Raw genomic sequence first — 72,089 nt, 5'->3', positions numbered from 1 at the left:
GTTAAGACAGCAATTCTGATGGCTAAAGATCCAAACGGGACACAAAAAAACAAACAAAAAAAAAACAAAAAAAAAAAAAACAAGGTAAATGGGGCAGGTGTACCAGTCGGGTGGCGACCCCGCCTATTGTCTGAAGTATCGGCTCCTTTGTAATTCCTTGAGAAGACAAAAGCCCTGAAGGGTCTCGTTTAAATTGGTTGGAGACATACCTTTCTTTTTGGAAACACCCGGTCCTATATGAAACGTTCCTGAGAGCGTAAGACCCTTGCCATTTCGCGTCAAGATTCGCTGCGGAGCACACCATTTTCTTTGCGATCATCAACACTAACATTGTTCTTTATAACATGGACATCGTAAACGGTAAGTAAAAACAAAACCTATTATTGTATTTTTAAAAGTGTTATGTTAACATATTATAGGATATTCAAACTATCTTTTTTCCTAAAACAAAAGCTAATTTTTAGGAGTTCGAGAGAACAGCCAAGGACCCTTTTCTTTAGAAACGGGCGCTTTTACAGCTGGAACTAGTTCTCTAACAGGCACAAGGTGTGTACAGCATTACTGGATTTTTAAACGTATGTATGTTTTAAACTTGCAATTGTTTTAAAGTATGTAATAACGTTTTTCTTTGATTTGTTCCAGGGTTAACAAACTAAGTAGGAAAACATTCAGACACCGCGACCACAGAGCCCAACCCTACATCAGGTGTGTATACAATGGGATGTATAGTTGTGTATTTTCTTTTTTTAAAAAGGGGTTTAAACAATTACAAATGTTCTAAACTGACCGTTTTAAACATACAGAGCCACGCCAGAGAACCGTGTGTGGAGAAACAGGACCATCCCGAATAACGCACACTATAAGGTAAGCATAGGCATATATAAATTAGATAAAAGGAGATAGAGAGGGAGACACGCTTATTCAGTTTGAAATGGGTACATGTATAAAATGTTTTAACACATGTCTATCTATCTTCACAGACTGCAGAACAGCACCCCTCCTCATAATGATCAGGACACCGTACGATTCCAGACGTTTTTGGAATGTTTAAGCAGTATCGACCTCCCAGAACAACAAAAACCTGGAGCTTTGTGCAACAGTGGAGAGTCAGAACCGATCTTCATCAGCGAACCTGCAACACCCCCGAGTGAGTGGCTACCTAGTTGTCAATGGAAAATTGTATTTAGTAGTCAGTATAATCTTTTAGTGATATAAGTTTGCATATGGTAGAATACTGCATGTAGTTATTTGTATTAGGAAATATTTAACCATGTATGCTTAGAGGCTTGTGGGGATAGGTTAATTGGAAAATCCAAATTGCCATTAGGTGTGAATGTGCGAGTGAATGTGAGTGCGAATGGTTGTCTGTCCCTGTGTGTTGGCCCTGCGACAGACTGGCGACCTGTCCAGGGTGTACCCTGCCTCTCGCCCTATGACAGCTGGGATAGGCTCCAGCGCCCCCCGCGACCCTGAAAAGGATAAGCGGAAGCGAATGGATGGATGGATGGATGGATGCTTAGAGGCATATAATTAATTGTGTAGTGACAGGATGTGTGATCTCTAACAGGCTGCAGGCTTGGTGTGCACTCCAGGAATGCACCCCCACGTCCTGGGAGCATAAGAGTTCGTACCTTGTTTTATTGTTTTATGGTAGGATTAACATAGCTACGTCTGTTCTAGTCTAAGTGCTTTAACTGCTGGACTTCCTCACCGTGTTATCTAGGGTGAACCATCTAGGGTGGGGGAGACTACCCTCTTTGTGACCAAGGATGTACCTTTTGTGCTTTCATGTTATATGACCCTTTGATCAGCAGGACACACACACACACACACACACACACACACACACACACACACACACACACACACACACTGAAGTATAAAATAAAGACCGGGGCAGTTTTTCAGCGCGAGTCTCAGTCTGGAGGCTGCCCTTGCTAGCAAGAAGTTCTGTGTGTTTCTCTTCTCTGAGTCTTTACTGAAGAAGTGTTTTAGAACATTTTCCTTAACATTATTTGGTCCTTCGTAGCCGGTGCAGAAAATATCAGAACTGTTATCTGTGACTCTGTTCCAGGATCCAGCACTGATTCCTGACACCGTGGGGAGCCAGCACCGAAGCCTGTGCACAGCCCTCTTGGACGAGGAGAGAGCCCCAGGACGTTAAATTCGGGTCTGGGCCGGTGTTATAATCTGGTCCACATTATTTAATTATCTCGTGACAAATTAAAAAAGGTTGGGTTCGCCAAAAAGAGCTGAATTAGACTTAAGTTTTAGAGGTAGCTGAAATTATCTTGTGACAAATTAGCGCGCAAATGTCTATGTGTGTGTATGTGTCTGGAAGTAAGTTGATTTTACAGCACAATACGCTGCTGAACTACTTCCATTTTTGTTTTCTTTGCTGAGGCTCACGTACTGGTGACAAAGGAGAACGGTTGAGTTTCATCTCATAAAACTGATACCGCTTCACCGTTAGGGTGAAGTCGAAGGCCGTATCAGTAAATCACTCTGAAGTCAAGCGTGCCAGCGACGGCCCAGCAAAATCTTTGAAAATGGGGGATAAACAAGAAAAATTAACAGCTGATGAGGAATGGTTAGAAAACAACAAACCGGAGCAGGTAAAATAAGTGCAAATAGGTGGAGAAATCCACAAAAAGCAAAAAAAAAACAAAAAACAAAACAAAAAACGCAGATTCTTTAGATTGCCCTGATCAACAACAGCCAGTGCTCCAGACCATTAATTTAACCAGTTGTTAATAGAAATCTGCATTAAGCTTAGGGTTGCTCAAATTCAGTATAATGACATATGAGATGAAGTAAAATAGGCAAATATTTAAACTAATGATGTGCATAGAGGCATTTGACCTGTTTGAAAGACTGTCGTCTTATTATGAGCCATGGTCGAGATATAGAGCACACCTGTGAAAACAACTAATATGTTGAACCCTGTATGAAACATCTAAAGGTACATGATGGAGAAGCTGAATTGAATATGAAAGTGCAAGACATTGCCACGCACGCGACCACTGTGAAGTTGCGTTGCGGTCTCTTCTGAGCTGATGAGCAAGCTACACATCATCAGATCGAGAGCTGTCTGAGAACTCCTCAAAGAGAGGGAAACAGAACTGTGATAACTAGAGTGTGCAGCGTTTCCGTGAGCAGTTTTTCTGCATCTTGACTCATGTGTAGAGTGTTCATAGCATCAGCATTATGTTTTTGTTTATTTGTTTTGTTGGGTGGAAAAATAGTTAAAATAAACTGGTGATCATATTTATGGATCACCATGGCACATATCATCAGCCATGTGATTTAAATATGCAGATGAAAAAGTGTGTGTGAATGTGTCTGACGTCACAGTGTTTTTGTGCGCTGTGTAAAAGTAATTGCATCTAATTGTGAGAGCGGTGATTCTGCAGGTCACCAGCTATTTAAAAAAAAAAAAAAAAAAAAAGGAGTGAAAAAGAGAGAATTTACTTTGTAGATGAAATAATCTGTCCTGTCCATCCTGCAGAGGATGGACAGTAGAAGAGTCATAAGTATTCCTACCGCAGGATGAAGGCCTGAAGTGAGGTGATGGGGGTTGATAGAGGCCAATTCAATTGCTTCTGACCATTTCAACTGCCTGCAAAATAGCGGAGAGACCCTCCTGGATACATCAGAGCCACTGCAAAAAGGTTGAGGTCCCAGGAAACCCCAGCACCCCCAAGACAGCACAATAGAGAAATCTCACACTTGGTTGTTTCAGTGGTGAGGGGGGAGTGCTGATTGAGCCCCCATAGGGTAAGCTCGCACTTCAACCTCCAGCCTCTGATCAACTCTAGGGCAACCAAGTGCGAGGCGTGACGGACCCGTGTGCAACCATGGGAAGGTGGACCCTCTTGGTTACCTTGACTACGACGCTCACCCATACAGGACCCCAGCTGACGCAAACAACAGCTGAACCAGGAAAAAGGCAGAAAAGATGGACACACGACAACTCTCACTTAAGAGACATAGAATAGAATAGAATAGAATAGAATTCAACTTTATTGTCATTGCACATGCACAGGTACAGGGCAACGAAATGCAGTTTGCATCCATCCAGAAGGGCTTAGTGATATAGATATATTACAATATATATTAGCAATAATATAGATATGTAAGTATATTACAGAAATGGGTCTATTATGTTATAATGTACACGGTATGAAGTATGTTGTGAATATTCTATAACTATAAGTATGTACAGGCTGTAGTGAGTACAAGCTATGTACAGGCTATGGACAGGATATAAATATGAAAAACTATACAGAATATGAAATAAATAACTTTACAGGAATCTGAGATATACAGCTATACAGAAATGGGAACTATGCAAGTTGTAAACAGTTGTAGGGTTAAAAATTATCGTATGTACAGAATGATTGTTTACACAGGGCTATACAGTAGTGCAGTTAAGGTAAGTGAGGGTGTGGATAATTTCTACAGAGGCTATATAAAGTGCTAGTGGTTGTGAGTGGTGGTTCACTCCATGTTATTATTGTGTGTTTGAGGGTACAGTTGTCCATTGTGTGTGTGTGTGTATGTTCAGTCCATGTTTTAACGTGGGTCAGATGTCAGGAGGCAGAGTTCAGGAGTCTGACAGCTGTGGGGAAGAAGCTGTTCCGGTACCTGGTGGTCTTAGTCCGGAGGCTCCTGTAGCGCCTCCCAGAGGGCCGGAGGGTGAAGAGTCCATGTGATGGGTGACTGGGGTCTCTGATGATTTTCCCAGCCCTTTTCAGACACCGCTTCCTGTAGATGTCTTTTATGGCAGGAAGTGGTGCTCCGGCGATGCGCTGGGCAGTTTTCACGACCCTCTGCAACGCCTTCCGGTCCGAGGCAGAGCAGTTCCCGTACCAGACTGTTATACAGTTGGTCAGGATGCTCTCGATGGTGCAGCGATAGAAGTTCACCAGGATGTCTGAGGACAGGTGGTTCTTCCTCAGAGTCCTCAAGAAGAAGAGGCGCTGGTGAGCCTTCTTGACCAGCTTGGAGCAGTTGGTCGTCCAGGTGAGATCCTCGGAGATGTGGACTCCCAGGAACTTGAAGCTGCTCACACGCTCCACAGCCGTCCCCTTAATGTGGATGGGTGGATGTGGGTCAGCATTCCTCCTGTAGTCCACGATGAGCTCCTTGGTCTTCTCGGTGTTAAGCAGCAGGTTGTTTGTGTCGCAAGACCACATCCATCCGTGGATGAACAATGCCTGGTACCGTTATATTCATGACAGAACAAAAGCAGAATCGCAAATACAGACTATTATGTCTGTTCCCATCTACCCAGCACGGCAACATACCCCACACTATATATGTTCCTGGACCAACTCTCAGGGAAGAACTACTCTATGATACTAGCAGAGAAAGGGGACTTTGTGTCCTCTTCAACAACACATGCTGCACTTACATACTGGACGATGTACACTCATTAAACGTGACTGACGCCCTGAGTGTTTTGAGACAGATCCAGCAGGCCCAAAATCAGGACTATGTAAGTGATACAAGTGACTGGTTTTCTTGGCTATACACTGGCTCCTGGTTACAGGTGCTAAAAGGATTACTCATCGGAGTTGGGATATTTTTACTTTTATTTTGTGTCTTTGTAACGTGTATATTGCCATGTCTAAAACTCATGATTAACTACATAATATTTTCTACTGTTGCTGCATACATAGCCATGACAAGTGATGATGATAATGACCCCGACCTGTTGGAACATGAAGACTTTGTGTGATTGATGACGATGTGACAGAAAATGTACAACAAGATGTTACAAACTGGTATCTCACTTTAAGTTTTACTGACAACAGGAGGGAATGTTAATGGAAAATTGTATTTAGTAGTCAATATAATCTTTTAATGATATAAGTTTGCATATGGTAGAATACTGCATGTAGTTATTTGTATTAGGAAATATTTAACCATGTATGCTTAGAGGCATATAATTAATTGTGTAGTGACAGGATGTGTGATCTCTAACAGGCTGCAGGCTTGGTGTGCACTCCAGGAATGCACCCCCACGTCCTGGGAGCATAAGAGTTCGTACCTTGTTTTATTGTTTTATGGTAGGATTAACGTAGCTACGTTCTAGTCTAAGTGCTTTAACTGCTGGACTTCCTCACCGTGTTATCTAGGGTGAACCATCTAGGGTGGGGGAGACTACCCTCTTTGTGACCAAGGATGTACCTTTTGTGCTTTCATGTTATATGACCCTTTGATCAGCAGGACACACACACACACACACACACACACACTGAAGTATAAAATAAAGACCGGGGCAGTTTTTCAGCGCGAGTCTCAGTCTGGAGGCTGCCCTTGCTAGCAAGAAGTTCTGTGTGTTTCTCTTCTCTGAGTCTTTACTGAAGAAGTGTTTTAGAACATTTTCCTTAACACTAGTGATTTCTCTGATGTTTTTGAGTACAGTATATCAGATTTTGATCTAGTTCATATACCCACCACCCCAGAATGTGCCAGAAATAGCATTGATTCACACATAGATTTTGAAGAAGACGGCATAACAGACTCTCAAATATCAGCGGCGTATGATGCTTACATGAAGCTTCCAGACTCTCAGCCTGCTGAACAGAGTCATATAGCTTCAATAGCTGATAAATTATGTTTGATTGAAGCTAGACTCAATCAATACCACCAAGAAGCACAGGTACAAAGGCAACAGTTTACCAAATTCATAAACAAAGTGTGTAGTACTTTAGTACTGTAGTCCACCCCTCACAACTCATCAGGAAACTGACAGACCTGGGCATCAGTTCCCCCATCTGCAATTGGTTACTGGACTTCCTGACCAACCGCCCCCAACATGTCCGGCTGGATAACCACTGCTCATCTACCATCACAATGAACACCGGTGTACCACAAGGCTGTGTGATGAGCCCTTTCCTCTACTCCCTCTTCACCCACAACTGCAGACCTGCTGATGGTTCCAACACCATCATTAAGTTTGCAGATGACACCACGGTGATTGGCCTCATCAGTGACAATGATGAGGCCGCCTACAGGGAGGAGGTGGATCGTCTGGCTGAGTGGTGCGACAGAAACAACCTGCTGCTTAACACCGAGAAGACCAAGGAGCTCATCGTGGACTACAGGAGGAATGCTGACCCACATCCACCCATCCACATTAAGGGGACGGCTGTGGAGCGTGTGAGCAGCTTCAAGTTCCTGGGAGTCCACATCTCCGAGGATCTCACCTGGACGACCAACTGCTCCAAGCTGGTCAAGAAGGCTCACTAGCGCCTCTTCTTCTTGAGGACTCTGAGGAAGAACCACCTGTCCTCAGACATCCTGGTGAACTTCTATCGCTGCACCATCGAGAGCATCCTGACCAACTGTATAACAGTCTGGTACGGGAACTGCTCTGCCTCGGACCGGAAGGCGTTGCAGAGGGTTGTGAAAACTGCCCAGCGCATTGCCGGAGCACCACTTCCTGCCATAAAAGACATCTACAGGAAGCGGTGTCTGAAAAGGGCTGGGAAAATCATCAGAGACCCCAGTCACCCATCACATGGACTCTTCACCCTCCGGCCCTCTGGGAGGCGCTACAGGAGCCTCCGGACTAAGACCACCAGGTACCGGAACAGCTTCTTCCCCACAGCTGTCAGACTCCTGAACTCTGCCTCCTGACATCTGGCCCACGTTAAAACATGGACTGAACATACACACACCCACAATGGACAACTGTACCCTCAAACACACAATAATAACATGGACTGAACCACCACTCACAACCACCAGCACTTTATATAGCCTCTGTAGGAATTATCCACGTATCTCACTTATCTTATCTTAACTGCACTACTGTATAGCTCTGTAATAATCATTCTGTACATACGATAATTTTTAACCCTACAACTGTTTACAACTTGCACAGTTCCCATTTCTGTATAGCTGTATATCTCAGATTCTGTAAAGTTATTTATTTCATATTCTGTATAGTTTTTCATATTTATATCCTGTTCATAGCCTGTACATAGCTTGTACTCACTACAGCCTGTACATACCTATAGTTATAGAATATTCACAACATACTTCATACCATGTACATTATAACATTCCATAATAGACCCATTTCTGTAATATATTTACATATCTATATTTATTGTAATATATCTATATCACTAAAGCACTTCTGGATGGATGCAAACTGCATTTCGTTGCCCTGTACCTGTGCATGTGCAATGACAATAAAGTTGAATTCTATTCTATTCTATTCTATTCTAGTACATTAGACAACATCTGCAGAAAAATTTCAAGTCCCTGACTTTTAAAATCCAGACCATGGACCCTCCAAGTAAATTATTTAAACATAATAACGGAACCTCCACTCCTGTTAGATGTTTTGACTTAGAGACTTTTATGCAGTGGGCTGAAGAAACAAATAACAAATTAGACGATATTATAGCTAGACTTAATAGTGTGCCTGCATCAGCCTCATTTGATACACATCCTCGTCAGACTGTTTCTACGCCTGCTATTGCTGATGGGGCTATTGTTGTTAATAATAGCGATAATACAGCAGGTGTTGCTCGGTCCACTGTTGTTACTGATGCTAACCGTATTGCTGCTGCTGCTGCTGCTATTGAGCCTGTTACCGCTTCTACTATTACTTCAGCCACACATGTGTGTCCGGGCTCCGCTGGTGATGCTGCAACACCACACACCCAAAGAAAGGCAGACATTTATACACACCAAACAACACACACAACAATTTGTGCTTCTCCCTATGCATAGCACATTCATTAAACTCATCATCCTCTGAGCATGAAAAACTTGCTACAGCTAAACAGATGCATGCTGAAGTAGGTCTATGCGACACACAGCAAGTATCATTCTCTGATGTCGGTAAATTTGAGAAGCACTTCAACATTAAGATTGTAATCTATTACCACACAGAAGGGCATAAACGCCTGGAATGTTTTTACACACACGAAGAGCCAAACACAAACACGTTGATGATGTATCTCCATAATCAACATTACCACCTGATTTTAAACCCGACCACTTTTTTGGGGGGATCCTATGTGTGTAATTTCTGTTACAGTATATATAATACACCATTACAGCACAGCTGTAAACGTAGATGTAACACATGTTACACACTCTGTCAACATCACAGGGGTCCCACACTGAAATGCAGCGACTGTAACTGCATCTGCAAATCACAACACTGTTACCAGCAACACATATTACTAGAATTAAAACACAACATGATCCCCTGTGATAATATGAAACATTGCATGCACTGTGGCACCACATATAGAGAATCCAAGAAATTGCCACACAAATGTGCGCAGCCTAGATGCGAATACTGCCGCGATTATTAGCAGGAGACTCCGACCATCAGTGTTTCATACAGCCTGTTGAAAAACAGAAGCCTAGCGATAAATACATTTTATATGATTTTGAGACGCGGTACCACAACGGTAAACACGAGGCTAACTTTGTGTGTGCGTCTGATCTGAAGGGCAATAAGTTCACATTTAATACATTAAAGTGTGTGGAGGCGTTTGTGCAGCATTACAGACGCCCAAGGTTTCGTGGGTACACTTTCATAGCACATAATGCATCTGCCTTTGATAACTACATACTCCTCGAGTACTTTGTCCGACAGAGCATAACACCTAGTGTCATAATGAGCGGCAGCCGTGTGATTTTAATGCATGACAGGGACTATGACCAGCGGTGGATTGATTCGTTCAGCTTTTTGCCCATGGGTCTTGCCAAAATACCCTCTGCTTTAGGTTTTCAAGACCTGCAGAAGGGCCATTTCCCACACAGGTTTAATACGAGGGATAATGAGCGTTATGTGGGCCCGTACCCAGACCCCTCCTTCTACGGCTATGAGCACATGTCTGAAAGCGAGGTGCGATTCATGGAATGGTACCAGGTTGCCTCACAGGATCCCTTTGATGTTCAGGCTGAACTCAGGCGTTACTGGTTTAACGATGTTGATGTCCTGTGTAAAGCATGCAGCATTTATCGTGACACGCTAGTGGGTTGTACACAAGTTGATCCATTCACGTATACCACCTTGGCTGCATTTAGTATGGGTGTGTATAAAACGCTGTTTCTGCCTACAGACGCGCTCGCTCTCACGTATGACGGGGCATACGTTGAGCAGAACAAGACGTTTTCTAACTTCTCTATTGAATGGCTTCAATACGTGTCCCACACCACCAACAAAGTGGTAAAACATGCTCTCAGAGGAGGCGAACAGAAGGTTGGACCGTATTTTGTGGACGGTTTTGACCCCACAAGTAATACAGCTTATGAATTTGCAGGATGTTTTCACCACGGCTGTGTTAAATGTTACCCCGAGAGTGAAGTTAATCCTGTCAGCAAAGCATCCTATGGGCTGCTGCATCGCATGTTTTGTGACAAAGTTGATGCACTGAGATCACAACACAGTGTGAGCGTAATAGTGATGTGGGAGTGTGAATGGGCTGCCTTGAAGCAGACAGACGCTGCAGTTGTGGCTTTCATGCACACATACAGAAAGCCAGAACGCCTGAATCCCCGAGACGCCCTTTTTGGCGGTCGCACAAATGCTCTAAAGCTGTACCACAAGACTGCTTGTGATGAAAAAATATTTTACTACGACTTCACCGGTCTCTATCCCACAGTGCAGACTGAAAAAGACTATCCTGTAGGACACCCTCAAGTCATTTACACCAACTTTGACAAGCTAGAAAATTATTTCGGCTTTGTTAAATGCACAGTGCTCCCACCTAAGGGTCTTTTTCACCCCGTCCTACCCTACAGATGCCATGGAAAACTGATGTTTCCACTCTGCAGCATGTGTGCTGAAGACCAGAACCAGCATACTGCATGCGGGCACAGTGACAGTGAGCGGGTGTTGAAAGGCACATGGGTCTCATTTGAGCTTGAAAAAGCTGTTGAGAATCGGATACAGGGTTCTTGCTATTGATGAGGTGTGGCATTTCCCCAATAAGACCGACACATTGTTTAAAGACTATGTGAAAGCTTTCCTAAAACTCAAACAGGAGGCCTCGGGGTATCCTGAACACGTGAAGACACCTGACGAACAGAAGAAGTACATAGACGAGTATTATGAGAAGGAGGGAATAATGCTAGACCCATCCAAGATTTTTGTAAATAAAGCTGTTCGTAACTGTAACAAGCTGTTGCTAAACTCGTTATGGGGTCGTTTCAGCATGAGGTCAAACATGGCATCATCTGAGCTCATTACAGACCCTTCCAGATTTAGCCAGCTAATGTTTAGCGACCAGTACGACATGTGTCAGTTTTGTTTCATCTCTGACGACGTCGCAATGGTGCAGTGGCGCCACGCTGATGGTAGAGCTTCCCGTGTGAAGGACGTTAATGTCTTTGTCGGGGCCATGACCACTGCACACGCCAGACTCATGCTGTATGATTTGCTAGACAACTTGCAGCAGCGCGTGCTGGATTGTGACACGGACAGTGTCATTTTCACGGCACGCCCTGGCAAGTGGATGCCTCCTCTAGGTCCGTTTCTTGGGGATATCACAAGTGAATTAGATTGTGGAGAGGGTGGTGTGGAGGATTACATAGCGAAATTTGTTTCGGGCCAAAATGCTACGCGTATCATACATCGCTGGGCAACACCCAGGTCAAATGTAAAGGCGTGACACTGAATGCATTAAACTCGAAAGTTGTCACCCACGACTCCTTGAAAGGTTTAGTCCACAAGTTTGTAGCCAATCAGACATCAGACGCACACCTAGTTGCCGTGTCTGATAGCATCAGACGCGATAAAAAGAAGCTTCATTTGAAGAATGAAACCGTTGAGAAAAAAGTTAAAGTTGTTTACAATAAGCGCCGTGTGCTCCCAGACTTTACAACCCTACCTTATGGATTTTAAATTAGAACAGCGGTTTGACGCCCGGTTGCAGCATCCGTTCAGCATGGTGGTCAGCGGTCCCAGTAACTGTGGCAAGACTTTTTTTGTTAAAAGCATAATTGAAAACTCTTCCAGGATTATATCATGCAGCATTGATAATATTGTGTATATATACTCATGCTGGCAGCCACTATATGACCAGCTTCTTAAGATAAGAAACATAAACTTTGTTAATGGTATACCCGAATCTCTTGCTGATGACACCCTTCTGCCTACAGAAAAGAACAATTTGTTAATTATAGACGATGTAATGAACGATGCCGCTAACAATTTAGAAGTACAAAATGTGTTCACAAAGTATGTGCATCATAGGAATTTGTGTTGTAGCTATCTTTAAAACCCCTGGAGGGTCTTGGGTCGATTTGTGGCTATTTTCAAATTTTGATTACCTGCCATTTGCACAGTGTTGAATGGAATATAGCGAAAGTCTGCAAAAAAAAGTTCGGTCACATTTACTGTTAAAATTTCAGTATGACTTCCGGAAATTAGCTTCAGTGGCTAAGCTATCGATAAACTTACGCTATCGGACCTAGTGGTCGATTTGTGCCCCATTGAAACCCATTATAAACGCTATTTTTCTCGGCAAAAAAATTACGGTCAAATCGATCGTGATCGGTAATGCTTCCGCTTCCGCTTGCAGTACTGGCCTTAGAGTTGTAATTTTTTTATTTGTCCACCGGGTGGCGCCCTTGCTCCACATTTGACCCGGGGCTGGAAAACAGCGGGCTGCTTAAAGAGACCTGCGGGGAATGAAGCGTCATTTCCGGCGTGCTGCAGCGGCTTCGCCCGCTGATCGGGCGGGACAATTTTCGGCCCCAGGACCGTTTGAGGTTGGATTTTTTTTTTTTTTAATCAACAGGAAATGACGTATTTGTTGTGACGTGGTACCGGATGTGTGTGTTGGAAAAAGGGGTCCGACGCAACATGCCCCGGTCATCGTCGCGAGTCAACCCGGGAGCATGCACCGATTCCGGCCTAGAGGAGGAGCATTTGCCGCCTGGAGACCATTTTCTGGTCCGGAAAAAAAAAAAAAAAGGCGATCGAAATGAAGGTTGGTGCCAATCTTTAGTCCATCTAAAGGCCTAATTATAATAACAATCAAATATTACTTCAAATGTTTTTTTTTTTTAAATATTTCGTTTTGTTTCGGGGGGCTAAAAAAAACGGTGCGCACATGTAATTAAACTGCGATTAAAAGGGTTAAAACCCCCGAAATATAATTAAAACTTTACATGGATAGTTCAGGGAGAAGTAGTTTTAAAAGATTGGCTAATTTAAAGTGGAATAAAATATTAATATATAAATTTTTTATAGCACTTTTTGGGCGTGGTCGATTTGTGGCTCTAGGTCCGATAGCGTATGCATTTTTCTAAGATCCTTTAAAGACCTTCTCCATACCTGCAGGGGCTAGAATATCAACAAATGACAATTTATTTATGGGTAGGATACCTAAATTTGTCATCATTGCATTCATAGACAATGAAGCATACACTGGCTCCTACCAGCGTAATCCATTTCATTTTGAAAACTGCGATATAGAATTTATGTCTTTATATGCTGATAGTCAGGCTTATCCTGCTAAACCATTCCAGCCAAATTTCCAGAGAAAACACTATATCAGAGAATTTTACCAGCTGATACAAACCACAGGAAGACATTTAAAGGACAGATCCTTGGCCATAACACGTGCCAACTTTGGTAACGGCTACACTTTATTCTGTTTCAATCTGGAAGCTGACGAAGGATATTCAGGCAATGTGTCGTTAATTAAAACTGGGAACGTGAGATTGGAAACCCGTTTTAGAAATCCACTACCCCGTGCAGTGAACCTCTTGTGTTATTCTGTATTTGATTCAGTCATTGAAATATCTAACATGAGACAGGCGCTCTTGGACTACTATTGAGACAAAAACGGTCATGAACACTATAGAACTATCAGCATTCGGCAGCATTATCAATAAAAACACACATTTCCTAGGCGTGTTAGCCTATGATCAGCTAACCACTGAACGGCTTCAAAGACTCCCTGCTATGGGTATTGTAAACACCTACCCTTCTACGATGCCCGGGGAACATTGGCTTGCTGTTTATATTTCGAGAGACAGACGCGGTTATTTTTTTGATAGTTTTGGTCAGTTAGACAGTTTTCCCCCAGCAATAAAGATGTTTCTTCTAAAAAACTGTTCCACTGTTTTATATTCAGGAAAACAAGTGCAGAACGACTTCTCCATCACATGCGGTCAACATTGTGTATTTTTTTTTATATCATATGCAAAATGGTGTATCTTATGCCCGTCTGCTTAACATGTATGGGTCTGATTTAATTTGTAATGATGCTATGGTGTGTCGATTTGTCAACAACATACAACCTGTTGCTGTATGCAGTGATTATGTGTGTGTGCAATGTGGATACTGATATGTACTAATGAGAATAATAAAAACAACATGATAGCATGATTTAATCGAGTCAATGGTATTTATTATCAAATCTCGTGTGTATGTATGTATATATATATATATATAAACACCCAGCACGCCCCTGCGGGCGGTTTATCCTTCAAGCTCGGGTCCTCTACCAGAGGCCTGGGAGCTTGAGGGTCCTGCGCAGTATCTTAGCTGTTCCCAGGACTGCGCTCTTCTGGACAGAGATCTCCGATGTTATTCCCGGGATCTGCTGGAGCCACTCGCCTAGCTTGGGAGTCACCGCACCTAGTGCTCCGATTACCACGGGGACCACCGTTACCTTCACCCTCCACATCCTCTCGAGCTCTTCTCTGAGCCCTTGGTATTTCTCCAGCTTCTCGTGTTCCTTCTTCCTGATATTGCTGTCATTCGGAACCGCTACATCGATCACTACGGCCGTCTTCTTCTGTTTGTCTACCACCACTATGTCCGGTTGGTTAGCCACCACCATTTTGTCCGTCTGTATCTGGAAGTCCCACAGGATCTTAGCTCGGTCATTCTCCACCACCCTTGGGGGCATCTCCCATTTTGACCTCGGGACTTCTAGGTTATACTCGGCACAGATGTTCCTGTACACTATGCCGGCCACTTGGTTATGGCGTTCCATGTATGCCTTGCCTGCTAGCATCTTGCACCCTGCTGTTATGTGCTGGATTGTCTCTGGGGCATCTTTACACAGCCTGCACCTGGGGTCTTGCCTGGTGTGATAGACCCCAGCCTCTATGGATCTTGTACTCAGAGCTTGTTCTTGTGCTGCCATGATTAGTGCCTCTGTGCTGTCTTTCAGTCCAGCTTTGTCCAGCCACTGGTAGGATTTCTGGATATCAGCCACCTCCTCTATCTGCCGGTGGTACATACCGTGCAGGGGCCTGTCCTTCCATGATGGTTCCTCGTCTCCCTCCTCTTTCTTGGGTTTCTGCTGCCTGAGGTATTCACTGAGCACTCGGTCAGTTGGGGCCATCTTCCCAATGTATTCTTGGATGTTCGTTGTCTCATCCTGGACTGTGGTGCTGACACTCACCAGTCCCCGGCCCCCTTCCTTCCGCTTAGCGTACAGCCTCAGGGTGCTGGACTTGGGGTGAAACCCTCCATGCATGGTCAGGAGCTTTCTTGTCTTTATGTCAGTGGCTTCTATCTCCTCCTTTGGCCAGCCTATTACCCCAGCAGGGTACCTGATCACGGGCAGGGCGTATGTGTTGATGGCCCGGATCTTGTTCTTACCATTCAGCTGACTCCTCAGGACTTGCCTGACCCTCTGCAGGTACTTGGTGGTTGCAGCCTTTCTAGCGGCCTCTTCATGGTTCCCATTATATATATATATATATATATATATATATACAGATTCACAACATACTTTGTTTAAACATAAATAAAAGAAATCAAACATTAACCAGTAATAAAGGACATAAAATATTTAACAGTGATGAAAAGAAAAACATATATTTAACAGTAATAAAGGAAAATAAAACAAAACAATTTAGCAGCAATAAGTGAAAAAAAACATAACAGTAGAAAAACACCAAACAGCAAATATTTTTAGCAGAAAAACAATTTCTGCAATAAGAAAAAACCTGAATTCAAAAATCCAACCACTCTACAGGACCCCCCTTTAATTTGTTTTTTTATTCTTTATTTTTTTTAGTGTACTATGTCGCAGCGGTCCGCCAGGGGTGTTCTTTTTTGGTGTGTGTTTTAAAAAACCAGGGTCTTCAGACAGTGTGTGATCGGTTTTATACATGGCGACGGTCTTACGTATGCCTGTGTTAGATATGGCTGATAACGGTACGTTTAAATCTGAGACAGCTTTTAAAAACTCTGTCCAGCCCATAGGTCTCAAACCCTCAGAAGGTGTGTGTGTGGTTGTGACAGCTTTAATTAGATCATAAATGTGTGAACCAGGGATGGTGTGTTTATCAACAACAATTTCGCCTTTGTCGTTGTAAGAGATCAAGTGTGGCGAACGGCTCACCGCTGATAGAATAAGTTCTGCATTCCTCCTACTCCTTTTAGGTATGTGTGTTAAAACATTCTCCGCAACAAGATCCCTCACCCCTGCATCACCATGAACAGGCGATGTGTCCGCCGACTGGGGTTGCACATCCCTGTTAAATTGTTCAGGTAATGATAAAGACAATACATTCTTTTCACGGGCACCTTGTCTCACAAGGGTAAGGTATCTTTGGAGAATATCACTGTATTTTTTAGCCTTCTCATACACATCTATGTCAGAATCTTGTAACACTTGTAACATCTCCTTGTCCAACTCGTTCTGAGACTGTTGTCTGATGCTGCCTGTTTGCTGCTGCTGCTGCTGCTGCTGCTGCTGCTGCTGTTGCTTTATTAAGTCCAACTGGTGTTGGGGTACCAAAAACATCTTTTGCACATGTTCCATTTTCACCTGTTTGCTATCAGACTGGTTATGAAAGGGATTGCAGCCCCTAATAACGGCAGTAAAAACCCTCCAGATTGGTTGATTGTCTTTTTCTTTTTCAAAGTTTTTATTTTTTTGTCTGCAATCAGTCTGATTATTGTTTTTTTCTTTTTTAGCTGTTTGTACTGCTGATTGGTCAGTGGAATGTTACCATGCAATACATTAAAGGCTATCTCACACAATGCATTGATAAAATCTAAGTTTGAATTACTAATAATAACTCTGCATAGAGTAGGAGGAGCCCTGTATATCATCTCCAACAGAGACAGATTCCTCCGCATACGTGATGACATCCTTTCACCTCTTTGCTGATTTTTGTTTTGGAATGTAAACAACCGGACGGTCTGATAGTAAATTTGTTCTGAGTCTTAAATAGTCCAGGGTCTTAGCTTTATAGTCTATTAAAAGATACCCGTATGTTGTGGATGTGGCATCATTAAACGCTTCTATAAAATATTTAGTATTACCCGGAAACATTAGCTTACCTAAAAACATAACCTGATATTTATCTCTCGGATTTTTAAACAATATTAGGTAGTTAGTGTTCAAGGAAATGGTTCTATTGGATTTTCCTTGAATAAACAAATTCTGAACTAGATATATAGGACTCTGTCTACCGTGTATTTTGCGTTTGCATGGTGCAATGACTTGCTGTGTGCAAGTCTGACGCTCGGTAATAAACTAACTTTCTTGACAAAGAGACTGGCTGAGACGATTTTAACTCTGTATGCATTGGCATCCGCTGTCATGAGAGCAAATTCGTCTTTAGAGCGCACAAATTTCAGCGACAGGTCGATTCCATTAAGTAACAGTTTTTCTTGAAAAAACAGGTCTGCATGTACTGGTGCAATCAATTCAACAATACAGCAACAATATTTGCTGTGTAGCCACCTCTGGTCACCAGACCCTGGTTCTCTCCTTCTATAGATGTGTCATTCATGTGTGATGATGTATCCTTACAGAATAACCCGGTGCTGAACTGTGTGTCTAAAGTGTCCTTATTATAATTGATAAGACTTTCTATCACACCTCTGTATGGATATGTGTTGGATGATTGACTAATGAGCCGGTCTCCCAAATTAATATCGACTTGACCGATATGCTGCATCCACGATAATTAATAAATCCTACATTAGCGTCCCTAGCCAGGTTTGAGCCATCAGCGTTTGTGATTCTCACACGTGTGTAGATATATGAGTCATTTAGATCCAGGTAATCTTCACCGGACGATGAGATGTAAAACTCGATCGGCCCTCCATCAGTGATTGCAAATACAGGTGGGATTTCGATAAATGTACTTTTTTCAATGCTAGTCTGTGTGTATGGGACAGTAAAAAGATCGAGCTCTGTTTTTACACATTCTCCATAATGACTGTGTAACAGTGCCATTTAGAATATGTCAAATGCTGCAGTTTTTGAACGACTGGTTCTGGGTCTTTTCACTCTGCGTGGTGGTGTCCGTTTGGTGGCTCTCCTGCTAGGTTTTGTGGTTTTACGCTTTTTAGACAACGGCTGCCCTGGGGGTGGGGTCTTAGATGCTTTGGGCGTATACACATACAAGCCGTTACCATCCTGCTTAGTGGTTGAGGGTCTGATTATGTTGTTTATGACATCAGACACTATGCCCGATGCGGCTGTTTTTAGGTGTGGTTTGACTATGTTGACTCCTTTTTTAAACAGCGGAACAGCAAATCTAAACAAGCTGCGGAACAACCCACCCAGCCCTGTCCCATATTGTGTACTGGTCCCAACATACCCTTCGAGCTCTCCACCAGCCTGTGATAGGTAGTATTTTACATATTTTGAGTCATCAGTGTTGTAGACGGCCATCCTTTTTTCAAAAATGCTGGGTTATCGGTCGGAAGAGTAACTTGACAAACACCTTGCCGTATAAAAAGGGTATGTGTTGATTTCGATTGTCTTTCAAATCAATTTCTATGTCGTCGATTAATGTCTTTGACACAGGTGTGTAGTATGGGCTGTCAAATTCCTGTGAAGATGGCCTCACAGGAATCACTGGCCGTGGTGTAATTTCTATGGCATCAGCAAGCAGCACAGACCCTGGTCTAGTGAAGTTGGCCTCACAGGAAGCACTGGCCATGGTGTATTGTGGATGGCATCAGCCAGCAACACAATCTCTGTTCAAATGTAGTTGACCTCAGCTAGCAACACAGGCCCTGGTGAAATGTAAATGGCCTCAGCCATGAACATACATCTTGGTGAAATATAGGTGGCCTAAGCCAGTAGCACAGGCCCTACTGTAATGTGGATGGCCTCAGACAGCAGCAAAGGCCCTGGTGTGGTGAAGATGGCCTCACAGGGAGCACAGGCCCTGGTGCAATGTGAATGGCCTCAGACAGCAGCCAGGCCCTGGTGAAATGTGGATTGCCTCAGCCAGCAACACAGGACATGGTGTAATGTGGATGGCACAATCTAACAACACTGGCCCTGGTGTAATCGGAATGGAATCAGCCAGTAGCACAGGCCGTTGTGTATTGTGGATGGCATCAGCCAGCAACACAGGACCTGGTGAAATGTAGTTGGCCTCAGCCATGAACACAGGCCCTGGTGAAATGTAGATGGCCTCAGCCGGCAACATACACCCTGGTGAAATGTAGTTAGCCTCAGCCAGTAACACAGGCCTGTTGTAATGTCGATGGCCTCATCTAACAACACTGGCCCTGGTGAAATATGGATGGTAATGGCCAGTGCCACAGACCCCGGTGTAATGTGGATGGTATCAGCAAGCACCACAGGTCCTCCTGTAATGTGGATGGCCTCAACCAACAGCAAAGGCCCTGGTGTGGTGAAGATGGCCTCACAGGAAGCACTTTCCCTGGTGTAATGTGGATGGCCTCAGCCAACAACACTGGCCCTGGTGAAATGTGGATGGTATTGGCCAGCACCACAGGCCCTGGTCTAATGTAGATGGCATCAGCCAGTAGCACATGCCTTGAGTATTGTAAATGGCATCAGCCGGCAACACCACAGGCCCTGGTGAAATGTGAATGGTTTCGACCAGCAACACAGGCCCTTGGGTAATGTGGATGGCTAAAAGCAAAAGCCCTTGTGTAATGTGGATGGTATTGGCCAGCACCACAGGCCCTGGTGTGGTGAAGAAGGCCTCACAGGGAGCACTGGCCTTTGTGTATTGTGGATGGCATCAGCCAGCAACACAATCTCTGTTTAAATGTAGTTGGCCTCAGCTAGCAACACAGGCCCTGGTGAAATGTAGATGGCATCATCTAACAACACTGGCCCTGGTGAAGTATGGATGGTAATGGCCAGCACCAAAGACCCTGGTGTAATGTGGATGGTAATGGCCAGCACCACAGACCCTGGTGTAATGTGGATGGCCTCAGCCAACAGCAAAGGACCTGGTGTGGTGAAGATCGCCTCACAGGGAGCACAGGCCCTGGTGCAATGTGAATGGCCTCAGGCAGCACCACAGGCCCTGGTGTAATGTGGATGGCAACAGCCAGCAACACACTCCCTTGTGTATTGTGGATGGCAAAAGCCAGCAACACACTCCCTTGTGTATTGTGGATGGGCAAAGCCAGCAACACAGGCCCTGGTGAAATGTGGATGGTATAGGCCAGCACAAAAGGCCCTGTTGTAATGTAGATGGCATCAGCCAGTAGCAAAGACCCTGGTCTGGTGAAGATGGCCTCAGCCAGAAGCACAGGCTCTGGTGTGGTGAAGATGGCCTCACAGGGAGCACTGGCCATGGTGAAATGTGGATGGCATCAGCAACTACCAGAGGCCCTTGTGTATTGTAGCTGGCATCAGCCAGTAGCACAGGTACTTGAGTATAGTGAATGGCCTCAGCCAGCATCACCACAGGCCCTGGTGAAATGTGGATGGTTTCGGCCAGCAACACAGGCCCTTGGGTAATGTGGATGGCTAGCAGCACAGGCCCTTGTGTAATGTGGATGGTCTCGGCAAGCAGCACAGGCCCTGGTCTGGTGAAGATGGCCTCACAGGAATCACTGGCCCTGGTGTATTGTAGATGGCATCAGCCAGCAACACAGGCCCTTGTGTATTGTGGATGCCTCAGCCAGCAACACATGCTCTGTTTAAATGTAGTTGACCTCAGCTAGCAACACAGGCCCTGGTGAAATGTAGGTGGCCTCAGCAAGTAGCACAGGCCCAACTGTAATGTGAATGGCATCAGCCAGCAACACAGGCTCTGGTGAAATATAGATGGCCTAAGACAGCAGCACAGGCCCTGGTGCAATGTGAATGTCCTCAGCCAGCAACACAGGCCCTGGTGTAATGGGAATGTCCTCATCCAACACCACTGGCCCCGGTGCAATGTGGATGGCATCAGCCAGTAGCAGAGGCCCTTGTGTATTGTGGATAGCAAAAGCCAGCAACATACATCCTGGTGAAATGTAGTTGGCCTCAGCCAGTAGCACAGGCCCTGTTGTAATGTGGATAGCCTCATCTAACAACACTGGCCCTGTTTAAATATGGATGGTATTGGTAAATACCACTGACAGGGGATTTCGAAATATCACCCTATAATTCTTCAGCTAAGACACCTGAGTTAGAAAACAGCAGCAGCAAACGCACCCTGCGAACTGCGCACTGCTGTCTGCTTCCTTTTTTTTATACATGTCTGTGTGTGTATGTGTGTGTGTGTGTGTGTGTAAAAATAACAACGTCACTCAGAGTAACAGAATCAGGAGATGCACACTTAAGATTATAGCTTAACTTCTGCAAAAAATCACACTCTGCAAACCTGCAGTTTCCTGTCACTCTGACTCTGCACAGACCCAAAGCAACGGGTTAGTTCCCTTTTCTACATCTGTTCTCAAGAAAAACAGGAAGTGGTTTTAGTAGCTTAATAAGTTCATCATAAAATTATTAGGTGAAAAGTCACATAGACATGTAGATTGCTTAGAAAACAGAAAAACACATTTCATGAAGCTGATCAAATTATATAAAAACAAAAATCTCTTGACAACCACATACCCTGGTGTAATGTTGATGGCCTTAGCTAACACGACTCGTTCTGGGGAAATGTGCATGATATCGGCCAGTACCACAGGCCCGGGTGTAATGTGAATGGCATCAACGAACAGCAGAGGCCCTGGTGTGGTGAAGAAGGCCACACAGGGAGCACTGACCCTGGTGTAATGTGGATAGAATCAGCCAGTAGAACAGGCCCTTGTGTATTGTGGATGGCATCAGCTAGCACCACAGATCCTGGTGAAATGTAGATGGCCTTAGCCAGCAACATACACCCTGGTGAAATGTAGTTTGCTTCAGCCAGTAACACAGGACCTGGTGTAATGTGGATGGCATCAGCCAGCAATGCAGGATCTGGTGAAATGTAGATGGCATCAGCCAGTAACGCAGGCTCTGGTGAAATGTAGATGGCTTCAAAATGCAGCACAGACCCTACTGTCATGAAGATGGCCTCAGAGGGAGCACTAGCTCTGGTGAAATGTAATTGGCCCGGTTTTTAATGTGTACTGCCTCATCTAACACCACTTGCCCTGGTGAAATGTGCATGATATCGGTCAGCACCACAGACCCGGGTGTAATGTGGATGGCCTCAGCCACAACACTGGCCCTGGTGTCATGTGGATTGTAAATGGCCTGTATTTATATAGCGCTTTTCTAGTCCCTAAGGACCCCAAAGCGCTTTACATATCCAGTCATCAACCCATTCACACGCACATTCACACACTGGATGTGGATGGCATCAGCCATTAGCACAGGCCCTGGTTTAATGTGGATGGCATCAACAAGCAGCACAGGCCCTGGTGTAATGTGGATGGTATTGGCCAGCAGCAGAGGCCCTGGTGTAATGTGGATGGTATCAACGAATAGCACAGGCCCTGATGTAATGTGGATTGTATTGGCCAGCACCACAGGCCATGGTGTTATGTGGATGGTATTGGCCAGCGCCACTGGCCCTGGTGTGGTGAAGATGGCCTCACAGGAAGCACTGTCCCTGGTGTAATGTGCATAGTAGAAGCCGGCATCACAGTCCCTAGTGTAATGTGGATGGTATTGGCCAGCACCACAGGCCCTGGTGTGGTGAAGAAGGCCTCACAGGGAGCACTGACCCTGGTGTAATGTGGATGGCAACAGCCAGACACACTCACTTGTGCAATGTGGATGGCCTCAGCCAGATATACAGGCCCTGGTCTGGTAAAGTTCGCCTCAGGCAGAAGCACAGCTACTTTTGTGGTGAAGATGGCCTCACACGGAGCACTGACCCCGGTGTAATGTGGATGGCATCAGCCACCAACACAGGACCTGGTAAAATGTAGTTGGCCTCAGCCATGAACACAGGCCCCGGTTAAATGTAGATGGCCTTAGTCGGGAACATACGCCCTGGCGAAATGTGGATGGCCTTAGCCGACACCAATGGCCCTGGTGAAATGTGGATGGTATCGGCAAGCAGCACAGGCCCTGGTGTAATCTGGATGGCCTCAGCCAACAGCACATTCCCTGGTGTAATGTGGAAGGCCTTAGCCAACACCAGTGTCCCTGGTGAAATATGGATGGTATCGGCAAGCACCACAGGCCCTGGTGAAATGTGGAGTGCCTCAGCCAACAGCACAGGCCCTAGTGTGGTTAACATGGCCTCACAGGAAGCACTGTCCGTGGTGTAATGTGGATGGTACTGGCCAGCACCAAAGGCCCTGTTGTATTGTGCATGTCCTCAGCCAACGACACTGGCCCTGGTGTAATGGGGATGGCATCAACAAGTAGCACAGGTCTTTGTGTATTGTGGATGGCATCAGCCACCAACACAGGACCTGGTGAAATGTAGTTGGCCTCAGCCATTGAACACAGGCCCTGGTGAAATGTAAATGGCCTCAGCCGGCAACATACTCCCTGGTGAAATTTGGTTAGCCTCAGCCAGTAGCACAGGCCCTGTTGTAATGTGGATGGCCACAGCCAGCAACACAGGCCCTGGTGTAATGTGGATGGCATCAGCCAGCAATGCAGGCTCTGGTCAAATGTAGATGGCCTCAGACAGCAGCGCAGGCCCTGCTTTCGTGATGTTGGCCTCACAGGGAGCACTAGCCCTGTTGTAATGTGCATGGCCTCAGCCAGCAATACAGGCTCTGGTATGGTAAAGTTGGCCAGAGGAAGAAACACAGTTACTTTTGTGGTGAAGATGGCCTCACAGGGAGCACTGACCCCGGTGTAATGTGGATGGAATCAGCCAGTAGCACAAGCCCTTGTGTATTGTGGATGGCATCAGCCAGTAGCACAGGTCTTTGTGTATTGTGGATGGTATGAGCCACCAACACAGAACCTGGTGAAATGTAGTTTGCCTCATTCAGTAACACTGGCTCCGGCGAAATGTGGATGGTAATGGCCAGCACCACAGACCCTGGTGTAATGTGGATGGCCTTAGCCAACACCACTGGCCCTGGTGAAATGTGGATGGTTTCGGAAAGCACCAAAGGCCTTGCTGTAATGTGGAAAGCCTCAGCCAGAAACACACACCCTGGTGAAATGTAGATGGCCTCAGCCAGCAACACACGCCCTGGTGAAATTTAGCTGGCCTCAGCCAGTAGCACAGGCCCTGGTTAAATTTGGATTGCATCAACCAGCAACACAGGTCCTGGTGAAATCTGGATGGTATTGGCCGGCACCAAAGGCCCTGGTGTAATGTAGATGGCATCAGCCAGCAACACATGCCCTGGTGAAATGTAAATGGCCTCAGCCAGCAACGCAGGCTCTGGTCAAATTTAGATGGCCTCAGTCAGCAGCACAGGCCGTGCTGTCGTGAAGATGGCCTCTCAGTGAGCATTAGCCCTGGTGCAATGTGGATGGCCTCAGCCAGCAATAAAGGCCCTGGTGTGGTGAAGATAGCAGGGAGCACATGACCTAGTATAATGAGGATTGCATGATCATATAGCACAGGCCCTGGTCTTGTAAGTAATGCCTAAGGCAGAAGCAAAGTTTTGGTGTGGTGAAGATGGCCTCACACGGAGCACTGACACTGGAGTAATGTGGATGGCATAATCCATGAACACAGGCCCCGGTTAAATGTAGATGGCCTTAGTCGGGAACATACGCCCTGGCTAAATGTGGATGGCCTTAGCCGACACCAATGGCCCTGGTGAAATGTGGATGGTATCGGTAAGCAGAACAGGCCCTGGTGTAATCTGGATGGCCTCAGCCAACACCACTGGCCCAGGTTTAATGTGGATGGCATCAGCAAGTAGCACAGGTCTTTGTGTATTGTGGATGGCATCAGCCACCAACACAGGCCCTGGTGAAATGTAGTTGGCAACAGCCTTGAACACAGGACCTGGTGAAATGTAAATGGCCTCAGCCGGGAACATACTCCCTGGTGAAATTTGGTTAGCCTCAGCCAGTAGCACAGGCCCTGTTGTAATGTGAATGGCCTCAGCCAGCACCAAAGGCCCTGGTGAAATGTAAATGGCATCAGCCAGCAACACATGCCCTGGTGAAATGTAAATGGCCTCAGCCAGCAACACAGGCCCTGGTGAAATGTAGATGGCCTCAGCCAGCAACGCAGTCTCTGGTCAAATTTAGATGGCATCAGACAGCAGCGCAGGCCCTGCTGTCGTGAAGATGGCCTCACAGCGAGCATTAGCCCTGGTGCAATGTGGATGGCCTAAGCCAGCAATACAGGCCCTGTTGTAATGTGGATGACCTCATCTAACAACACTGGCCCTGGTGAAATGTGGATGGTAATGGCCAGCACCACTGTCTCTGGTGTTATATGGATGGCCTCAGCAAGCAACACTGGCCCTGGTGAAATGTGAATGGTAAAAGGCCCTGGTCTGGTGAAGATGGACTCACAGGAATCACTGTCCCTGGTGTAATTTGGATGGCATCAGCCAGCAGCAATGACCCTGGTCTGGTGAAGATGGCCTCAGCCAAAAGCACAGGCCCTGGTGTTGTGAAGATGGCTTCACAGGAAGCACTGTCCGTGGTGTAATGTGTATGGTACTGGCCAGCACCAAAGGCCCTGGTGTATTGTGCATGTCCTCAGCCAACACCACAGGCCCTGCTGTAATGTAGATGGTTTCGGCCAGCAACACAGGCCCATGGGTAATGTGGATGACGAGTAGCAAAGGCCCTTATGTACTGTGGATGGCCTCAGCCAGCAATACAGGCCCTGGTCTGGTAAAGTTGGCCTCAGGCAGAAACACAGTTACTTTTGTGGTGAAGATGGCCTCACAGGGAGCACTGACCCCGGTGTAATGTGGATGGAATCAGCCAGTAGTACAGGCCCTTGTGTATTGTGGATGGCATCAGCCAGTGGCAAAGGTCTTTGTGTATTGTGGATGGTATGAGCCACCAACACAGAACCTGGTGAAATGTAGTCTGCCCCAGCCAGTAACACTGGCTCTGGCGAAATATGGATGGTAATGGCCAGCACCACACACCCTGGTTTAATGTGAATGGCCTTAGCCAGTAGCACAGGCCCTTGTGAATTGTGGATGACATCAGCCAGCAACGCAGGCCCTGGTGTGGTGAAAATGGCCTCACAGGGAGCACTGGCCCTGGTGTAATGTGGATGGCATCAGCCAGTAGCACAGGCCTTTGTATATTGTGGATGGGATCAGCCACCAACACAGGCCCTGTTGAAATGTAGTTGGCCTCAGCCATGACCACAGGCCCTGGTGAAATGTAAATGTCCTCAGCCAGTATCACACACGCTGGTGTAATTTGAATGGCCATAGCCAACACCACTGGCCCTGGTGTAATGTGGATGGCATCAGCCAGGAGCACAGGCCCTTGTGTATTGTGGATGGCATCAGCCAGTAGCACAGGCCCTGGTGTAATGTGGATGGCATCAACAAGCAGCAGAGTCCCTGGTCGGGTTAAGATGGCCTCACAGGAAGCACCGTCCCTGGTGTTATGTGGATGGTAGAAGCCAACAACATTTGCCCTGGTGAAATGTGGATGGCCAAAGCCAGCAATACAGGCCCTGTTGTAATGTGGATGACCTCATCTAACAACACTGGCCCTGGTGAAATGTGGATGGTAATGGCCAGCACCACTGTCTCTGGTGTTATATGGATGGCCTCAGCAAGCAACACTGGCCCTGGTGAAATGTGAATGGTAATGGCCAACACCACAGGCCCTGCTGTGATGTAGATGGTATCGGCCAGCAACACAGGCCCATGAGTAATGTGGATGACTAGTAGCAAAGGCCCTTGTGTAATGTGGATGGTATCAGCCAGCAGCACAGGCCCTGGTCTGGTGAAGATGGACTCACAGGAATCACTGTCCCTGGTGTAATTTGGATGGCATCAGCCAGCAGCAAAGACCCTGGTCTGGTGAACATGGCCTCAGCCAACAGCACAGGCCCTGGTGTTGTGAAGATGACCTCACAGGGAGCTCTGGCCATGGTGAAATGTGGATGGCATCAGCGACTAGCAGAGGCCCTGGTGTATTGTGGATTCATCAGCCAGCAACACAGGCCCTGTTTAAATGTAGTTGGCCTCAGCTAACAACACAGGCCCTGGTGAAATGTAGATGGCCTCAGCCATGAACATACGCCTTTGTGAAATGTAGTTGGCCGCAGCTAACAACACAGGCCCTGGTTGAAATGTAGATGGCCTCAGCCATGAACATACGCCTTTGTGAAATGTAGTTGGCCTCAGACAGCAACACAGGCCCTGGTGAAATGTAAATGGCCTCAGCCAGCAACACAGGCTCTGGTCAAATGTAGATGGCCTCAGACAGCAGCGCAGGCCCTGCTGTAGTGATGTTGGCCTCACAGGGAGGACAAGCCCTGGCGAAATGTGGATGGCCTTAGCCGACACCAATGGCCCTGGTGAAATGTGGATGGTATCGGCAAGCAGCACAGGCCCTGGTGTAATCTGGATGGCCTCAGCCAACAGCACATTCCCTGGTGTAATGTGGAAGGCCTTAGCCAACACCAGTGTCCCTGGTGAAATATGGATGGTATCGGCAAGTACCACAGGCCCTGGTGAAATGTGGAGTGCCTAAGCAAACAGCACAGGCCCTAGTGTGGTTAACATGGCCTTACAGGAAGCACTGTCCCTGGTGTAATGTGCATGGTACTGGTCAGCACCAAAGGCCCTCGTGTATTGTGCATGTCCTCAGCCAACACCACTGGCCCTGGTGTAATGGGGATGGCATCAGCAAGTAGCACAGGTCTTTGTGTATTGTGGATGGCAATGCAGTTGGCCTCAGCCTTGAACACAGGCCCTGGTGAAATGTAAATGGCCTCAGCCGGCAAGATACTCCCTGGTGAAATTTGGTTAGCCTCAGCCAGTAGCACAGGCCCTGTTGTAATGTGGATGGCCTCATCAAACAACACTGGCCCTGGTGAAATGTTGATGGTAATGTCCAGTACCACAGACCCTGGTGTAATGTGGATGGCCTTAGCCAACAACATTGGCCCTGGTGAAATGTGGATGGTATCGGCAAGCACCACAGGCCCTAGTGAAATGTGGATGGTATTGGCCTGTACCACAGGCCCTGATGTAATGTGGATGGCATCAGCCAGCAGCACAGGCCCTGGTGAAATGTGGAGTGCCTAAGCCAACAGCACAGGCCCTAGTGTGGTTAACATGGCTTCACAGGAAGCACTGTCCGTGGTGTAATGTGTATGGTACTGGCCAGCACCAAAGGCCCTGGTGTATTGTGCATGTCCTCAGCCAACACCACAGGCCCTGCTGTAATGTAGATGGTTTCGGCCAGCAACACAGGCCCATGGGTAATGTGGATGACGAGTAGCAAAGGCCCTTATGTACTGTGGATTGTATCAGCCAGCAGCACAGGCCCTGGTCTGGTGAAGATGGACTCACAGGAATCACTGTCCCTGGTGTAATTTGGATGGCATCAGCCAGCAGCAATGACCCTGGTCTGGTGAAGATGGCCTCAGCCAAAAGCACAGGCCCTGGTGTTGTGAAGATGGCCTCACAGGGAGCTCTGGCCATGGTGAAATGTGGATGGCATCAGCGACTAGCAGAGTCCCTGGTGTATTTTGGATTCATCGGCCAGCAACACAGGCCCTGTTTAAATGTAGTTGGCCTCAGCTAACGACACAGGCCCTGGTGAAATGTAGATGGCCTCAGCCATGAACATACGCCTTTGTGAAATGTAGTTGGCCTCAGCCAGCAACACAGGCCCTGGTGAAATTTAAATGGCCTCAGCCAGCAGCGCAGGCCCTGCTGTCGTGATGTTGGCCTCACAGGGAGCACTAGCCCTGTTGTAATGTGGATGGCCTCAGCCAGCAATACAGGCCCTGGTCTGGTAAAGTTGGCCTCAGGCAGAAACACAGTTACTTTTGTGGTGAAGATGGCCTCACAGGGAGCACTGACCCCGGTGTAATGTGGATGGAATCAGCCAGTAGTACAGGCCCTTGTGTATTGTGGATGGCATCAGCCACCAACACAGAACCTGGTGAAATGTAGTCTGCCCCAGCCAGTAACACTGGCTCTGGCGAAATATGGATGGTAATGGCCAGCACCACACACCCTGGTTTAATGTGAATGGCCTAAGCCAGTAGTACAGGCCCTTGTGAATTGTGGATGACATCAGCCAGCAACGCAGGCCCTGGTGTGGTGAAGATGGCCTCACAGGGAGCACTGGCCCTGGTGTAATGTGGATGGCATCAGCCAGTAGCACAGGCCTTTGTATATTGTGGATGGGATCAGCCACCAACACAGGCCCTGGTGAAATGTAGTTGGCCTCAGCCATGACCACAGGCCCTGGTGAAATGTAAATGTCCTCAGCCAGTATCACAGGCGTGTAATGTGGATGGCATCAAAGAGCAGCATAGGCCCTGGTCGGGTGAAGATGGCCTCACAGGAAGCACTGTCCCTGATGTAAAGTGTATGGCCTAAGCAAACAACAGTGGTCCTGATTAAATGTGGATGGTATTGGCCAGCACCACAGGCCCTGGTCTAATGTGAATATCTTCACCCAGTATCACAGGCCCTTGTGTGTTGTGGATCGCATCAGCCAGCAACACAACCCCTGGTGAAATGTGGATGGTATCAACGAGTAGCACAGGCCCTGGTGAAATGTGGATGGTATTGGCCAGCACCACAGGCCCTGGTGTGGTGATGAATGAATAGAATAGAATAGAATAGAATTCAACTTTATTGTCATTGCACATGCACAGGTACAGGGCAACGAAATGCAGTTTGCATCCATCCAGAAGTGCTTTAGTGATATAGATATATTACAATATATATTAGCAATAGTATAGATATGTGAGTATATTACAGAAATGGGTCTATTATGGTATGTTATAATGTACACGGTATGAAGTATGTTGTGAATATTCTATAACTAAGTATGTAAAGGCTGTAGTGAGTACAAGCTATGTACAGGCTATGAACAGGATATAAATATGAAAAACTATACAGAATATGAAATAAATAACTTTACAGAAATCTGAGATATACAGCTATACAGAAATGGGAACTATGCAAGTTGTAAACAGTTGTAGGATTAAAGATTATTGAATGTACAGAATGATTATTTACACAGAGCTATACAGTAGTGCAGTTAAGATAAGTGAGGGTGTAGATAGTTTCTACTGTTGAAATCTCCCAATTCTTTGAATCTTTGGGCTGAAGGAGGGACAATACTCGGTGTATCAATGCTCAATCAACAATCATTTATTTCCATACAATTCAACAGTCAGAGCATTACAACGTCCGGACGGGAGAGATGCTACCAGAGGGTCAGGCACATGTCTCAAAATGGTGACGGGTTGCTCAGCTTTTTATAGTCTCTAGTGGCCCCCAGCTAGTCGTAAAAGCCAAAACATCACATTTTTTCTCTGTTACAGCGCCTAAGTTATGACCTCGGCAGTTGTTTCTCTGCTTTCTGTAAGGTGGGGGTGTGGAATGTGGTCTATCTATCTCCCCTGTCTTTAGACACAGAGTCTCCTGCTTACAACCTTCTCTTCATGATTCAACAATTAAGCATGTCAAGAAAACAGTGTAACACATTCCCAGCAGATCAAGGATACAGAGTGATGCACATTTATCTAATGAACTAATATGTGAATATGTTCTGTTAACTCAAAAGTATAATGAGAACTACACTACATACAGCTCACACACTCTATATTAAAGGGTATAATGTGATCTACAGCAGTATTCTAATTCAACTACTTTGATTACATATATAAGGTAACATATAATAACAGAATAATCTAATAATTCCCCCTTTTGATCTCTGAAAGAGATCACTTACAACATACACTCCAGGGTCGCAAGGTCCAGGTTTTCTTGATCCTGAGGCCCTCTGTCCCCCTTTAACGGGTGGACCATATGTGGGATGACCTCTGTGTTCACGCAGTTCAGATGCAAGCAAAGTTAGATTTACAACCATAACAGCAGTTACAGATGACTCTCCCATCACTCCCCAATTCTCCCACAGCTTTATTTTGGTGCTCCAGTTTTCCACTCCCATTTTAATGCCACCTTATACCTTTCAAATGTACTTAGACTAGAACCTCTGTCTAAGGAGCTTTTAACCTTTATTTTTATTGCTGCAGCTACCAGTGTCTTCCAGTTGGGTGATTCTCAGCTTCTTTCTTCGACCTCCGGGGTTAGACCACCCTTTAGTCATTGCACAGTTCTGGGGATTATTCTGCCCCGATTTCAAACAAGGATCTGTGTGTTTTGGGTTCACCGGCGTGTCCCCCTTTTTGCCAAGAGCCTCTCGAACCTCGTTGGTCTGGTGTTCCTGGTTTTCGCCAACCCCTTCATGGTTATTGCTGTGTTTGTGGGATCCATCTTCTCCAGGAGCCCAAACGTCATGACACTTGACCCCAGTTGCTGTCTCGGCTGTCCCTACATCTGTCTCTGCTGTGAAGGGTCCTCACATCTCCGTGTCCCCGTCTGGTGTCTCTTCCTTTCTCTGCAAGAGACAGAAAACCAAAACACCTCTCTCCCTAGCCTTGATAATCTAATATTGTTATCCATTGTTCTTCTAATGATTCAAATTTGGTTTAAAATATTATGTTCAGGACCTATTCTAATCATAATCTATGTGTGTGTAAAAGAAATCAAAAATTAGTGAACCCTTTCTAAGTCTAACACATTATAAGCTTAAGTTTTACCATAGCTAAATTATTAAACACAGAAATAACGTCATAAGATGTTCATAAAACCATTGTTTGATGTTCGGACTCAACTTCCCCCTTTTTGACACACTCCCATGTGTCAATTCATTGGAGCTAGACAATTAAAAGAGAAGGTTGGTGACATCATATCTCAGAAAGTATCAGAAATTCTTCTCTCGAGTACCGTTGCTCCAGCCTTGTCATCCCTGAGGATCTTCGATCCCGAAAATGTCCCTTCTCCTCATGTAATAAAGTCTGTCATCCTTCCATGCCCTGGTAACTGGTCCATCCAGAGCTGTAACATTTTGAAATGTACATACAACAAGCCAAACCACACCTTGGTCACACCAACCCTTTTCTGCCCTGAAGATGTCCAACACCATCTTAGTCTGGACCAGGGTTGTAATAGTTTTGCAATTTTCATCAGTTTTTACCAATTGTTTGCTAGTTTAGTTTAGTTTTTATTTTCTGAAAATCCTTAGTTTCAATTTAGTTTTATTTGTGTTTTGCAAAAATTAAGTGTAACAAAATCCCAGTTCCATCATATCAGTCATGCTCTTCTGGTTATCCTTGGGTGTTGAGACTAATAACTATTAACTCTTGCCGCACCGTGTGGTCCTAATTTTGGTTGAAGTGAATTGATAACCTTTTGAAGGCGATTGTTTCACACCTTTATTTAGATGTCCCAGTCCTGTTGTCTCGGGATACATCACGCTGCCTTATCTGGGGTTAGCTGTTTTCTGGGGATGCGGGTTGAGTGGGTGAGCTCTTCAAGGAGGGGGAGTGTGCTCCCCCTGATGAGGTCTTCTAGGTAAGCTAGGTTAACCTTCTTGTGTGAGCTTTTCAAGTGCACTTTAAGGTTAGTGGGACTTTTAGTTTTATAAATGTCCCTCATGACCCCCTGATGACCCAGTATTTCATTTTTGCACACTTTAGTACACATTTTAGTTTTTGCTTGTAGCTCGCATACTCTACTTGCCACTCCTCTAAGTCCTGATGTTTCTTAGAGAGGGCAACAGTACCTTTAAAATTATATCACATGTGTGGGGGTGTGGCCTTGCCAATTGTTTTGCCCACCTTTTCAAAATGGCTGGCGTGCCCACAAGCACATTTCATGGAAAAAGAAAGGTAAGCTTGATATTTACATTTAAAATGTTTTGTTAAACTCAGATTTTTATTTTATTCTTTTTGCAAGTACCCCTCCTCGGTGGCGAGAAACTGTTGGTGTGGTCAAGTGGGTGCTCTGGAAACAAACGCTCAGGACAGAACAGTTATCAGTCATGTACTTCCTACAAATTTTGCATATGTTTTATTCCATATTGATCCTCTGAGTGTAATGGTACATTTTAATTTGAATTTATCCAAACTAAACACAATATTTTCTTTATTTACTTTGCTCTTGTTCTTTTTCAGTACCACATCCTATCAAATGTCCCTGTCGATTATATTCTACATTTAATAACTTACTATTTCAAGTGAGAACCTAAATCACGTGGACCAATGTTTATTATTGCATATCTCTATTCTGAATGTGGCCAGTCATTCATAGGTATTGTTAAATTTTGGCGATTTTCCTCTATAAAATTTAATTGACTTTTTTACAGTGGCCTGCTGTGGTTAATAGTAACATATTCCAGTCATGAGTGATATCAATAGTTATCTCCACTGTAGCATTTGGCATTCCCAATAATATAACATGATACCTTAATCAAAACACAGCTAATATAGCACAGTTTTCTTAATGCAAACATCAGTAACTCAAAATCAGCAACCACAGTGTTAAGTCTGCAGTTCATACTTATGTGAAGCTAGAGTCTCCTCCTCCAGTCTCTCTTATCCTCCTGCTCCTGAAAAAACAAAACAAAACAAAGCGAAGCATCCACCCTTCTCTTGTCGGCTGGGTGAATTGTTTATTGGCATTTACTAATCCTAAAGTGGGTGCAGTCATTGTCTCAGTATCAAGTCAGTCAAAGCTTTTAGTCGTCAGTCCATCACAGTCCATTCACATGCATACCTCCATACACATTCATACCAGATGTTGCTGATAATGGAGTCTCACGCGCAACCTATTCGAGCATCCATCACCAGCAAGATGACGTCATCATTTTAAAGGAAAACAATTCCTTGTTGTTTTTTGGGCCGGATTGACTCGGTGCAATCCTTTTAGACTCAGAACTTCTCAGTGTTCCCTATAAGTGAATTTCTCCCAAGCCAATTACAATCATGGAGAAGCACACTTTGCAACTGTTTTTGTAAGAATATTTCATAGCGCTTTAAATTTCAATCTTTCAGGCCTGGTTTAAAGAGCTGATTGTTAAATCATAAACTCACAAAATATCAACATATCACCACCGGTGGATCACACCTCTCAGATTTTCTTATCTCAGTGCACTGTAACAAAAACGAAAACAGACATAACCAACAAAATACTACTAAAATAACACAAACTAGGGCCCGTTGCAGACATGTCCAAGCATAAAACTATCCCTCTCTCGCTTACGAGAAAGAACACAAGCCAAAGCTCACTGATAACATCAAACTAGCGCTAAACAAAACCAAACAATCAACCAGAAATTCACAGGAACATTTTGCTTCCTGCCGGGACAATATTGTGTGGGAATGAGAACCTCAGGTGCCGTAACACCTTTTGTTCCTCCTTGAATTAAAACTCAATCACAGAAAATGCCGTACTCCAACCTAAACTTACACTATTAATTCATCATTTTCACTCTGTGCCACTGTTCCTCATCGGGGCTGTGTGAAGCACAGCAAAGAATTCAGTCAAGGCCTTGAGCCATAAACAGACATCACGCACAGACATTGTTTTCATAACCAAACCGTTTTAGAGCTTATTCCTAAAATCTACATAAATGCCTTCTAGGTGACATATAACACATTCTAAGTAATCAATGGCTCCTCATAAAAATTATGCATTGGGATGTTTGTGTGCAGCATTTTGCATATCAGCATAAGCAAAGCATTCTTCATTGCATCAGCGTGTGTGTGTGTGTGTGTGTGTGTATGTGGATCACTTCTCAGTGAATCAGCATTCCAATGTGTGTGTGTGTGTGTGTGTATGTGTGTGTGTGTATATGTGTGTGTGTGTCATTTCTCACTCACTCAACGAGTGCACGTGTTCATGTGTGTATTTCACTTCATTCTGAATCTGTGTGTGTGTGTGTGTGTGTATGTGTGTGTGTGTGTGTGTGTGTGTGTGTGTGTGTGTGTGTGTGTGTGTGTGTGTGTGTGTGTTTGTTTCTCTTCATTCTGAGTCAGTGCATGTAGATGTGTGTGTTTGTGTGGGTGTTTGTGTTCATCACTTTCCTGTTCTGGTGTTCTGGGTAAACCACGGCCTGAAGCATGCCCTGGGGTCCTGCCCCCCTCCTTTTCAGTTTGTTTGCGACCATTGCTGCTGCTGCTGCTGCTGCTCAAAATTCAGTCCGTCCTGGTTCTGACCCCAATTGGGGCAGTCCTTTCTCCAGTGTCGATGTTCACCGCAGGTGAAACCTGCATCTTCTTCTGTGTTTTTGTCCATTCTGAGGTGCCTTCTGTCCTCAGTTACTCCTCTTGTCTCGGTCACGCCCTTTTTCGCCACCCGATCATCCGTGTTGGTCCATCACTGTCCTGCACAGTGTGAATGCAAAGTTATCAAGGTCAGCATTCTTTCGCTCGGCCTTACTTTTCATTCGGGCTTGGCGGGCGTCTCGTCACAGCTCTGTCAGCTGACGCAGTCTGGGAATTTTCCCCCGTGTAGTGAAACGGGCCTTCGGTTTAGTGCTCTCCGTCTCGGCTGCATGAGATCACATTCCTGCAGGTCTGTTGACATTCTCAGGTCGTTGTTGTGGGTCCAGCTGTTGCAGCATTTGGTCAGTGTCACGTATGGGGGAGAGCAGGAGTCCAGTCAGCCTCGGCTTTCAGGGCCGGCAAAGCAGCCTGTAATTAAATATGTATAGAAAAAACAAAAACAAAACAAAACAAAAACAAACGAACAGGAAAATGATGTTGTGTTGGCTGTGTTATTCAGAGGGGAGACACACCGGGACCAGGCCCTGTGTCAGCCTTCTCTCCCCCTTTTTTTTTTTTTTGTTTTTTCTCTCCCGATATAATCAACTCCTAACCCACCAAGTTGACAGGACAACACAAGTACATATTAAAATTCTTAAGATCATGTTTAAAAACCCAAAAAAGGAATTTTCTTTCATTCAGTAATCACTTTTATTAATCAATCAACAGAAAACATGTCACAATTTGACTCTTTTTACCACTAAATTTGTTGCGTCTTGCCTGGTTGGTTAGACCAGTGTTCCTTTTTTTTTTTTTTTTAGTTAAATTGTTGTCCTGCAACCCAGAGGATTTCTTTGTCAGTAATGTATAGACTTCATCATTTAAGTATGTTAATTTTTCTTTAACCTTGCTGGAAAATCTTCACGTGTTCATGAGTGTAAGCTGTTTCTTCATTGCGTGTATGTGCATTTGTATAAAAGCAGGTTAATTTTATCTTTTCTCAAACTAGGCGTTACCTTAAAAGGAGCCTTTCTCTCAGATTTCTCTGCTTGTGTGTGTTTTTGTTTCACCTTTTTGTTGTGATGCTCCGGACGCCTTCCCAACCTCCACAAGTCCGTTGGCCCCAATTTTATGTGTTAAAACTTCTCTTAATTTCTCCTCTAATTCTCTCCTCGCTGCTGTCTTTTTCACAGCTGCTGATTCGTGCTGGGTGTGGTTCCCATTACCTATAATTTTGCTTCGGCCGCTGTGCTTGTGGGGGCAGTTGGTCCAGGTCCGCAGCCTCCTGTATTAACACACTAAGAGATTTATTTAATTTCATTTTCATCACTGTTAAACAGATAAGCAGGCAACCCGCCTACCTTGACAGCGTAAACTGTACGCCAGTCTCCCAACACATTCCTCTCTGTACTCCTCCATAATTCTCCACTGCACACCTCTTACTATCTCTCCTTTTTATTTTTATTACACCACAGAGTAATACACCCAATTATGCCCGTCTATCTCTATGTGGCTCCAAATTCCCTCTTTATTTTAATTTCACACTCGTCAGGGGACAGGCACACAACAATTTCAACCACTGAAACGAGGAATTCAACCTTTTTATATTTCTTTACTAATCTAGACTCAACCTTTGTTCGCAAAATGTGTCTTGTTCTAGTCCGGAATAAATGTGAACCCGTGATTACACGGCCGTTCCAGTGTTATTTCCGTAGCTATGCGGGGGCCCTCACCTCCCCAAGTCACCACCTCGGCACCCGGACGACGCCGGTCCTGGCCACGCGTCCACGGACAGGAGGGTCGCCACTCCTAGGGCAAAATGTTCCACAGGTACACTAGGCATCAACCTTTGATCCTAAAATGTGTATTTGCTCTAATGTCCTCCTAATCACACACATCAACCGTCACTGTCACTGTGTTCAGACTTCACACACACAAAAAGCACACTCAGAGCACGCCTCACCCACGGCCAGAGCGCGCCTTACACACACAGCGCGTTACACCATCAGTGTGACACACAGAGAGCGCCTCTCATCAGCAGAAATTTGCACAGAAACCTCTGAGCTCAACTATTAGATCTTCTTAAAGCACACTGCACCATAGACCAAAATACCCCTTTCTCTGCGCTTATGACCGCCACAACGGGGCAAAGTCGCATCATAAAAGTGATGCTTGCATCCCCGAAGTTATACCTGACATCATAAACCAGGTGTTGCTCTATGTACTTAAAATTTTACTTTGTATTATGACCGCAGCACTTAAAACTCGACTGACGCCACAAACCACCGTCAAACCTCTATCCAATGTACTAAAACTAGCACCAACCACTACTGCACTTCACGGCCGCACCACCGGAACACGCCGTATCATAAACCAAACCTACGGACGTGTTTCGCTCTCGCGTTGCCAGCGTTCAACTGCACCGTGAAGCCAGCATCTGCTTTTCCTTAAATCAACTTCTATTTCATAGCCGGCAAAAGCCAGGACGTCACTGACACCATAAACAAAATAAACAAACCTCGACTTCAATGTACTGGACTAATGGCCGCGTCTTCAGAAGAAATTCTAACGTATTATTGCTACAGAAGCCAGTATTAGACAAAATTAAATGTGGAAGGTAAAGTGGCTGCAACTAGTCCAACGTAGTATGTTATTAGTATCTCGGTAGAAGCAGTTTACTGCAACTAGTCCAACGTAGTATGTTATTAGTATCTCGGTAGAAGCAGTTTATTTAACACACTGGAATTCAGCCTCAACTTATGTTGTTAGTATCTTGCGCCAAAAACCACACACCGACAAATTTACTGTGAAAATACATGTGACTCAGCGAACAGATTAATTTGGAAAGCCCAATATGCACATTTGGTATTTATAATACAACAGGCTGTGCTTACCTTTCTGTTTTAGGCCGGCCTTCTGTTCACTTTGCCCCACGATCTCACCAAAGGCCAAATCTACACCTCCTCAGCACACCAAAGATCCGGGTCACACGGCACCAAGTTGTTGAAATCTCCCAATTCTTTGAATCTTTGGGCTGAAGGAGGGACAATACTTGGTGTATCAATGCTCAATCAACAATCATTTATTTCCATACAATTCAACAGTCAGAGCATTACAACGTCCGGACGGGAGAGATGCTACCAGAGGGTCAGGCACATGTCTCAAAATGGTGACGGGTTGCTCAGCTTTTTATAGTCTCTAGTGGCCCCCAGCTAGTCGTAAAAGCCAAAACATCACATTTTTTCTCTGTTACAGCGCCTAAGTTATGACCTCGGCAGTTGTTTCTCTGCTTTCTGTAAGGTGGGGGTGTGGAATGTGGTCTGTCTATCTCCCCTGTCTTTAGACACAGAGTCTCCTGCTTACAACCTTCTCTTCATGATTCAACAATTAAGCATGTCAAGAAAACAGTGTAACACATTCCCAGCAGATCAAGGATACAGAGTGATGCACATTTATCTAATGAACTAATATGTGAATATGTTCTGTTAACTCAAAAGTATAATGAGAACTACACTACATACAGCTCACACACTCTATATTAAAGGGTATAATGTGATCTACAGCAGTATTCTAATTCAACTACTTTGATTACATATATAAGGTAACATATAATAACAGAATAATCTAATACTACAGAGGCTATATAAAGTGCTAGTGGTTGTGAGTGGTGGTTCACTCCATGTTATTATTGTGTGTTTGAGGGTACAGTTGTCCATTGTGGGTGTGTGTATGTTCAGTCCATGAGTTTAACGTGGGTCAGATGTCAGGAGGCAGAGTTCAGGAGTCTGACAGCTGTGGGGAAGAAGCTGTTCCGGTACCTGGTGGTCTTAGTCTGGAGGCTCCTGTGGCGCCTCCCAGAGGGCAGGAGGGTGAAGAGTCCATGTGATGGGTGACTGGGGTCTTTGATGATTTTCCCAGCCCTTTTCAGACACCGCTTCCTGTAGATGTCTTTTATGGCAGGAAGTGGTGCTCCGGCGATGCGCTGGGCAGTTTTCACGACCCTCTGCAACGCCTTCCGGTCCGAGGCAGAGCAGTTCCCGTACCAGACTGTTATACAGTTGGTCAGGATGCTCTCGATGGTGCAACGATAGAAGTTCACCAGGATGTCTGAGGACAGGTGGTTCTTCCTCAGGGTCCTCAAGAAGAAGAGGCGCTGGTGAGCCTTCTTGACCAGCTTGGAGCAGTTGGTCGTCCAGGTGAGATCCTCGGAGATGTGGACTCCCAGGAACTTGAAGCTGCTCACACGCTCCACAGCCGTCCCCTTAATGTGGATGGGTGGATGTGGGTCAGCATTCCTCCTGTAGTCCACGATGAGCTCCTTGGTCTTCTCGGTGTTAAGCAGCAGGTTGTTTGTGTCGCACCACTCAGCCAGACGATCCACCTCCTCCCTGTAGGCGGCCTCATCGTTGTCACTGATGAGGCCAATCACCGTGGTGTCATCTGCAAACTTAATGATGGTGTTGGAACCATCAGCAGGTCTGCAGTCGTGGGTGAAGAGGGAGTAGAGGAAAGGGCTCATCACACAGCCTTGTGGTACACCGGTGTTCATTGTGATGGTAGATGAGCAGTGGTTATCCAGCCGGACATGTTGGGGGCGGTTGGTCAGGAAGTCCAGTAACCATTTGCAGATGAGGGAGCTGATGCCCAGGTCTGTCAGTTTCCTGATGAGTTGTGAGGGGTGGATTGTATTGAATGCTGAATTGAAGTCTATAAACAGCATTCTGGCGTAGGTGTTGTTGTTGTCCAGGTGTGAGAGGACAGAGTGCAGTGCGATGGAGAATCAAAGGCAGCACTGGCAGTGGTGTAATGTGGATGGCCTCAGCCAACAACACTGGCCCTGGAGAAATGTGGATGGTATTGGCCAGCACCACAGGCCCTGGTGTAATGTGGATGGCCTCATCCAGCACCACACGCCCTGGTGTGGTGATGATGGCCTCAGCCAAAAGCACTGTCAGTGGTGTTATGTGTTAGGCCTCAGCCAACAACAGTGGCCCTGGTGAAATATGGATCGTATTGGTCAGCACCACACACCCTGGTTTAATGTGAATGGCCTTAGCCAGTAGCACAGGCCCTGGTGAATTGTGGATCACATCAGCCAGCAAAGCAGGCCCTGGTGTGGTGAAGATGGCCTCACAGGGAGCACTGGCCCTGGTGTAATGTGGATGGCATCAGCAAGTAGCACGGGCCCTGGTCTGGTGATGATGGCCTCACAGGAAGAACTGTCGCTGGTATAAAGTGTATGGCCTCAGCCAACAACAGTGGCCCTGGTGTAATGTGGATGGCCTCAGCCAGCACCACAGGCCCTGGTGTAATCTGGATAGCCTCATCCAGCACCACAGGCCTTGGTGTGGTGATGATGGCCTCACAGGAAGCACTGGTAGTGGTGTAATGTGGATGGCATCAGCCAGTATCACAGGGCCCTGTGTTTTGTGCATGTCATCAGGCAGAAACACAAGCCCTGGTGAAATGTGGATGGTTTCGGACAACACCACAGGCCCGGGTGTAATGTGGATGGCAACTACGAGTAGCACTGTCCCTGGTGTAATGTGGATGGCCTCATCCAGCACCACACGCCCTGGTGTGGTGATGATGGCCTCAGCGAAAAGCACTGTCCCTGGTGTTATGTGTATGGCCTCAGCCAACAACAGTGGCCCTGGTGAAATGTGGATGGTATTGGCCAGCACCACAGGCCCTGGTGTGGTGATGATGGAATCACAGGAAGCACTGTCCCTGGTGTAATGTGGATGGCCTCAGCCACCAACACTGGCCCTGGTGAAATGTGGATGGTATTGGTCAGCACCACAGGCCCTGGTGTAATGTGGATGGTATCAGCAAGTAGCACAGGCCCTGGTGTGGTGATGATGGCCTCACAGGAAGAACTGTCCCTGGTGTAATGTGGATGTCCTCATCCAACAGTACAGGCACTGGTGTGGTGAAGATGGCCTCAGAGGAAGCACTGTCCCTGGTGTAAAGTGTATGGCCTCAGCCAACAACACTGGCCCTGGTTAAATGTGGATGGTATTGGCCAGCACCACAGGCCCTGGTGTAATGTGGATGGCCTCATCCAGCACCACGCACCCTGGTGTGGTGATGATGGCCTCACAGGAAGCACTGGTAGTGGTGTAATGTGGATGGCATCAGCCAGTATCACAGGCCCCTGTGTTTTGTGGATGTCATCAGGCAGAAACACAAGCCCTGGTGAAAAGTGGATGGTTTCGGACAACACCACAGGCCCGGGTGTAATGTGGATGGCCTGTGCCAGTAACACAGGCAGTGGTGTGGTGAAGATGGCCTCACAGGAAGCACTGTCCCTGGTGTAATGTGGATGGCCTCAGCCAACAACACTGGCCCTGGTGAAATGTGGATGGTATTGGCCAGCACCACAGGCCCTGGTGTAATGTGGATGGCCTCATCCAGCACCACGCACCCTGGTGTGGTGATGATGGCCTCACAGGAAGCACTGGTAGTGGTGTAATGTGGATGGCATCAGCCAGTATCACAGGCCCCTGTGTTTTGTGGATGTCATCAGGCAGAAACACAAGCCCTGGTGAAAAGTGGATGGTTTCGGACAACACCACAGGCCCGGGTGTAATGTGGATGGCCTGTGCCAGTAACACAGGCAGTGGTGTGGTGAAGATGGCCTCACAGGAAGCACTGTCCCTGGTGTAATGTGTATAGCCTCAGCCAACAACAGTGGCCCTGGTGAAATGTGGATGGTATTGGCCAGCACCACAGGCCCTGGTGTAATGTGGATGTCCTCAGCCAACACGACTGGCCCTGGTGAAGTGTGCATGATATTGGTCAGCACCACAGGCCCTTGTGTACTGTGGATGGCATCAACGAGCAGCAGAGGCCCTGGTTGGGTGAAGATGGCCTCAAGGGAAGCACTGTCCCTGGTGTAATGTGGATGGCCTCAGCTAAGAACAGTGGCCCTGGTGAGATGTGGATGGTATTGGCCAGCACCACAGGCCCTGGTGTAATGTGTATGGCCTCATCCAAAAGCACACTCCCTGGTGTGGTGAAGATGGCCTCTGTCATGAGGCTGAACTGAGGGTGACACTGGAGACTGAACTGAGGGTGACTCTGGAGACTGAGCTGACAGTGACACTGGTGACTCTGGAGACTGAGCTGAGAGTGGCTGCGGGGTCTAAATACAGTGGGAAGTAACGAGGAGAATGAGACACAGAAGGAGAGCACAGCTGGGGGAAATTAGAACTGACGAGACAAGCAAAGCAGGACACATTCACATAAGTCACGGACCTTCAAAGTAAAACAGGAAGGATCACACAGAGACGCGAACTTGACACCGTGGAGACAGCAACTAAGAAACATAGAGACATAAACCATAAGGCAGAGGACTCTAAGAACCGATAGACACGGAGGGGAACTCAAACATGCAGACACAGACTTACAGAACAGAGGGGACACAGAGAAATGAGAAGGGCAAGGGATCGAAACTAGAAACTATAGAATAACTCACACCAAGTACAATAATACAAAAATCACAAAGAACTAAAACGCTGGGTCAGGAGACCCAGGACCCTGACAGCCTCACAGGAAGCACTGTCCCTGGTGTAATGTGCATGGCCTTGTGATGTAGCATAACTTAAGCAGCAAGGAAGGTGATAAGTAAATAGCATTAGCAGACAATTGAAGTTCTTTTTAAGCATACTTTATTGCTAGCATCTCCCCTTTACCATAAAACAATCAATCAGGCATGCAAAAATCCCACTGGCTTTATACAAGACTTTGCCCACACCTGACCTCGTTAGTCCCTACCATTGAACAAAATAGGTCAAACCAAATAATACAATTCTAAACAAAGAACAGGAATAAAGTCATGCATGAAACTGACAAACTCATTTACTCAACTACATAGTTTGTAAAGTAAAACACTGCATACAATATAACTCAAAAGGCTACTTTAAAGAAAACAAACAATACTATACAAAATGAAAAACCCTCCATTTGGTTACACCCAGTGATCCAATCATTGACCTCATGACCCTATATAAACAGGAAGTAGTGGGCGGCCCTTCCCATACACCTGTCTCACATATAGGACCTGCAAGCACAACATGGACACCATGGTAAGTATAACCAAAGCAACATAAAGAAACATAATTTACTAGACATGTGCCTGTAAACAGAAGAGAATTCAGATGATCTGATGGTTAGTAGTGTTTGCTTTAAAACACATGCATGGATGTAAAGAATGTAACTACTGCTACCACAAACAAAACCCGGGATATTGTGTGTTAAGAGAAGTTACACCAGCAATGTCTAAATTAAAGCATTATGGCTGACTGTAAAATAACAGAACACAGAATAACAATATACGCAAGTGACAAATGGCAAATGAATTCTGTCCTAGCCACTTTGTCTCATTCTCCCCCCCCTTAAGTCCGTTACTCTTCATAGGAACGGGAAAGAAAGCCTGCCACAACATTCTTTTTCGCTGCTCTATACAGAATCTTAAAACAATATGAATATGGCTGCAGTGAAAGATACCACCTCGTGATTCTTGCGTTGGTGTCTCTCATTCTGCTCATCCACTGTAAAGCTCAATGATCGGTTTCAAGCACAAATTCACCTCCCAGTAGATAGTATCTCAGAGTGTCCAAAGCCCATTTTATTGCCAAAGCTTCTTTTTCAATTGTGGAATACTTCATTTCTCTGGGGAAGAGCTTACGGCACAGGTCTTTGGTCCTCTCCATCACCTTGCAGCAACACAGCTCCCAGCCCAACTCCTGAAGCATCAGTCTGTACAATAAACGGGCACGTAAAGTCTGGACACTGCAACACAGGCTCATTACACAAACAGTTTTTCAAATCCATGAATGCAGCCTCACACTCTGGAGTCCATTTAATTTTGTTGGGGCATGATTTACGAGTTAAATCACTAAGAATAGCTGATCTGGTAGAGAAATTAGGGATGAAACGACGATACCAGCCAGCTAAACCCAGGAAGGATCTCAACTTTTTCTTTGTAGTTGGAGGAGGACAAGAGGCAAAAAGCTGTTCTTTTTTATTAGGCAAAAACATTTTCGGCAAAAAAACATTATGCAAAAACATTTTCGGCAAAAAAACATTATGCAAAAACATTTTCGGTGCTGTTAAGGAATTCACAGCGACTCACTTGTTTATTTTTGAGAAAGTTTATTTTTTTATCATATCAGATGAGCGGCAGTGACGTCAACGTACTCGATCGTTGTTCTTTTTTATTAGGCAAAAACATTTTCGGCAAAAAAGCAGTATGCAAAAACATTTTCGGTGCTGTTAAGGAATTCACAGCGACTCACTTGTTTATTTTTGAGAAAGTTTATTTTTTTATCATATCAGATGAGCGGCAGTGACGTCAACGTACTCGATCGTACCACAGGTAAGTGCGAATCTGAATCTGTAGATTTTTTAAAATTATTTTTCTTATTTAAAACCAAAAAGAAAACCCCGAAACAGTGAGCTCACAAAGCTGCTTTTAGCAGTTCCATGGGTTAAGATTAGCAATTTCGTGGAACAGCGAATGACTTAACATTTAATAGCATATATGTTACCACACCACATGTGCTGTAAGTTAGCTAAATTCATTTCTGTTAGCCAATCAAGTTAAGTCATTGCCTCCAACAACTTACATTGTAAATAAGACCCTTTGCCATGATGGTAAGTTCTGTGACTAAACTTATTATGTTTACTGTTTATACATTTCCCTTACGCTCTCTCTCTCTATCTCATTTTTTAAAAAAGTTGATGCTTCCTCAGCTCTCAACTACACTGTTAGCTTTGAGCTGTTAAGTTGGTTTTTTTTATTGTTTCAAGTAAGGCTCAGTTGGTCCTACCATATCTTAGTCACATTTCAACGTTTTACTTCATAGTTAATAAACTTATTTAAATCATATGTTACGCATACATGTTGACTTCTTTAGCACGACTTGTACCTGTGGAGAGCCCAGTCACAATCTGCGGCTGTCCACCAGAGTGTTTGAGGGTCAGACCAGGAAAGGTTGTTGCTGTGGTCACAATGAATGGTAAGAAGAACTTCATTTTGTCCTGACTGACAACCATCTGTAAATAATTCACCTAAAACTAAACCCTCACAAGCATTGTTGCAGTATATTCTGAGACAAAAAGAAGACCTAACCCAAAGATAATAAACTTTTACTCTGGAGTCATGAGTTTTTCACTTTTCTAGGACGTTACAATCTCAGCATGCCAGAGCTGAGGTGTGAGACATGTGAAGCTTCTTGGACTGCTGGAGTAGATGACCTAAATCTAAGTGATTACTGGCCCGCTACCCTTCACTTTTCTACTTTGTACGCAACAGATGTCTTCTTCACATTTGAAGAAATGAAGATGGCATCACCCGGACTCTCCTGCAAAGCATTTTTAAAAATGCTTGATCAACGAACTCTCCACTTTGGCCGTGTGAGCATTTTAGTTTATGCATCCTTTACAGTATGGTTCTTCTGTGTTATTCAGGATTTAAAAGTCACTTGTAGCGTAGTTGTTTTCTGTTTATGTCTTTCATTTTAAACCAGACGGGAAAGATCTCTGCAGATGGCTTTAAGAAAAGTTTCTTTGAGTGGGAAGCCGTGAGATATGAATTAGACAAGATTTTAAAGGAGGATCCCTTCACATGTCATGCATGTGCCCCAGACATGCTTGCAATTTCAGTGGATGGAAACCGCAAGCATTACCGTTTCAAGAATGCAGCCAGGTACAGCAAAATATGTGTAATACCAACGTTTGTTTCAGACAATGTGACTATAAGGTGCACCAATTAACTTTGGACTTACTTTGTATGACACCATAAAGTATACTGTATTGCTATTTTGTTCAGATCTGAGGAACTGGGCATCTTTGAAGACGCCTTCATAGCAAAGGATGAAGATGTGGGAAGATTTGTGGACTACATACACAGCACATCCAGACATGTAAGATTGAACGCTCTAATTACATAGACATAATTATGTTAACCTTTAACACTCTGTTGAAGAGATTGTGAAAAGACATTGTCACCAGCTATTTAATGCATTTTAGGTCTCCGGACGAGGTGTTTGTGGAGGGGAGTGGTCAGCAGCCAGAGAGACCTCCCAAAGATCCAGCAGCAAGGTGGATGAGGAGGGACTGGAGCTTGCAGTGTGTAGGCATGGAGTGCTGCTCCGTGCTCTAAATATGTACAGGGGTGAAATTTTTGCTTATCCCTTGTACCTGCAACAAAAGCTGGCCAATAGACATATCACTTTTTTTTGTATGGATGTTACCTGCAAGTATTGGCCATATCTTGAAAGAGTAACAAAAAGCTGTCCAGAGCTCCAGCACCTTCTTAGCATGAAGCCATTTCTTTCAGTCTTTCATGCTAAAGCCCACGATTTCAAATGTGAGGTATGAAATTCTGACTTTAATGACTTTATCTGAACAATTGCACATCAACATTTTGTGTAATTTGTATTTTATCTGTGTGTGTGTATGTACATCTGTGTGTGTGTGTGTGTGTGTGTGTGTGTGTGTGTGTTTTTTTTCAGGTGAAATGGAGTGGAGCATATCAAGATGGGGCTGGTTTGACTCTAGGGGAGGAGGTAGAGCAATGTAATGCCTTTTTGTCAAGGATTGCAGTTACCACAAAACATATGTCCAAAGCAGGTGAGAAGGCAAATCCTGCACTAGTTAGATTTTAAGTGTGTAATTATGATGAAAGTGGTAACACTACGTTTTCTGTGTTTGCAGGACGGAGTGACATGCTAACTCTTATGGCCATGCGCTGGAATCAACAAAAGCTAGACCAGTTGGCCACCTCTCTGACCCATCAATATCAGAAGGTAATGATATTGTTACTTTATTTTTAGATGATTACTCCTCTGTGTTCTTATTATTTGGAGTAAACATGTGTTTAGTGTTTTTTGTTTGTTTGTTTGTTTTTTAATCTCAAATTGACAATGTAGGCCACAAAAGCTCTTCTAACCCAGCTTCAGAACCTGGAGTCCTTAAAAGTCCAATTAGCAGTGACTGACAGTCAACTGGATGAATGGGTCAGTGATGTAAAGGATTGGGCAGAAGGTGAGCAAAAACTGATTCAAAAATGTGATGCAATTGTACAATGATTTTATGTAAGTGTAGCTGTGTTATTTCTTCTAAGCAGCAACAACAAGCACAAGTGATATTGATCCCTTGGTGAGCAGAATCGAAGTGCTCGTAGCGAGCATAAAGAGACGATCCCAGCGTCTGTACAAAGACACCGATGGAAATAAAGCCCGTGCCAAGATTCGTCGCAAGATCAGAGAAGAGAAAGGAATCTTGACTTCTGCTGTGGAAAAATACAACAGAATGTTTCCAGACAAAGAAACTCTGTGCTTGGAAGAAATTCTGTCTGGTGACACAAGCTGGCCGTGGCAGCGGGCACACAGCGGTAGTTGTACATATATGTTGTCTACTTTCAGCATATCTGACATATAATGAAACCCTAAGCTTCAGGTGTTGACCTAAAATCATTTATGACTTCAGACGTTCTTTGTGAATTGATTTATAACTTTGTTATAAATGCATTTCAGACTCTGTCAGCCTTACAACAAAGAGAAGGGCATTCGATATCATCATGGCAATAAGAAGACTTGAGGAGGAAAAGAAGATTCTTGTTACAGAGATGGACCATCACTGGAAATCTCTTTCAAAATATGATGATATCCTGAAAGAGCTGTCCGGCCTGTTTTCCAGTGAGATATTTAAAAGTATGTATTTAAGTAATGCATACAAAACACTGACTGTTTCTTAAGGCATTAAAGCAGACTAAATTATATGTTCTATTTTTAAGGTTCGCATTGTGGCCTAAGTGAGGAGGGTTTGAGAGGTCTACAGAGCATCATCCTCAGAAAACGACAGAATGTGAAACAAAACAAGCTGCATGCAAGACAGTGTTACATGCAAGTTTTGTCAGGAGCAAAGAACATTAACCTTGATCATACTTCCGACGATGACTTTTACAGTGACTCTGAATATTCTGATTAAAGTCGGTAATAAATATCTGTAATATATCAGTTTGTCCTCAAAGTTATATCAACTTGCTACCTTGCAGGTTTAATGCTGGGGGCCCCAATTTTTTCAAGTTGGCCATAGACCAGTCATTGACAGTGCATTCCCAAGACTTCATCACATCAATGCATATAGTTTTTTACAAAGACAGCTGGCACATTTTTATTTAATGTCATTCGTAGAGCTAAAAACTACCCTGTTACACTGTTTTTAAACATGCATTTTGGTAATACATAATAGTACACTGTTATGTATCAGAGGGAGATTTTGTACTTTTTACATTTTTGTCATGTTAAGTTACTGTAATATATTTTTGGCTCACAGAATTTACAAGACATATTGAAATGTGATTGATAGAACTTTGTAAGCAAATTTCAAGTATGCTTGTCACAGGTGAGAGTTTTCATTCTTGAGTATTTTGATGTACATGTTAAGGATATTTTCATGGTATGTATCATTCATATCAACAGTATCAATAATGTTTGAGTGCATTACTAGTACTTGTGCTTATTTTTAAAATAATCATACTACAGTACAGTAGGCAGTTCAGCTGATTCTGTCACAACAACCCTGATCCACAAATTAACTTTTGGATATATAACTTTTTTTGTTTAGTTCCAGTTGTACAGCGATGTGCTCAACCATATTTTTTTTTAAATTTAGAGTATTAATTGATCCAGTGGTTACTAAGCCTACAGTGTCTTAGGGTGGACCAACATCATTGTCATTTTACCCCCACCAAATTTCATTAAGTTGTCTGTATCACTGTAGTTTATTTGTTTTTATATTACCAGTGACCACAATCAAATAAAGTTGAAAAATAACTGTCAGTTTGATGTTTTCATGCAGTTTCAATGGATCATTTTGTCACCACAGTTAAAATTTAGCAACATTTATATTTCCATGACAAAGACATAAAACACATTTCTGTTTAATATAGTTATGACTGTAGACTTGATATGTAAAAACTGAAAATGACTGTTAGAGTTTGTATTGTTGATTGTCATTTATGCTTAGAAATATTTAACCATAGATGCTTAGAGGTGTATAATCAATTGTGTAGTGATAGGTTGTGTGATCTTTAACAGGCTACAGAGGCTTGGTGTGCATTCCACACTAGAATGCACACCTACATCCTGGGAGCATGGGAAAGTTCGTACCTTGCTTAATTGTTTTATGGTAGGATTAACGTAGCTACGTCTGTTCTAGTCTAAGTGCTTTTGTGTATAAATGAACTGCTGGACTTCCTTACTGTGTTATCTAGGATGAACCATCTAGGGTGAGGCTACCCTCTTCCTGACCAAGGATGTTTGACCCTTTGATCAGCAGTCCACACACATTTTGATCAGCAGTCCACACACACACACACACACACACACAGGCAAGGTACTCTTTGTGTGTATGTAGACGTCATATGTTAATGAACCTATGCATATTCATGTAACCTCAATAAAAGGGCAGTGGTACGGGAGAACGGACGAGAGCAACTGGGGTCAAGTGAAGGAACGGCACTCTGTCCGGTCTCTCCCGTGCACGAGTAACATGAAGAACTTTGCCTACTTGTGTCTTGCTTTGCAGTGTAATTATATTGTCTTCAACGTTCCAGCGGATGGGTTCAAGCTACAAACCTATCAATGACTGCCAATCATGTAAGTAATTTGTGAAAAAGAACGTAGAAATCTATTTCACAAACAAAAACAATTTCTTATTATGCAACCCTTTCAATACTATAGCCCACACCAGATCAAATTTAGGTATTTGTGACACATACAGCACATACATTTATTCCACAAAAGGAATAGATGGATGGCCACTATGGAGAAAGGCAGTCCTGAAACTTCATCAGGAGGACAAATCGTTGTGTGCATCAACTTCACAGTGTCTTTTGGTCTTTTATCAAAAGATATTTGCCATTTTTTAGTTTCTTTTAAAGTTCTTGGTTAGGTTTAGGGATTAAAGACCAAATCCAGATTATAATATAAAAATATTGTGACACATCATCAGTAGTGGGCCTTGGATTCATTGGGTGTTTTGGCCCTTACCAGTAGACACCCTCATAAATGGAGGCCCTGCCAGGGTTGATCAGGCCCCGGGGTGTGTCACTGGTTGATGTGAAATTGCTATTTCTCTTCTACTTTTTCCTATTTAGTTTTCTACAATTTATTTTCTTCTATCACTTCACTGCAAAACGATAAGTACTATTTAGGTCTTTAGTGCTTAAAGAGCCTCACTTCTTAAAGAGATAGAAAAGGTGAAAGAGAAAAGAGATAACATAGGAGAGAGGAGAGCCGGAACTGGGGCATGTGATCTGGCATCCCATACCTCCGCGCCCAGATCGGGCTGTACCCTCTACATCTCCACTGCCTCCCACAAACAGGAAAAAGAGCTGAGGGTAGAAGCAAAACGTTTTTTCATTCCTGCCTTATGTTTCACTACCATGAGGTTAACTGCACAGCCACAGGAGCCCTGAAACAGCTGTATCAGTCAACAAGGCTTCAGGTCTATCACAGTACAAATTATAGTGTTATGTTTTCTACCCTTTTGATGCCCCCTGCTTAGGTAGCTCCACCACAGTTTGATCAATTCTGGGCATGTGTGTTGCGGATAGCTGACTGCCCAAGTGATCTCAGCCCTCTTTAACCACAGCCAGTGATTGGCCCACTCAGCAGTGTTAGCTAATTTTCTTATAACCTGCAGCAGCACCTGTCCTCTGGCTCCAATCTCTTTAAGCAGTTTTGCTATTGTACTGGCCCCTAACCCTAAATAGTAGTTCAGGTCGTATCTCTCTACAGAAACAGCTTAATTCTCTTTCTCCTATGACGGCCAATATTTGTTAGTAATATTCTAAAGCCAAAAACGACATAGTCCCAATATACAGGGTTAAGTGATGTTAGAGCTCAGAGGGTTGACTTAAACCTCTAATAATCAATGTAGTTAAAATACTCAAAAGAATGTTGTCAGTGGTAATGGGACAAAGCCACATTCAATGTTGATTTTAATTTGAAAATATGTGTACATAATCTAACATGCTTATTATTTGTGGGGACATCACACTTGAAATGATTACTGGTAGTGCAATTTGACATTTTCTGTGTTCTATGTATACATTATATGTGCAAAGCAGAAAAAATAATATTTGCATAGAGAATGAAGTTATATAACAGTGTAGGTGGATCAAGGCCAAGTCAATGTTGAGCATCTAAGAAAATTATGAAAGTTGATACTACTAGTAATGGAAACTTTCAGTCTCAACATCAAACAGTACTACAAGTTCTCATATCTCAATAGACCTTTGATTTTTTATTTTACTTTTCATTGACAGTACTCAGTACAATTTCACCAGCCTTCATACTTTAAACTAAACAGAACACCTGTTTACAATAACAACTTCATATGAGAAACAAAGGGAAACAGACTGATGGGTTTTATGGATTGAGTTGCTAGCTGTGGGTCATATTCACCGTAACAATTATAACAGCCTACACTCACTTTTTAAAGAATGTAGCAAATATAAATGCTGTACAAAAACATTCAAGTTAAGAACACAGAACTACTATTGTAGTTAACAACATAATATAAAGTCTTTTTTTACGTAACACAATGCATTTTAACAAGTATAAATATTTGTCTAACATTTCTAAACAATCAAACTGCTGAAAATGAACATATCCAGTCTGTGAACAGAGAAGATCAATGTGACATCTGGATGTATGGACCTTTGGTTCCACATATTTCTGAAAGTGTTCCTTGTAGACAGTACACAACTTCAGTTTTCAGACATTATATCTTACTTGTTTGTAACATGGAAAAACAAACATCACAACATCATAAAAAGACTTCCTCAGTGGCTGAAGGAGGTGGCACATCTGGCATGGCAAAGTGGTGTTGAAATTCACTGGCTGGCTCCCACGTGTCATCCCAGATTTTCCCACTGGAAAATATAATTATTGAAAGAAACAACACCAAAAACATTAATATCGTGTTGGGGATTACTTCGTGCTTTTTATGTTTAACACCAGAGGTGGAACATGATAAAGACATTTCCTTAAGTACTGTACCAAAATGCAAATTGTCATTTTTATGGATATTTTCAACTTCTGCTACACTATTTGTAATTTAGATGGATTACAAACAAAACACTACTGTACAGTTACACTCGACACATATGAAAGACTTAGTTATTGTTTTTCAGTTGAACAGTTCATAATATCCTTTCTGTGAAGTGAAAATAAAAATTGTTCAAATGTGATAATTAGTTTCTTTTGGATTATTATAAAGGCTGTTGTTTACTCTTTAATTTGTAGAGATTCATTGCTGTCACACAATTGTAATGCTAGAAATACAGTATGCAAAACAACTGAAAGCTTTCACAGTGTGATATTAGTACTTCTTTGGAAAGTTCAGAATCTGAATACTCCCTCCACTGCTTAGGCGATTTATCCTTTGGCACACATAAATCTGTGTAAGACATGGACAAATTCTCTCCACTTTGTCAAAATCCTGATAGCTTTTATATATTTCTTACAATTAATGTGAGTGCTCTTATGGCCCCAGCACAGTCCAGCTGGAATTATTCCCAGTACTTTTGCATCTAAGTGAGACACTACGTGTGTTTTCTGAACAGTTTCAAATATATTTCTTATTAAATTTGTTATTTTATGATTCGACAAAGATGGCAAAAAACTTTGCAATAATCCTTAATTGATTAAATAATTGAGATAGGATAAGAAAAAAAGCGAGAAGTAAGACGTGACAAAACACCTGGTTTTCCATTTTCATTTGTGCTCCAAAAAGGTAATAGATGGAAACAGAACATTCTCAGAGAATGAAATATCAAGAGCTTCTTACCAAACAGAGCAAGGCAACCAACGCACTTTTACTTCTGTGTTCCCCTAGACAGAAGGAATCAGAGAGGCAATCGTTAAATAACATGGTTAATGGATAGGTGTCTTCATAAAGCTTGTGTGTAATCCAGTGTGCACACCTGAGACACACACAGACCCATGTAAACACACTTTGATAGATGTGTAGGTATGTGTATGTAAGGCATTTCTGTTTATAAAAAAAATAATAATAGAATTTTGAAAAGCATGTATCCAATTGTGGCATTCACAAAAAATTATTTTGATCACAGGTTTAGTTAACTGCGTCTATCTGTTTTTGACTCTGGCTATGTTCTTTTCTTCGGAAAGTTTGACGTACTTGATACATCATACACTGACATAATCAATATTATCCCATTATGAATTGTTTGAATTGTGTCCATTTAAACACTTCAAACTACACATGATTATCTACTATTTATAGTGAGACAGGGCTGGTCAGCATATATCAGGATCTATAAATTGTGCTTTCTATGATCCTGATTCAACAAGAACAACTGAGGATATAGGCTTACACAGAAAAAAATATGATCCTTCCTCATATACAGTCATTTCTATGTTAGCCATGTAGGTTTTTGTAGCAAGATGTAGCAGTATTCAATGTCTGTGATTAATTTTGCAGAATTGTTTAAGAACAAACACATGAAATACAATACAATCTTTTAATGTAATTCCATTAATCATTTCCCTTCACTAATCTCAAAAGTACATTTGAATTTACCCATGTAGCACAGTTCATGGCTGTAGTGCATGGATGAAAACAACTTGAGATAGGCTTACTGTAAAAAGTCTACTGAAAAGCAAATTAAAACATTTTAAGTATTACCTCATTTATCCTGCTCTCAGTGACTTCTTCAAACTGGAACACCTTCTGCCTACTACATCTTCGACAGCCTAAGAAATGAAAAATTACATTTAAAAAAAACATAAGACTCTGTATACACAAGAAATCAAATATGAGTTTTCACTCAACAAGTGAAAATCTGTAATATCCTCCTGATTGCCATACTCCATTTGTCCTCTGGGGTCAAAAAGTGAACCCACCTCAGTTGAGTTTTTTTTTTAAAGTACATACCATAAATTGTGAATCAATTCTGTGTAAAAACTTAGTTTCACTTAGGACCAACAAATTAACAAAAAAATTCACCCTTCATTTTGCAATTGAGTGCCACCAGACCTTGTTTATATAAATGCATACACTATTTGTTGAGAGAAACTAAAATGTTCTCTCAAAGTGCGTTTTAGTTTTCTCAATCCAATCAAGTTGAATTACAAAGTCCTCTTAACTAAAGTAAGGGATTGACCATATTTAATTATAGTCTTTTTATAGTGTACACCAAAATGCAGCTAAATAACTAGTGAATAATACTTTGCAATGGTTTGTTAGTTCTCTAGGACAACATATGTATCATTTTTGGGTAAGAAACTTAAAAATCTCAAGACATAACATGCAAAGCAATACTTACTCTTTCTCTTCTTATTTTCATGTTGGCCACCCTCACTTAAGGACTGGGAGATCGCGTGGCTAGCAGGTGGATGAAGAGACTGCAGAGATGGCTGGTCTGCGGGTTTAAAAGGTGGTGGAGAGGTGGGAGAGGTTGTTTGTGAGGTGCTTCTGTCTCTCTTCTTTTTTTGGAAAGACTGGGAGCATGGAACAGAAGAAGGAGATAAAGGAACAAGATTGAGAACAAAAACAGTCTCTGTCTGCTCGTCTGACAGGCTCTTTGGGTGCTCCTCGAGGAGCCTAGAAGATTGATGTTCCTGGGTGGTCATCTCAGGCTGCTCCTTGGCGAGGCTCTCTGCTTGCTTGTTGATCAGGGTCTCTGCCTGTTCTTCACTGGGGATCTCTGTGTGTTCTTTGATGTGGGTCTGTTTGTCGGCACAATGCTCCTTGGTGGCATTCTTGGACTGCACAAGCTGCTGTTCTGTGGGGGTATTGGGGTGCACTGGTGTGGAGGTTCCTATAAAACATATTTACTTTCATAAAAATATTTTTCAAAAAAGGCCTTATATTTAGCAGGAACTACACTTTGGCTATGTTCACACTGCAGGCGAAAGCGCAGCAAATCCGATTTTTTTGACCCTCTGCGACCCATATCCGATCATGGTCTGACAGTGTGAACGGCACAAATCCGATATTTTCAAATCCAATTTGGGTCACGTTCGTATGTGTTACTGAATCCGATACATAGCTGATATTTTAGAAAGCGACTGCTGTTTGAACGGTCCTGTCACATTAAATCGATCTTCCACGTCACTGACACAAGACAGACGCCAATTATCAGCGCCAGAGAAGCACCACAGAAGACATCATGAACGCTTCCTGGCCATCCAGCTAAACTGTTGGGAAGACAACGTTGGAGAAACGTGAACATTTTATTTGCAGATTCTGACAGAAGTCTGAAACTACCCTTTGAAGCACCGCTCCTCTCTAAAACAGCAATAAGGATCATTATTAGGCCATATGTAAATAACAAAATAACTTAAAGCAAAATTGGGAAACATAAAGTCTCAAACAAGTCTTTATAATAAGGGCCATCAGTCAAAAAATACTGTTTGGTCTGAGTCTAAACAGAGCGCAATGTGTGTGACGTCTTCTTTTGCGCATGCGGCCGCTTTGGGCGTTCACACTAGAGCGCGTTTGCTGTCACATTTTATTTGTAGTGTGAACGAGCAGACAAAAAAATCTGAATTGAGCATTAAGACCTGCAGTGTGAACGAAGCCTTTGATAACATATCCTTCAATGGTTATTTAATGACCTTAAAATATACTTACACAATTTGCTTAAAGATTAATGAAGTATTCTGATTGTGAAAGCAAGTTGAGACGACTTGTTGTGAAAAGTTGCTATATAAATTAGCATTAATTAACTGGACTGAAAGTATGCAACAGACTTCACTCTTACCCTTAGACAGTATAAATTCATAAGCCCTCTGCATCTTCTCCAGGAAATTTCTTGTAGTAGAAGTGGGGTCCAAATGGGTAATAACATCTGCTACCTACTTATGTGAATTCTTGTCTTTTTTACCAATGAATAAAATGGGCTTGTAGCCTATAGACTCAAGTTTCTGCACCTGAAATTAATAAAAAAAAATAGTTGGCACAAATTAGTCAAACACAGCCTGTTGTTAAATGGTAAACGAAATGACTCTTATATAGCGTTTTCTCGTGGAGCACTAAAAGTGCTTTATACAACATGCAATATTAACCCATATTCACACCAGCTTCTTAGAAGTTTCCATTTAAGCATTCACACACAGCGATCGTGGCTCAAGAGTTGGCAGTTCGTTTTGTAATCGGAAGGTTGCCGGTTCGAGCCCCGGCTTGGACAGTCTCGGTCGTTGTGTCCTTGGGCAAGACACTTCACCCGTTGCCTACTGGTGGTGGTCAGAGGGCCCGGTGGCGCCAGTGTCTGGCAGCCTCGCCTCTGTCAGTGCGCCCCAGGGTGGCTGTGGCTACAATGTAGCTGCCATCACCAGTGTGTGGATGACTGAATGTAGTGTAAAGTGCTTTGGGTTCCTTAGGGACTAAGTAAAGCGCTATACAAATACAGGCCATTTACACATTCATACTGATATGAATACATACAGCCACCACTGATGTATTACAGTTAAAGTAATTGTTTGTCTTTAGCAAAATGTAGATAAAATATTGTTGCATGTTCTCAAAAGCACATATGATGAGCTGTGTTAATGTGCCAGCAACATCTTATAACAACTTAATGATAATATATGAAACAAAAAAATTTTTACTTACTGCAATACGGGCAGAATCAATTATCCGGCAAACATTTCTGTTTTTCAAGACAACTTCTGCCCACTGGCTATCCAATGATTCTACTTTTTCTTTTAGCTTCTTTTTGCTGGACAGACTTCCGAAGCAGACATAGCAGGTTCTTCTGCTTGCCTGATTGGGAGTCTGGCAAAATGTACAGGGCCTGAATTTGGGGCGTGTCATGTTGAAACAAAGAATAATTACAGACAGAAAAGGCAGCAGACAGACAAAAGGCAAATTATAGGTTAACCAGCACACTGACAACAAGAAAAAAGCTGAAGAGTTAAAGAGACAGAAATGCGGATAGAAACAGAGAGACAGACCAATAAGGACAGCAGTAAGAACAGATACAAACAGACTGACGTGGCTCTTAAAAGTGCCTTTAGGAGTTTTTCAAAAAGCAGATGTAGGAAGGAATCAATCAATAATAGGCTGATTGATGAAGAACCTGTTTAGAAAAAAAAAAGTATTCAGAATTCAGAAGCACCTTATAAATAAATATATACATTAAACCCTATTGTAACGATTTAGATAAACCCTGTTTAGTGTCCATTTGTATTTCATTTGCAGCATAGATGATCGGTCTGCTATTTAATGATTATGTAATGCTGTTATTAAGTTTAAAATCGAGAGAGAGAAAGAGAGAGAGAGAGAGAGAGCCAGAATGAGAGAGAGAGCCATAAAGAGAGAGCTAGATTGATAGATAACGTCTATCTTCAATTTCAGCATCAACCCAATCTGGCAACACTGACCCTTATTAGAACCCTCAAACTTTACAAAGTGGCAACAACAGCAAACGTCAGCACACACTTCTCTATCACTGTACCCTGGATGATGATATATGATAAGCTTAACTTGATTGGCTAACAGAAATGAATTTAGCTAACTTACAGCACATGTGGTGTGGTAACATATATGCTATTAAATGTTAAGTCATTCGCTGTTCCACAAAATTGCTAATCTTAACCCATGGAACTGCTAAAAGCAGCTTTGTGAGCTCACTGTTTCGGGGTTTTCTTTTTGGTTTTAAATAAGAAAAATAATTTTAAAAAATCTACAGATTCAGATTCGCACTTACCTGTGGTACGATCGAGTACGTTGACGTCACTGCCGCTCATCTGATATGATAAAAAAATAAACTTTCTCAAAAATAAACAAGTGAGTCGCTGTGAATTCCTTAACAGCACCGAAAATGTTTTTGCATAATGTTTTTTTGCCGAAAATGTTTTTGCATAATGTTTTTTTGCCGAAAATGTTTTTGCCTAATAAAAAAGAACAGCTTTTTTATTAGGCATTTAATTTAATTTAATACGTAAGAGCGTGATTAGCCAAAGCAGACGGTAAAATGACTGCATGTATTCAGAGGAGTTGGAGAAGATATCTTACAGCTGTAGCAGAATGATCGACAGATTTCCAAATATCAAAAGGATTGTAGAACAGTTTATAAAACCGGTGCAATAAATTCACCCAATCGCTAGCTGTGCCATTACCCAGCATACATCGCTCACTCCGTCAATGCAAGAACCGATACACAAATAACAGCCTGTAATTAGTTTTATCTGCAGTACTTTTCTCTCAGATAGTTGCCTGCATTATATAATTTATTGTGTTCAGTATAGGTCGTTACAATGTGATTTGGAAAATGTCTAAATATACCGACAAAATCTCTTCAATCGGAGGACCCTTCACGTCAATTCCCGACGCCAGAGGGGTACCCTGCGCGTCCATATGTGCAGCAGAGGGGGCCTGACCATGCGTCACACGTTTGACGAGTTGGGAGTGAGAACGTGTTGAAATAATTGATTACACAGCAGTGGAAAGTAGACTTTATCAAAGTAGATGTCTTTCTGAAAGTGCTGTAATTAAGTTTAAGAATATAATCCAACTACTGTTATCATCTTCAATGCCCTGTACCAACATAGAGCAGAGCAGCTATCTGAATACTACTCCAACAGAGGTCGATTATCTTGTTAATAATTTCACCTCCTCACTACATACAACTCTGGATACTGTAGCTCCTGTGAAAACTAAGGTCTCAAATCAGAAGTACCTGACTCTGTGGTATAATTCTCAAACACATAGCCTAAAGCAGATGACTCGTAAGCTGGAGAGGAAATGGCGTGTCACAAATTTAGAGGATCATCATTTAGCCTCGATGATCAGAAAAAAGTCAGAGCTCTTTTGAGCCAACCATCCCTTTAACGTTAACTAGTAATGACTTCATGAACTTCTTCAGAAATAAAATTTTTATCATTAGAGAAAAAATTACCAATAATCATCCCACAGATGTAATATTATCTACAGCTACTCTTAGTACCATTGATGTTATATTAGACTCTTTTTCTCCAATTGATCTTTCTGAGTTAACTTCAATAATTACTTCCTCCAAACCATCAACGTGTCTTTTAGACCCCATTCCTACAAAACTGCTCAAAGAAGTCCTGCCATTAATTAATTCTTCAATCTTAAATATGATCAACCTATCTCTAATAATCGGCTATGTACCACAGGCCTTCAAGCTGGCTGTAGTTAAACCTTTACTCAAAAAGCATCTCTAGACCCAGCAGTCTTAGCTAATTATAGGCCAATCTCCAACGTTCCTTTCATATCAAACATCCTTGAAAGAGTAGCTGTCAAACAGCTAACAGATCATCTGCAGAGGAATGGCTTATTTGAAGAGTTTCAGTCAGGTTTCAGAGCTCCTACAGGACAGAAACAGCTTTAGTGAAGGTTACAAATGATCTTCTTATGGCCTCTGACAGTGGACTCATCTCTGTGCTTGTCCTGCTAGACCTTAGTGCAGCATTCGATACTGTCGACCATAATATCCTATTAGAGCGATTAGAACATGCTGTAGGTATTACAGGTACTGCACTGCAGTGGTTTGTATCATATCTATCTAATAGACTCCAGTTTGTTCACGTAAATGGAGAGTCCTCTTCACACACTGAGGTTAATTATGGAGTTCCACAGGGTTCAGTGCTAGGACCAATTCTGTTTACATTATACATGCTTCCCTTAGGCAGCATCATTAGAAGACATAGCATACATTTTCACTGCTATGCAGATGACACCCAGCTCTATCTGTCCATGAAGCCAGATAACACACACCAATTACTTAAACTGCAGGAATGTCTTAAAGACATAAAGACCTGGATGGCCGCTAACTTTCTGCTTCTTAATTCAGATAAAACTGAGGTTATTGTACTCGGCCCTGAAAAGCCTAGAAATATGGTATCTAACCAGATTCTTACTCTGGATGGCATTACCTTGGCCTCCAGTAACGCTGTGAGGAACCTTGGAGTAATTTTTGACCAGGATATGTCCTTCAACGCACGTATTAAACAAATATGTAAGACTGCGTTCTTCCATTTGCTCAACATCTCTAAAGTTAGAAATATCCTGTCTCAGAGTGACGTTGAAAAACTACTTCATGCTTTTATTACTTCCAGGCTGGACTACTGCAATTCATTATTATCAGGATGTCCAAAAAACTCGCTGAAAAGCCTTCAGCTAATCCAAAATGCTGCAGCAAGAGTCCTGACAGGGACTAGAAAGAGAGAGCATATTTCTCCTGTTTTGGCTTCCCTTCAAACCCAGAATTGAATTCAAAATCCTGCTCCTCACATACAAGGTCTTGAATAATCAGGCCCCATGTTATCTTAATGACCTTGTAGTACCATATCACCCCATTAGAGCACTTAGAGCACTGATCCTGAATCCTCCCGTAGTTATGCTGCGATAGACGTAGGCTGCCGGGGATTCCCATGATGAGTTTTTCCTTTCCAGTCACCTTTCTCACTCACTATGTATTAATACAGCGGTCCCCAACCCCCGGGCCTCGGTACCGGTCCGTGAGTCGTTTGGTACCGGGCCACGAGAGTTGAGAGTTGAGGCTCAGGTGTGAAATGTATGGTTCTCAGGATTTTTATCGTTTTTTTAGCGTTATTTTGTTATCGTTTTTATCGTTAACTCGGTTTTCCTGGGTCTTTTCACGTGTGTTATGGATAAATCTTTTTTACGGTACCGGTACTAGGCCGGTCCGTAAAAATATTGTCGGGCATGAACCGGTCCGTGGCGCTTAGGGACCGCTGTGTTAATAGACCTCTCTGCATTGAATCATATCTGTTATTAACCTCTGGCTCTCTTCCACAGCATGTCTTTTATCCTGTCTTCCTTCTCTCACCCCAACCGGTCGCAGCAGATGGCCCCCTCCCCTCCCTGAGCCTGATTCTGCTGGAGGTTTCTTCCTGTTAAAAGGGAGTTTTTCCTTCCCACTGTCACCAAAGTGCTTGCTCATAGGGGGTCATATGATTGTTGGGTTTTTCTCTGTATCTATGAAGCCCCTTGAGGCGACTTTTGTTGTGATTTGGCGCTATATAAATAAAATTGAATTGAATTACGGACTAAACCTGGGACATTTGTGGCCCCAGTGCATGTGCCCTATCTGCCTTGTTGGTGTCCTTGATTTTTAAAAGTAAAATGTCTTATTATGCTATAAATAAAGCCAGAGAGTGAAATCTGTGCTGATCCTAATACAAATACCTGAAGACAAAGTGCCTTGGTTGTTTTCGATTGTTCTTTTCATCAGACATAATAACTACTCAGATCTCCTGGACTTCTTTCTTTCTTTCTTTCTTTCTTTCTTTCTTTCTTTCTTTCTTTCTTTCTTTCTTTCTTTCTTTCTTTCTTTCTTTCTTTCTTTTCATTCCTGAAGACATGCACATCTTCAGGAACAAAGCTACAACCCAGATGACATTGTCAAAAGTGTCTTTAACTGAGCTTTGAGAAAAGGTGGACTGCTGAATGAAAGTAAGATTTGCATTTGGTTTGGAAATCAAACTCCTCGACCAATACTTAATATTCCTTTTCCATATTTTCTAACACACACACACACACCAACAGATATTGTGTATATATAAATGGTGAATGCTCATATCGAACATGGGCCAAGTTTCAAATAATGAGGTCAGTATATGCACAAGTAATCCCTTCTCCAAGCACAGAAGTACCACCCACCTGCTATTCAAAACTTCTGAGGAGCAGCCAATAAGACAAAGGTTGGCTCAAAGAGAGGACAGCTAAACTGGCATATTTCAAATGGAAGATAAATTGAAGGACTGCACCAAGACTCAGTATAGGATAAATAAGCATATTTTCAGCAATGAATCACACAAATTTGCTGTAGTGCACAAATTAAAGTATGGAGCTGGAAACAAACATAATTAGCTCTCTTTAAGGGACTAAAACATCTCTAGATTGTATTTTGAATAGATCACGAGTGGTCCATTTTTTTTGTCATTTGCTATAATAAAATCCCCCTCATAATGTAGTGAAGAGTTGCCAAGGCCATCTATCTGCAGCCGTGGTTTTTAAGATGCGGTACTTTTTAAAATACACACAGTGGGACACTGCCATAGACTGGTGACCTGTACAGGGTGTACCTTGCTCAGTCTGTGACAGCTGCTCCAGCCCTTCATGACCCTGAATCAGATACACCATTAAAAAGGGGGTGGATGGCTTGACAGGGGATCAGAGGTATGGTGGACTATAACTAAATAATTAAATAGAAAAAAATTAACTGTAAAAATAAATCTGTTAGGGTGCCTGGGTTCGTTGACCCAAAATTTTGAGTTTTACATTATTATTGAACTTTGATTTTGCCATTATTTATCATTTCTAGTCTTTTGGTTTCTTAGAGTTCTGTCTTCTGGTTTCTGTCTCTGTGTTACATAGTTGTTCTGTCTCCCCCTGTGTGCTGTATCCCCTCGTCAAGTCCGCGTTGTCTGTGTTATGTTTCCTGTTTTACTTTGAAAGTCCATGTCTCATGTTAATGTATCTGGATTTGCTTCCCTTGTCTCGCTACCCTTATTTGTCCCAGCTGTGTTTCTCTGTTGTCTCCCATTCCCTGATGGATCTCTCTGGGTATGTAAGCCCTGAGTTTTCTTTGGTCTTTGTTGCGATCTCCCTCATCCTATGCTGTGTGTTCTGTTTGGCTGCCTGTGTAAGTTTCTTTTGGTATTCTTGCTTTTGTTATATTTGTGTTTAGCGTTAAAGCTGTTTTGAGTTCACACTTTTACCTCCAAGTGTCTGCACATTGGGTCCACAGTTCCTGCCTGCACACAGCACATGACAAAATCATTGTGTAAAAACAAAACAAAATGCTGTCTTCTTTATTGACCATTTACCGTCAAACACATTTCAACTATAAGCTTTCATCAGTGCAAACCAAAGCCACATCCCCAGATATAGAACCATGGGAGGTTTAAACACTAATTAGTGTGAATGCTTGAAAAGTTAAATCAGAAGAGCAGGCTGTCTTTACACTGTCACCACGTCCATATAATAAACTCCACAGGCATGAAAAATGAGAATTCAGTAGACATAACATATGTGAGTGAAGTTGGCCCCCCCCACCTTCTTCAAATCCAACAAAAGTGGTATCAAACGTTTGTGCTGGTTTGTGCTGCAAAAACTGTCGTTTGTGCTGCTATCATTTTAAAGATATTAATCAAAATTTCTAGAGGTCATCAGAGGTCAACCAGACCCCCCAAATTAATTAAATCAAACAAAATGGGTGTCAATCAACTGTGCTGTGTTTGTGCTGGTTTGTGCTGCTAAAATTGTCGTTTGTGCTGGTTTGTGCGGCTTCTGTTTTAAAGATATTAATGAAAATGTAAAGGTCAACCAGCCCCCCCCCCCAACACACACACACACACATTAATGGAATCGAACAAAATTGATGTCAAACATTTGTGCTACGTTTGTGCTGGTTTGTGCTGCAAAAATTTACGTTTGTGCCGCTATCATTTTAAAGATATTCAAGAAAATTTGTAGAGGTCATCAGAGGTCAACCAGCCCCCCCACATTAATGGAATCAAACAAAACTGGTGTCAATCAACTGTGCTGTGTTTGTGCTGGTTTGTGCTGCTAAAATTGTCGTTTGTGCTGCCTCTGTTTTAAAGATATTAATGAAAATGCAAACGTCAAAAGGTCAACCAGCCCCCCCACATCACCCAAATCAAACAAAAGTTGATGTCACAGGTTTGTGCTGCAAAAAATTTTGTCTGTGGTGCTATTATTTTAAAGATATTAATAAAATTCCATCCATCCATCCATCCATTTGCTTATCCTTTTAAGGGTCGCAGGGGGTGCTGGAATCTATCCCAGCTGTCATAAGGCAAGAGGCAGGGTATATCTTGGACAGGTTGCCAGTCTGTCACAGGGCCAACACACAGGGACAGACAACCATTCGCACTCACATTCACACCTATGGGCAATTCGGATTAACCAATTAACCTATCACCACAAGCTGCATGTCTTTGGAGAGAGCCCGGAGAGAGCCCACGCAAACATGGCGAGTGAACCTGCAAACTCCACACAGAAAGACCCTGGCGTGATGGTGGAATTGAACTCAGGACCTTCTTGCTGTGCGGCAACAGTGCTAACCACCGTGCTGCCGTAATAATAACATTAAATAACATTTATGAAGAAATTAAAAGGGGCATGCCAGTAGGTGCGTATCAGTTTATAATTGCATAAGGTGTTTTGAGCCATTAAGCATGTGAGTGAAGTTGGCCCCACCACCTTCTTCAAATCCAACAAAAGTGGTATCAAACGTTTGTGCTGCTAAAATTATCATTTGTGCTGCCTCTGTTTTAAAGATATTAATGAAAATGTAAAGGTCAAAAGGTCAACCAGCCCCCCCCCCCCCCACATTAATGGAATCAAACAAAACTGGTGTCAAACATTTGTGCTACGTTTGTGCTGCAAAAATTTACGTTTGTGCCGCTATCATTTTAGAGATATTCAAGAAAATTTGTAGAGGTCATCAGAGGTCAACCAGCCCCCCCACATTAATGGAATCAAACAAAACTGGTGTCAATCAACTGTGCTACATTGGTGCTGGTTTGTGCTGCTAAAATTGTCGTTTGTGCTGCCTCTGTTTTAAAGATATTAATGAAAATGTAAAGGTCAAAAGGTCAACCAGCCCCCCCACATTAATGGAATCAAACAAAACTGGTGTCAATCAACTGTGCTACGTTTGTGCTGGTTTGTGCTGCCTCTGTTTTAAAGATATTAATGAAAATGTAAAGGTCAAAAGGTCAACCAGCCCCCCCACATTAATGGAATCAAACAAAACTGGTGTCAATCAACTGTGCTACGTTTGTGCTGGTTTGTGCTGCCTCTGTTTTAAAGATATTAATGAAAATGTAAAGGTCAAAAGGTCAACCAGCCCCCCCACATTAATGGAATCAAACAAAACTGGTGTCAATCAACTGTGCTACGTTTGTGCTGGTTTGTGCTGCCTCTGTTTTAAAGATATTAATGAAAATGTAAAGGTCAAAAGGTCAACCAGCCCTCCCCCCCCCCCCCACATTAATGGGATCGAACAAAATTTATGTCAAGCGTTTGTGCTGGTTTGTGCTGCTAAAATTGTTGTTTGTGCTGCCTCTGTTTTAAAGATCTTAATGAAAATGTAAAGGTCAAAAGGTCAACCAGCCCCCCCACATTAATGGGATCGAACAAAATTTATGTCAAGCGTTTGTGCTGGTTTGTGCTGCTAAAATTGTTGTTTGTGCTGCCTCTGTTTTAAAGATCTTAATGAAAATGTAAAGGTCAAAAGGTCAACCAGCCCCCCCACATTAATGGGATCGAACAAAATTTATGTCAAGCGTTTGTGCTGGTTTGTGCTGCTAAAATTGTTGTTTGTGCTGCCTCTGTTTTAAAGATCTTAATGAAAATGTAAAGGTCAAAAGGTCAACCAGCCCCCCCACATTAATGGAATCGAACAAAATTGATGTCAAACATTTGTGCTACATTTGTGCTGCAAAAATTTACGTTTGTGCCGCTATCATTTTAAAGAAATCCATACAAATTTCTAGAGGTCATCAGAGGTCAACCAGCCCCCCCACATTAATGGAATCAAACAAAACTGGTGTCAATCAACTGTGCTACGTTTGTGCTGCAAAAATTGTCGTTTGTGCTGCATCTGTTTTAAAGATATTAATGAAAATGTAATGGTCAAAAGGTCAACCAGCCCCCCCACATTAATGGAATCAAACAAAACTGGTGTCAATCAACTGTGCTACGTTTGTGCTGGTTTGTGCTGCTAAAATTGTCGTTTGTGCTGCCTCTGTTTTAAAGATATTAATGAAAATGTAAAGGTCAAAAGGTCAACCAGCCCCCCCACATTAATGGAATCAAACAAAACTGGTGTCAATCAACTGTGCTATGTTTGTGCTGGTTTGTGCTGCTAAAATTGTCGTTTGTGCTGCCTCTGTTTTAAAGATATTAATGAAAATGTAAAGGTCAAAAGGTCAACCAGCCCCCCCCACATTAATGGAATCAAACAAAACTGGTGTCAATCAACTGTGCTACGTTTGTGCTGGTTTGTGCTGCCTCTGTTTTAAAGATCTTAATGAAAATGTAAAGGTCAAAAGGTCAACCACCCCCCCCCCCCCCCCCCCCCCCACATTAATGGAATCGAACAAAATTGATGTCAAACATTTGTGCTACGTTTGTGCTGCAAAAATTTACGTTTGTGCCGCTATCATTTTAGAGATATTCAAGAAAATTTGTAGAGGTCATCAGAGGTCAACCAGCCCCCCCACATTAATGGAATCAAACAAAACTGGTGTCAATCAACTGTGCTACATTTGTGCTGGTTTGTGCTGCTAAAATTGTCGTTTGTGCTGCCTCTGTTTTAAAGATATTAATGAAAATGTAAAGGTCAAAAGGTCAACCAGCCCCCCCACAGTAATGGAATCGAATAAAAGCCTTCAGTTTTCAGGCCCCTCTTCTGTGGAACCAGCTTCCAGTTTGGATTCAGGAGACGGACACTATCTCTACTTTCAAGATTAGGCTTAAAACTTTCCTTTTTGCTAAAGCATATAGTTAGGGCTGGACCAGGTGACCCTGAATCCTCCCTTAGTTATGCTGCAATAGACGTAGGCTGCCGGGGGATTCCCATGATGCATTGAGTTTTTCCTTTCCAGTCACCTTTCTCACTCACTATGTATTAACACACCTCTCTGCATTGAATTATATCTGTTATTAACCTCTGGCTCTCTTCCACAGCATGTCTTTTATCCTGTCTTCCTTCTCTCACCCCAACCGGTCGCAGCAGATGGCCGCCCCTCCCTGAGCCTGGTTCTGCCGGAGGTTTCTTCCTGTTAAAAGGGAGTTTTTCCTTCCCACTGTTGCCAAAGTGCTTGCTCATAGGGGGTCATATGATTGTTGGGTTTTTCTCTGTATCTATGAAGCGCCTTGAGGCGACTTATGTTGTGATTTGGCGCTATATAAATAAAATTGAATTGAATTGAATGTTTCATTAGAGTGGATGTGACACACTTATTCAAAATGATTTGCCAGTGGGACTGTTTGAGAAAAAAGCCTCATCAGGTGAGGGATTTCTACGTGCGATCAATGGCACAACTTGTCAAGTCCCAATCCTTGGAAGAAGCAAAGGTCCTAATACGCAGCATTGCTATTGTGGCATTAAGTGAGACAGAAGGCTGTGACAGTTTTGGAAACCCCATTATGTCAGAAGTGTCCAAATCAAATCTGAAAAGAAAAATTGCAGATGAGACTATATCTGTTTCTGATGACAAGGAAGAAGAAGACATTAGATTGGATCCATGCACAGAAATAAACACCGACTTAAGGCAGTGGGTGGCAGATATTTGTGAGGGGAGCAGGTGCCATGCTGAAGATCATGGTTATCGAGACAATATGCACTATCTACCTGAGCTCGTCCCACACCTAATTAGATTGGGAGGATACCTACCACTCTGGACTGGAGAAATGGTTCCCCTATTTCAGAGCGAAAAACTCACTGCAACTTCAGCTAATGTTGAAGCAGAGTTCAAGAACATTAAACATGGTCTGTTCAAGCATGAAAATCTCCCAATAAGGATAGATAAATTCATTGCACGTCATCTCGGTTTTATTGAAGGGAACATGCGGATCTGTTCTGCAAAACAAATACGAAAAGAAGCAGAGGTTGCCAGACAGGATGGTACAGTGAAGCGTCAGTATCCACACAAAGCCTTTGTGGAGCAGGAAGTGGATGATAACCCCTCTCAGGAGCCCAAAATTGACACAGACATAGACATACAGGAAGGGCACGAAGTACTGCAGTGCGTTTCACGTTGATATCAGGCGCCTCCTAAAAAGGGAAAAGAAAAGTTCTTTTTTTTTTTTTTTTTTTTTTTTCTTTTTGGCCTGTCCCGTTTGGCTCTTTTGCCATCAGAATTGTTGTCTAAAGGCAAAGAAAGATGCCCAACGGATTTACTTTACCAAACTGACCATCCCAGCCTTGCCGTAATGGTCCATTTGATTCACCTTTTATTGTTTATTTTATTTTCACTTACTGAATACGGGACAGACTTGACTGGGGGAAAGAAGGGGAGAAAGAAAGAGGGAAAGAGAAACAGCTGAGAAGAGGGACGGGGGAGAAGGGCAAAAGACAAAAACCAACAGAACGGGCAGAGAAAAAAAAATGCATATATCAATCACCTGGATCACCTGCTGAGAAAGAAAAAAGAAAGCAAGCAGAAGAGAACAAGAGTAATAGAATAAACAACATCACAATGATATATGGGAATATGACAGTAAATACTAAATGTTAAACATTATTGTGCAGCACATAAGATCAACAGAACACAGTGTGCTTTGAGGTAGGAGCCAAAAAGGGTGTAGTTTGTGGGTGTGATCACCCGTGTGTACACCTGTGAGCATGGACGCGCTTGTTTTTTGTTTTTTAAAAGGTTCCTTCATGTAATAATCTGCTAGAGGGTGTGGGGGGGCCACAGCCCCGTCCTCCAGGGCATGAAGCAGGTGTGGAGGAGATCAAACTCCAGACATCCAGAGGCCCCCAGAACACAAGAGACCAAGGAAGACCAACAGAGGGGCAGCTGCGCCACTGTCCCGGAAAGAGCTGAGGAGAGTCCCAGATGAGGGCTCACTCAGCAGCCGCGGAGCAGAAGCCAGGGGGAGTTGCAGTGACGCGCCCGTGAGCTCCGCCGGCAGCCAGCTGCGCCTGAGTGACCGAGCCCCAGGCAGAGAGGCCGGGGGCACCCCACCTCCGAAGTGGCCCGAGCGAGCCCCAGGCTCCAGGCCCCGATAAGCGGCCGCCAAGGAGTGAGCCGGTGTGTACCTGGACGCCCATCCCCGGACACAAAGAACCACCAACGCACCGATGTCTGAGGGGGTCCGCCACTGGCAGGGGAAGTGGTGGTAGGGGGAGATAGGCCTCCAAACCTTGGAGGGCCTGAGATGTCCCCAGAGAGGTGGCGCCTGACACCCAACCTGACATATAGACACAGACATACAGGCACACACAGATACAAACATCCATTCCCACCCTCATGCTCTCATATGCACTTACTCCACACTCAACCAACGTGGAGACAGACATAAAGAGACGTTGTACACACGATCACACTCCCCAAGCGTACTCTACAAACCGGGTCTAGGTGCCCCCGCCCCTGGAGGGGGGAACTGCACCCAGACCCAGGTGGTGTTTCCCTTTTCCCTGCGGTGGGGGGAGGCAGACCGCCCCGACTCCGCAGCAGCAGGAAGGCTCCACACTCCAGACCGCAGTCGGACGGCCAACTCCTCCTCCTAGTCCTAGCCCCCCTGCTCCAGCAGGTCGCAGAGAATGGGGGTGAGAGAAGACTCCAAACCTCCCTCCACCCGCTCATTGTAGTGTTGATGCATGTGTGTTCTAAGGTGCATTTAAAACCCAGGAGGGCTTGGAGCTACCTGCCAGAGAGCAGCAGGTAAGCGCATGGTCCCTCCTGCTAGCCCTCAATGTCTACGTGTATTTAAAATTGAGAGGTGGGCAACGATGCCAGGGGTGGGGTGTACACCCTGATGGTACTTTGGACTCCGTGTATCGTGCCCACCCCCAAGATCCTATATGTATGTGTAATGAGAGTGTGAGTAATGTGAATGTCTAAGTTGTGGGATAAAATTGAGGCAGAGGCAGCCAGAAGGGGACAGAGGGGTGGGGGGTGGGGGGGGGGGGGTAGCCTCCTCTGCACCCTGGTGACATACCCCTACTCCAAGGCCCTGCATGTGTGGGTGGTTGTGGTGGAGCGGGAAGAGGGAGGCAGCTGGAGATGGGGAGGGAAGGAAGGGAGGGGCAAGTGACCGCCCGGCCCCACAGAGCCCGGGACAGTCCACCCAACCCCACCACAGAGAAAACTGCACCCACCCCACCATCCACTCATCTTCCAGACTACATAAGACAATAAACACCCAGGCTGAGATCTTCCTCCACCTCTCCTGTATCTCCCCCTCCTGCAGAGGGAGCTCCTGAGGAGAGGAAAGCTCCTGCAAGATGTGACAATCTCCCCCACCAGTTGAAGAGCCCCCCAGGTGGCTCGACGCACCGGTGGCACCCTGCTCCAGGGCTGGGCCCCCATGCACCCACCCGCCCACAACCCCGGCAACACACCAACCAGGACCCAAGCCCCCGAGGCCCGGTCCGGGTCCCAGCCCAGAGATGGAGCGCCCCCAGAACCTCACGCCCATCCCAGACCCACCCAGGGGCAGCCAGGCTACCAGGTCAGTAACCCACGTCCGTCAGCACAGACCCTCCCCTAGCCCCGCTGCACGCAGCCGCGAGGAAACAGTCACCTGAGAGCCAACAGAGCCCCTAACCGGACATGACCGCTACCCCGGTTGAGCCCCCCAAGGAAGATGCCTCCGGGGAACCCCCCCGACGCCCTAAGCCTGTCCCTACCCCCACACCAATCACAACAGTGAAGGCGGGACCAAACTATGACCCCCCACCCCCACTAGGTGATGGAGCTGATCAAAGGAGCCCAGAGCAATTGATCTGATGTGGTGGCAGAGGCTGTATCAAGACTAATGTAATCTAATAGATAATTTCTATATTGGTTAGAATTAAGATTATTTTTATTTTTCCAGTTCATGAGGACCGTTTTCTTGGCTATGCATAGGGCAGTGAAAACCATATGGGCTATATTCTTTTCTGAAGTGACATTATCTAAGCTGCCCAACAAACACACTAAGGGGGAAGTTGGAATGTTACATTTCAGACACTTCGATAAGTCTTCACATATCTCGCGCCAAAACTTCTGAACTGGTGGACAGAACCAAAGAGCGTGGATATAATTGTCTGGTGAATTGGTTTGGCAGTGTGAGCAGTTGTTGGTAGACGTAAAGCCCATCTTGAACATCCGATGACCTGTATAGTGCACTCTATGTAATATTTTGTATTGAATTAATTGAAGACTGGGATTTCTAATTAGATGAAAGGTTTTTAAGCAAATCTGAGACCAGAAGTTTAGGTCTAAGTTAACTGATAAATCCGCTTCCCATTTTGCAATAGGAAGTGATATTGATTCATCTGTTTTAGAAAGCATTCTGTATATTTTGGATAGTAATTTGGGGGGTTTAAGAGTAAGAAATTGAACCACACTTGGTGGTGTTTGTAGTTCAACTTGACCCGGTTTAAATTTCTTTTTTACTATGGATTTAATTTGTTGATATTCTAAAAATCTTTTCTTGTTGATCCCATATTGTGTAACTAGTCCGTCAAATGAAATAAATTCTGTTCCTTCTAGTATATGTTCTAAATATTTGATTCCTTTATCACTCCAATCTGAAAAGTTTATCATATTATTGTTTTGTAATATGTCAGGGTTGTTCCAGATAGGTGTACGTTTGCATGGGATTAATGAAGACGCCGTCAATTTTAGAAACTCCCACCATGCTGTCAGAGAAGAGCTGATGTTGATGCTTTTAAAGCATTCATGTCGTTGGATGTTTGAGCTGATAAATGGTAGGTCTGAGATCTCTAGATTATTGCAAAGTGCTTGTTCTACATCTAGCCAAGGTTCATCTAAGAGGGTGCGTTTTAGCCATCCTGAGATAAACTGAAGCCTGTTGGCTAAGAAGTAGTGCTGAAAGTTAGGCAGTTCTAGTCCTCCTTTATCCTTGGTCTTTTGTAGTGTTTTTAAGCTTATACG

General features: G+C 43.7%; 2 protein-coding genes and 1 long non-coding RNA gene across 3 annotated transcripts; 1 reads left to right on the top strand and 2 right to left on the bottom strand.

The window, feature by feature from the left end:
* Positions 1-35,068: 35,068 nt before the first annotated feature.
* LOC146679098 (uncharacterized) lies at positions 35,069-39,064 on the bottom strand. The gene is made up of 2 exons (XR_014911869.1): positions 38,220-39,064; positions 35,069-37,001 (listed from the first exon to the last, which is right to left on the bottom strand). It is a non-coding gene; the product is annotated as an uncharacterized LOC146679098 (long non-coding RNA).
* A 4,417-nt stretch (positions 39,065-43,481) lies between these two features.
* LOC146679097 (uncharacterized) lies at positions 43,482-48,402 on the top strand. The gene is made up of 13 exons (XM_085412513.1): positions 43,482-43,493; positions 44,746-44,785; positions 45,327-45,428; positions 45,593-45,825; positions 45,939-46,117; positions 46,241-46,334; positions 46,441-46,785; positions 46,926-47,043; positions 47,128-47,219; positions 47,343-47,457; positions 47,537-47,812; positions 47,949-48,125; positions 48,209-48,402. Exons 1-13 carry the CDS (start codon positions 43,482-43,484, stop codon positions 48,400-48,402), a joined length of 1,977 nt encoding a protein of 658 aa, XP_085268639.1.
* A 3,377-nt stretch (positions 48,403-51,779) lies between these two features.
* Positions 51,780-55,640, bottom strand: LOC146679096 (uncharacterized). Its single transcript, XM_085406709.1, has 5 exons — positions 55,628-55,640; positions 54,776-55,270; positions 54,136-54,203; positions 53,275-53,318; positions 51,780-52,357 (listed from the first exon to the last, which is right to left on the bottom strand). Exons 1-5 carry the CDS (start codon positions 55,638-55,640, stop codon positions 52,252-52,254), a joined length of 726 nt encoding a protein of 241 aa, XP_085262835.1. The 3' UTR covers positions 51,780-52,251.
* Positions 55,641-72,089: the final 16,449 nt, after the last annotated feature.

Source organism: Rhamphochromis longiceps, linkage group LG1 (assembly GCF_057381845.1).
Source record: "Rhamphochromis longiceps isolate RC_006_pf linkage group LG1, R_longiceps_female_GT1.1, whole genome shotgun sequence".
In the NCBI taxonomy this organism is placed as follows: Eukaryota; Metazoa; Chordata; class Actinopteri; order Cichliformes; family Cichlidae; genus Rhamphochromis; species Rhamphochromis longiceps.
Note: the sequence above shows the minus strand (reverse complement) of the source record. Positions and strands in the feature narration are given on the sequence as shown.

Bases quoted from the DNA above. Each gene is read 5' to 3' on its own strand.
- LOC146679097 (XM_085412513.1), top strand. The intron at 44,786-45,326 runs GTAAGTGCGAAT...TGACTTCTTTAG, and splicing joins CGTACTCGATCGTACCACAG to CACGACTTGTACCTGTGGAG. The intron at 47,458-47,536 runs GTGAGCAAAAAC...ATTTCTTCTAAG, and splicing joins TGTAAAGGATTGGGCAGAAG to CAGCAACAACAAGCACAAGT.
- LOC146679096 (XM_085406709.1), bottom strand. The intron at 54,204-54,775 runs GTAAGTATTGCT...TTCATTTCTTAG, and splicing joins TGAAAATAAGAAGAGAAAGA to GCTGTCGAAGATGTAGTAGG. The intron at 52,358-53,274 runs GTAAGAAGCTCT...TATATTTTCCAG, and splicing joins TGGTTGCCTTGCTCTGTTTG to TGGGAAAATCTGGGATGACA.